Raw genomic sequence first — 58,622 nt, 5'->3', positions numbered from 1 at the left:
TTGAATTTTCCGAGAACACAGAAGATGGACTTAAAAAAATAGCATAGCTGGTTAAATAGTTTGTTTCCAATAACAATTACTCTGAGAAAAGTTACTTGAAAAGTATACTTGAAAACATGTTTGCATAACAGGTCCAGTGACCTGATGCAAGTTTAATGTCGTGACGGTAGAAAACGCCGGAGTGACAAGAGTTCGCTGCTTTGAAACCTGGAGAAACACCAAAAATTGGAAAACAAGAAAAGTTGAAAGACTTTTTCAGAGAACTCTTTCAAATAACAGTTTCTTGGTTAGGACACTTGCAATTATCAAAAAAGTCAGCGAAGTTTTTTTTTGCATAGCAAGTCCAGTGACTTGATGCACCTTTTTCTCTTATGAGATTTAAAACTGAGATTACTCGGCTGGAAGTGCTTTGAAATTTCCAAAAATACAAAAGATGGACTTAAAAAAATAGCATAGCTGGTTAAATAGTTTGTTTCAAATAACAATTACTCTGAGAAAAGATACTTGAAAAGTATAATTGAAAACATGTTTGCATAACAGGTCCAGTGACCTGATGCAAATTTAATGTCAAGTGACGGTAGAAAACGCCGGAGTGATAACATTTCGCTGCTTTGAAACCTGAACTCCAAAATATGGAAAACAAGAAAACTTGTTCGAAACTTGTAATTTTCCAGAGAATTCGTTCAAATAACAGTTTCTTGGTTAGGACACTTGCATTTATCAAAAAAGTCAGAGAAGTTTTTTTGCATAGCAAGTCCAGTGACTTGATGCAATTTTTTCTCTGATGAGATTTAAAACTGAGATTAATCGGCTGTAAGTGCTTTGAAGTTTCCGAAAACACAAAAGATGGACTTAAAAAAATAGCATAGCTGGTAAAATAGTCTGTTTCAAATAACATCACTCTGAGAAAAGATACTTAAAAAGTATACTTGAAAACATGTTTGCATAACAGGTCCAGTGACCTGATGCAAGTTTAATGTCAAGTGACGGCAGAAAACGCCCGAGTGATTGGAGTTCGCTGCTTTGAAACCTGAAGAAACACCAAAAATTGGAAAACAAGAAAAGTTGAAATACTTTTTCAGAGAATTCTTTCAAATAACAGTTTCTTGGTTAGGACACTTGCAATTATCAAAAAAGTCAGAGAAGTTTATTTGCATAGCAAGTCCAGTGACTTGATGCAATTTTTTCTCTGATGAGATTTAAAACTGAGATTACTCGGCTGGAAGTGCTTTGAAGTTTCCAAAAATACAAAAGATGGACTTAAAAAAATAGCATAGCTGGTTAAATAGTTTGTTTCAAATAACAATTACTCTGAGAAAAGATACTTGAAAAGTATAATTGAAAACATGTTTGCATAACAGGTCCAGTGACCTGATGCAAGTTTAATGTCAATTGACGGTAGAAAACGCCGGAGTGATAAGATTTCGCTGCTTTGAAACCTGAACTCCAAAAATTGGAAAACAAGAAAACTTGTTCAAAACTTGTAGTTTTCCAGAGAATTCGTTCAAATAACAGTTTCTTGGTTAGGACACTTGCATTTATCAAAAAAGTCAGAGAAGTTTTTCTGCATAGCAAGTCCAGTGACTTGATGCAATTTTTTCTCTGATGATATTTAAAACTGAGATTACTCGGCTGTAAGTGCTTTGAAATTTCCGAAAACACAAAAGATGGACTTAAAAAAATAGCATAGCTGGTTAAATAGTTTGTTTCATATAACAATTACTCTGAGAAAAGATACTTAAAAAGTACACTTGAAAACATGTTTGCATAACAGGTCCAGTGACCTGATGCAAGTTTAATGTCAAGTGACGGCAGAAAACGCCCGAGTGATTAGAGTTCGCTGCTTTGAAACCTGAAGAAACACCAACAATTGGAAAACAAGAAAAGTTGAAATACTTTTTCAGAGAATTCGTTCAAATAACAGTTTCTTGGTTAGGACACTTGCAATTATCAAAAAAGTCAGAGAAGTTTTTTTTGCATAGCAAGTCCAGTGACTTGATGCAACTTTTTCTCTGATAAGATTTAAAAATGAGATTACTCGGCTGAAAGTCCTTTGAATTTTCCGAAAACACAAAAGATGGACTTAAAAAATAGCATAGCTGGTTAAATAGTTTGTTTCCAATAACAATTACTCTGAGAAAAGATACTTGAAAAGTTTACTTGAAAACATGTTTGCATAACAGGTCCAGTGACCTGATGCAAGTTTAATGTCAAGTGACGGCAGAAAACGCCCGAGTGATAAGAGTTCGCTGCTTTCAAACCTGAAGAAATACCAAATATTGGAAAACAAGAAAAGTTGAAATGCTTTTTCAAAGAATTCGTTCAAATAACAGTTTCTTGGTTAGGACACTTGCAATTATCAAAAAAGTCAGAGAAGTTTATTTGCATAGCAAGTCCAGTGACTTGATGCAATTTTTTCTCTGATGAGATTTAAAACTGAGACTAATCGGCTGGAAGTGCTTTGAAATTTCCGAAAAAACAAAAGACGGACTTAAAAAAATAGCATAGCTGGTTAAATAGTTTGTTTCAAATAACAATTACTCTGAGAAAAGATACTTGAAAAGTATAATTGAAAACATGTTTGCATAACAGATCCAGTGACCTGATGCAAGTTTAATGTCGTGACGGTAGAAAACGCCGGAGTGATAAGATTTCGCTGCTTTGAAACCTGAAGAAACTCCAAAAATGGGAAAAAAAGAAAACTTGAAACACTTTTTCAGAGAATCCATTCAAATAACAGTTTGTTGGTTAGGACACTTCCAATCATCAAAAAAGCCAGAGAAGTTTATTTGCATAGCAAGTCCAGTGACTTGATGCAATTTTTTCTCTGATGAGATTTAAAACTGAGATTACTCGGCTGTAAGTGCTTTGAAATTTCCGAAAACACAAAAGATGGACTTAAAAATATAGCATAGCTGGTTAAATAGTTTGTTTCATATAACAATTACTCTGAGAAAAGATACTTAAAAAGTATAATCGAAAACATGTTTGCATAACAGGTCCAGTGACCTGATGCAAGTTTAATGTCAAGTGGCGGCAGAAAACGCCCGAGTGATAAGAGTTCGCTGCTTTGAAACCTTAAGAAACACCAAAAATTGGAAAACAAGAAAAGTTGAAATGCTTTTTCAAAGAATTCGTTCAAATAACAGTTTCTTGGTTAGGACACTTGCAATTATCAAAAAAGTCAGAGAAGTTTATTTGCATAGCAAGTCCAGTGACTTGATGCAATTTTTTCTCTGATGAGATTTAAAACTGAGACTACTCGGCTGGCTTTTTGCATAGCTTTGAAATTTCCGAAAATACAAAAGACGGACTTAAAAAAATAGCATAGCTGGTTAAATAGTTTGTTTCAAATAACAATTAATCTGAGAAAAGATACTTGAAAAGTATAATTGAAAACATGTTTGCATAACAGATCCAGTGACCTGATGCAAGTTTAATGTCGTGACGGTAGAAAACGCCGGAGTGATAAGATTTCGCTGCTTTGAAACCTGAAGAAACTCTAAAAATTGGAAAACAAGAAAACTTGAAACACTTTTTCAGAGAATCCATTCAAATAACAGTTTGTTGGTTAGGACACTTGCAATCATCAAAAAAGTCAGAGAAGTTTATTTGCATAGCAAGTACAGTGACTTGATGCAATTTTTTCTCTGATGAGATTTAAAACTGAGATTATTCGGCTCTAAGAGCATTGAAATTTCCAAAAATACAAAAGATGGACTTAAAAAAATAGCATAGGTGGTTAAATAGTTTGTTTCAAATAAACAATTACTCTGAGAAAAGATACTTGAAAAGTATAATTGAAAACATGTTTGCATAACAGGTCCAGTGACCTGATGCAAGTTTAATGTCAAGTGACGGTAGAAAACGCCGGAGTGATAAGATTTCGCTGCTTTGAAACCTGAAGAAACTCCAAAAACTGGAAAACAAGAAAACTTGAAATACTTTTTCAGAGAATCCATTCAAATAACAGTTTTTTGGTTAGGACACTTGCAATTATCAAAATAGTCAAAGAAGTTTTTTTGCATAGCATGTCCAGTAACTTGATGCAACTTTTTCTATGATTTTCAGAGAAATAGAGCTGTAAATGCTATCAACTTACTACGAATGATCAAAACTGGAGCACAGTTTTGTACTATATAAGTCGTTCAATTCATTTGGTTCTTTATTTGAGAATTTCGTCAGAAGGAATACTTTTTTGAGAATGGAAACTGGAACTAAACGTTTTTTCTCAATCACAGAAACGGAGTAAAAGTAACCTTCAACAAGACCGACTTTCTTAACAACATCCAGCTTTTTTATGCTGGCCATTGTCTCTTTGTAAATAGGATGATCCGGTATGTCGAAAAAGAATTCTATTTGACAAAACGTTTCCTTATTTTCTTCAGCAAACCATGCGTAGCAATTACCTAATTGAGACCTTTTGTAAGCTTCGCAGTCGTAGTAAATGTTCTTCCTGACCACTCGATTAAAGAACTTCGCCTCAGGGTAAAATTTCCTTCCATCTCTGATTGCCTGAGTTTCAACAAACTCGTCGTCGTAATTTTCATCACTATTGTTAAAACTACCACTGAGTTTGCAAAACAGTTTATTGAGCTTGGGATCATCAATTTGTGTTTGAAGAATTCTGTTTCTTTGCAATATTCTACGACAGATGACTTCCGATTCCGAATGTGAGCCAGTGAACAAGTCCCCAAGTACTCCATTGGCGGCTTCGAAACTCATTGCAGAGTAGCAGTACAATGGTCCCAATCTTCTCACTTGATCCGCAAAATGCTTTAAGCAATGTACATTGATTGTTTCGATTCTCTCATTTCCAGAAAGAAATGAAACTATCTCTTCGCAAAAACTGTGCGGCAGTTCATCCGCTTTTTTAACGTTATTTTCTGAACTTGAATCAAAAAGCAATCGACTTGCAAACACCTATTTTGACAGATGATAATACAGTAGTTGCGAAATGTTATCTCTGAAACGGATCGGACTTATAAAAAAGAACCAATTGAAGAACTCGTTTGCTTTGAACTGAGCAATTTCATCAAGTGGTCTAATTTTTCGAGAATAGGACACAAGTTCTCGCGGACAAGTCAAGTTTGAAACAACAATACTCATTTTAATTTTCTCCGTACTTGATAAACTTTTAAAGCATAGGCGCAAAAGATCTGGAAAAACACCCAACAAAACGCAGTGCATATAATCAATGGGAGCCGAAAGTGGTAAACCATCAATTAAACTGGAAAATGCACTTCGTCCTTTTACGCCAACAACGTTATAAACGGCATTCGCATCAAACGTTTCGGCCAAAAACACGTGTTTTTTATGAAGCTCAGGCTCTCGTATCACACCATGCATATTAAATGGATAATACGCGTGAGTTTTGCCAATTGTTATGCCAGGAGCCGTGCAATAATGAAATCCGTAATACCCATTAAATTTAAACATATTTAGTAGATGGCTCTTTGCGCCAAGATCACATACAAGCAGACGCACCTTAATTTCCACCATATAAACTGAATGACTGATTTTGTCGATCACTTCAACAGACGAGAGCAGCTCGCCTTTCAACAATTGAACTACTGTGTTCCACTCTGTATATGTTCCACCAACGGACAAAGCCGCTAGAACAATGTTTTTCTGTGAAATTCTTAGACGTGGAGGCAAGTCTGCGATCTGAATCCAGACATGCCACAGCTCTTTTTTCATCGTTGATTTTTTAATGTTGACGCCGTCGGAAAAGAAAATCAAACTTGTTACTAACTTTTTAGCGCTGTTCTCTTCAACAAACGGGAAAACATTGCTATTAAGATCTGAATGAGGCGCTTTCTTACGATCACAAGCGTAGTTAAAAATAGTTTGCAAGTATTTGTCGACAATATCACGTAGTTGGAATCTAAAGTTCATCGCACATAATGATGTTTTCTCGCCTTTTTGAAGCTTCCGTGTGTTATCCTGAAAATTTTGTTTCACCTTTTTATTTGCGTATAACCAGAAGGAAAGGAGTTATCAGTTGGCAGTAAAGATTTTATTAAGGAATGAAGGGACAAAAAGCATTCGTCAGACAAGCTATAGCGCGTACAAAATAACTCGGTTAAAGCAGTTGCGTCGTTGACAGAAACATCACTGCCATCGTACAGTCTTTTAGACAAGGAGAATTGTGTCGTCTCATTCTTTAGTGAAGAACTAGGTTCTGACGAATCGTTGTCATTTAAACACACGTCGGCATCCTTAATTGCAGATGAACCAGCTGGACAGTAGACTGCTTTGTCTAACAGCTCCTTTATTTCACCGTCAGCAGAATTTTTTTCGGTCTCCAATTCTTCATCTGTTGATAAATCATTAGTTGTCTCAAATTCTTCTTCCGTTGAGAAGTCATTACTTGATTGCGAAATTGAACTTACTTCATCATTACGAAATAACGGCAATGAAGGGGAACGCTCGCAAAATTCGCTAAAGTGATCTAATTTTTCCGGCGAATTACCACAACTTAATGGACTGCAAGCAGCGGCATTGTAAATCTCAACTAACTCACGGCCTCTAACTCTTCTCTTCTTTTGTTGTGGTGGATTAGCTTCGTGACATATAGGACTTTCAAACAATTGGCTCTCATTATTATCCAACTCATATTCAGCTACTTCATTTATCAAGTCATCAATAAGCATAGCAAACACACTATTCAAGTTTCCATTTTCCCTAATTTTAGAAGTTCTACAAAGGCAACTGTTCTTCTCAAAAATTTCCGCACCATATTTGACAAACAACTCTTCGCCTGGGTTTATGCGACGCTTAATGCACAATTGAACAATACCACAATCACTGGAAAAATCATAATCACAGTTGGGCTCACAATCTGAGTTTACAAACCGAATTGGTCCCAAAAGCAAAAACTGTTCATCAGTTCGCTCTGATGACATAATAGACAAGTCAGTAACCGCTCCATCAGGTACGACAGCAACAAAGCCCAATGGATTTCGTCTCAGTATTGAAGATGGTTTCAAAACATTGCTACCCCTGTATATGAGTCGATAGCCACCGAACTGATTGTGAACTATTTCAAAATTCGGTGAAAGATTTTTGTAAGCGTTCGATACAGTTTCGAACATATCTCTCCATTTTATTTCGTTCTTCAATTTTCTTTTAAAACTACTTTCACGCATAGGCGTAACTGCTTTCATTGCTGGACGGTCTGCTGTCTCAATTAATCTTTGAACGGCGAAACCATCGCATTGTGCCAAAACCGACCAATCTAGTTTTCTGGCTTGCATCATTTCTGTAAAATGTGTATTATTTTATAATGTTCATCACACAAACTCTGAATTCCTCTTCGACAAAAAAAATTAGGCTAAGAAAAAATCAAAAGGTTTATAAAACAATAAATGATTACAGTTGCCTTTAAACGTCGTCAAAAAATTTAAAGTTTGTAAGTTTTAATTCAGGTTCCAAGAAACAACATCAAGCAAATAATGAAAAAGCAATAACGCTCGACTGAACACAAAATTAAGTGAGAACAAAAGTATGAATCAAGACATCATCAAAAATTTGAAACAAACAAAACAATACGTAACATGGAACAGAAGCACCGAAAGCAGAAAAGCGTTTAAAGCAATTACTTCTAGGCATGAATAATCCGAATACAAAAAGTACATACAACAGTATGCTAACACGAAACAGAAGTTTTACTGACGGCTTAAACCATACTTGCGTTTGTACTCGCTAGTTTTTCTAAAGCTCAAAGGGAATTTCCATCTGATTTTTCTTCAACTAATACTGCGCATCCTCATTGTAGCTTTCATTTATTTGTTGCGAACCATACGTTTCTCTGACTACCGCATACGTTTCTCTGACTACCGAATTTCGTCTTTCGATGGACTTTATCTCATTTGCCTTATTTTTGAGGCTGACTTTAGCCAGCTCATACATATGAACCCATTTTTCCTCAAACTTCAGTCGAAACAAGTCTAAATAATAAAAAAATGTTGACACTCTTCTACCATCCTGGTGATAATCATCAACGCAATTCAGGTGCTACTCTTGCAATCCGGCGTGTTTTTTCTTAAAGTACACTGATTAAAAAAGTTCCTAAAGCTCCTCTAGATATTTCAAAAAAAGAAAAAAGCTTACCCTTGAAAAGTTTTTTTCTGACCGGAGAAAAATCTGTCCTTTGCATTACTCCTTCTTTTTGTTTTGATTTTGGTGACAACATGTGTTCTTTTATCTCCTCAGTGTACCACAGTTGCTTGCAAGCATTTCGTCCAATCAACTGCGGGGTAGAACCGGTGACCGTCGCTAAGTCACTTCCTTTTCCTGGACCTTTTGGCATTAGGAGTAGTGGAGTGTATCTCTTAAAAACTTTCTGCTTTGGGCAGCAGTACCCCAACCTCTGCTGTCTAAAAATTTTGGAAAAAAATCATTTTTTGTAAAGACTTGGCAGAGAAAAAGCAGTTAAAAAATTTGCTTAAGCTTTCCTAAAGTTTGTATAAGACCAAGCAACAGGTTTACTTAAATTAGTTGACTTTTCAAAAAAAGTTGCAAAATTTATACTAACAAGTTGCTTTACAGAATTGGTTGAAATTTGAATCTCGCGATAGTTCCGTTTGGACAATGATTTCAATTCCGGCTTGAGTTCACTCATACAGTTGATAATTTTATCCGCAGCCTCTATCATTTTGTCCGCCGCTGCTTTAATAGCATCTGTGGCTTCTCGGTCTACTCTCCGATAGTTCATATCACTAACTTCACTTGGGTTTATTGTTCTGGCTCGCTTCACTTTTTTGAAGTTCCCCGGTGTAGACAAACTTATCGCTACTTTTTGCGTCTGAGCTTTTTCGCAACCGTTTGAAGAGGCCGGCTGAAAAAGTTAAAATTTTGAACCTCGACTCATTAAAAAAACTCTTAGGCAAATTTTAACCTGATTTTCAACTATGGCACTGCAATTTGGCTCCTCAATTTCTCGGTTGTCCGGCAATTCGCTCAGTGTTCGTGAAACATCCTCAGGGTCAAGCAGGACAAAAGGTTGCGGACTTTTTTCATCGCCTTCGTTTTGTTCTGATTCCTGTGAAAAGTTTTCTTCTGAGGCTACAGCATCTACAACCTCAAGTTTTTGACGTGCTCCTTGAGAAAATTTGTTTTGGCTCAACAAAATTTGATCGACGTCTTCATACACAGTCAAATTAGGGTCTACGGGTACATTAATAAGTGGCTGAAAGCTAGTGTTCCCGTCAGCTTCCTTTATTTGAACGCAAGCTTCTTTCAAGCGTTCATGACAGAACTCTTCATGGCCAATGGCAAGAACTTCCGCAGTCCAGATGTAGGATTTTGTAAGGGGATTCTTTTTAACCCACCTTATGCCTACATATTGCTCCTCCTGAAAGTGTATTTTTCAAAAATCTGATTTCTATCTAAATTAATTTTTCATTTAGGAAAAAAATCTCACTTTCACATAGAGTCGCTCACGAATTTCCATGCACACACTATCACTCCTTGACCACACTACACTACACTTGAAGTCTTCAAAATACACCAGCCAGTACTTGTGTAGTAGTTGTTGCTTAGTAATTTTTAACGCATCTGCTGCCAAATTTCTATCGGTGGCGTCCATGCCTCGAGTACTTCTCTGAGGAAGTCTGTTTTCATTGGACTGTAAAAAATAAGAGCACATTAAAAACAAAACTAGCACTAAAAACATAGCAGCAGATTGCCGGAATAGCTGTGAAATAGACTTGCGCGCCGTATAATGGAGATAGAAAGAGACTGATATAAATTTAAAAATTTATCGACGGCGCTGAAAAAGCAAATGTAAAAAAGATTCAGCGATGAATTAATACAGATGGTAAAAAAATCATGGCTCAGAAACCTTTTCATTAGAGAACTCTATTACACATACGACTCCAACCGCATAACTACTCGCTTGTTCGCTCTACTTCCTGTTTCGACATGACCAAAATCATTACTCGCATTTGACTACAAAAATTATGAAAATGTGTTGACGGATCTTTAAAACATAGCTGGCAGATTGCTAGAAATTAGCCGCAATAGGTTTGTAGATCTGTAGTCTAAAACATAACGGCAGATTGCCGGGAAAGAGCCACGATAGACGCTTGTGGCCTTCCATGAATTGAAACAACTAAAGAAATAAGATAGACAGATCGACCAGCAGTCTTTTTATAGACCGCTTAGACTTTTTGGGATCGATTCCGTCTCTCAATTTTATGACACATACGGTCTATAAGTGAAAAGCCCTAAAGAGTTTTTGGATCTTTTCCGTTTTTGTGCCACCCCCTCCCCCAGTACGTTATGCTCCCCCAATTACAGAACATGTGTCATTACACGGTAAATCATAACATAAAATTATTGCACGTGATGCCAATAATATGAACCCACTAAGCTTGGGGGGCACAAACAGAAAAGATCCCAGTTTTTTTTTAAAAATTAGTATTCGAAATCAAGAAATCAAGAATCTAATACTCAAGAATTAGGGCATATAAGTTTGCAACAACTTAGAGGTACACTATTGATCTTAAAAAAGATGTTCATAAAATTTAAAGTCCCATAAGTGAGTTCAGAAGTCATTTTTATAGTGAAGTAAGTCACGCAAGTGACCAAAAGCAGAAATGACGTCACGAACACAAGTTTTGCGTCTTTCACATTATAGCCCCCCCATGAAAATATAGCCCCCCATTATGGTATAATTACCACGATTGGGGGGCTATAGGATATCTGACCACTAAGCGGGGGGATGGGGCTATAATTGGAAAGACCCGAATAATTGACATCTCATTTCATCAATACCAGATTATTTCACCTCGCTTAACTTCATTAAAATTTTTCCGACTGGATGCAAAACGTCAAACAAATGTAGAAACCTACTTGATATGTAAAAACTATTAAGTCTAACTGGCGTGCTTGGAACTCTCTAAAGGGGAAAAACTTGGACCAATTCTCTGATTCAAAAAGTGTCATACTGTGTATGAAAACTGAATTTAAATGCAACAAGGCGGCTCGTTAATGTGCGTTCGCACATGATGTTCCGACCCGAGTTCATCTACATTTTTGACTTAATTGTCAACCAAATGAAGAGATAAGAAAAATATATGTTTGAAATTTTTTTAAAAAAATGCTACAAAATGGGGGGCTATAATGGGAAAGACCCCAAATTTTAATTGCAAAGCAATAGAAGTCACTGAAGTCAATTCCAAGAAGAAAAAAAACCTATGCTATAAAACCGTAAAAAAGGCAGACAAATGAATCGTCTTTTCACTGAAGGCTGATATGTTATATTTTGATTAAAAATCTGTATTAGTTGTTCCTGCCTCTATTAGCTGCTCTCAAATAACCTTCATTTAGAGAGACAGACACCCATTCGACCTAATCTCTTCGAATAAAAGTAAGTAAAAGTCAATTTCAAAATGAGGGCGTCATTTTTTAGAGTGAGGTAAGTCAGGCGTGACCAAAAAATTAACCACGCAAATGAACAAAAAAACTCGCTCCTTTAAGATCAAAAAATGACGTTACGCACGCACTTCAAATGAAATTGCATGAACGAATGAACAAAAAGCAGATTTGAAGTGGCTGTGACGCCATATGGTCGTAACAAAGATCGCGACGACGAAAAAAAAACAAGAGAAGTCCAATAATAGCCCCAGCTATCACTATGCGGCTATTAAAAAAGACTGCGCACCAATACAATTTAAATCCCTTGAATTGGAAAAACCAAAAGAAGGCCAATAACAGCCCTGCGGTTATTAATCAAAGTTGCAATATGTGGACCTCAAATGATTAATTAGTTTACATTCATAATCTCAAAATCCGCAGATAATTTAGTATTCTTGCACCTATTATTGCTCAGAATAAAACGCCCTCAAGATCCCTAGCTTTCTCCGCTCTCATATTAGCATGCTCTTCAAAAATTTCAGAAAACTTTTCCTTTTTACACGTTTTATCTCAAATTTTTCCCCCAAGACATTGCATTGATGAATGAGAGATGAAAACTGCACTATCTCTCTAAACCTATGTGGAGGAAAGGTCTACATTAACCCCGGGTACTGTTTGCATTATTATTATTGGTTTAAGCATAATTGGATATCTCAGAGTAAAATTGAGACCAAAAAATGCTGCTGCATACGGCACTGTTAACAGGCTATGACGAAATTTGAACTGACATAGAAAAAACAGAAATTTGAACTGACATAGAAATTTGAACAGCATAGAAAAAAAACAGAAATTTGAACTGACATAGAAACTCGGTTAAAGCTAATTAATTTTGGAGCGGCTTCTTTGTGATACAACAGAAGATCAATGCCAATATACGTAGTACTTATTTATAACCAATCTGGGTCCATTAAATAGAGAAAACGTATTATAAATTTAAAAAACAAAAGCTTCTTATGCTGTAAATCAACACACACTATTAAACACACACACACTATTAAACACACACACACTGTAAATCAAAAGCAGATATTGGTTAAAAATACTGTTGACTTACACTTGCAGCTTCTATCATAACATTATCGTCTTCATTTTCAATACCTTCCTCAAGGAAAACTCCTTGCCGACTTGGACCCGAGTTCGTTTTTCCGAATTTGGCATTTTCGTTCGGTACTGTAACAATACGTTGTTTATTGTTTGAATAAATTGTGGAACCTCGTAATATTTTCGCGCCTTGAGACATATCTGACGATCAAATGAAAACACAACGTGATTGGTAACTCAGAATGATCAGAATTATATAGAAATACATTTATTGATCTGAATTATGAGACAATGGAACCTCCTCCCCACCTCTCCCAATACCCTCTCACTTATAAAAATAACTGGCCCATTCTTGTCACGTGAACACTGTTTTCACCAGACCATGTGAAGAAATTAATGAGTTTAATATGTTAGACAAGGACAAAAGTGCAAGAACTCTCCCAACCTCAAACCCCCCCCCCCCCCGCCGCCAAACTACAACAATTCTCCCCCAACTACAAGACCCCCCCAACTACAAGAACAATCCCCTCCAACTACAAAAGAACTCTCCCCCTCCCCAACTTCAATAACTCTCCCCCTCCCCAACTACAATAACTACCCCCCCCCACTTTCAGAACTAAGGATTTGAAGTTGGGGACACCTTGTTCCTTTTCTAGGACATTATTCAGACCCAGTCGGTGACATTCGAGACTATCTGCATAAGCTCAGCCCATCCATGAAGTCTGTGAAACAGCATGGACTAGGGTTGTTCGACAGGTGAACTACGAGTAAACGTTGCCATCGAATTGGGAGGTGTTGCAGGTTAATCTGTTACCACCAAACGGTTCATACCAAAGGTTTTAAATGAATTACGCATGGGGGCAATTTCGGTAGACCCGCGGAAGCTGGGAGGGGGGGGGGCGGGGGGAGAGCTGGGCCAAGATGGGGGGGGGGGGGAGAGGGGTCCGGTGGGTGCATTGCTGGCATCGGGTGCTGAAATTGGAACCAGTGTTCTTGTTTGGTTGCGTTTCTTTTCTGTTTTTAGACATTTTGAAGCTCAAGGGGGGTGGCCATTTTGAATTTAGCCAAACATGTGAGTTCTTCGAAAATTTTATTTTTCGATTTGCTACTATGAACAGAATGGTTACACTGTTATACACCATGCACAGAATGTTTGTTAACCATGTCTGATATTAGTCCTGGCCAGCACTTGATCAGTAAGGTTTCTTTCATGTTCATATCTACAGCAGTTTTGGCACTGACTGATATTAATCTGCGCAGACTAAACACGAAATTAAAACTTGAGAAACAATGAGCCAGTCCTGTTTAAAATTGGGATGTCATGTAACAGTGCTTAGGAGCACTGTAAGGTAAGTACGGGAATTGTGCTAGCTAATTTTTTCAAAGAGCTCGTTTATGTTTAAAGGGTTGCATACTTCATTCTAAGTCAATATTTATGAGACCAGAAAAGTTGGAATACCCAGGTTGAGGTCCCAGAAAGAAAGCCGACAATTACAGACCCAGATGAACGCAAGACGGGATTGTCGTGCGTTCAAATTTATAGAGTCTGGAAACAGGGAAAAACGCACGAAAGTCTGATCACAAACGCACGAACCTAGGTAATTCTAAGCATTACGAAACACAGCCCGTATCAAATTAAATGGAAAATTTGGTCATTTTTACCTCCTTATTTCCTTATCCTTATTTCCGTAACCTTATCTCAGTTCATTTGAAAAGGTATTACAATGAGTGATATTGCTAAAAAGTGACAACTATACTATATCACAGAGGTTTAGCTTCTGACCTTCACCTTGAACAAGAACCAACCAAATCCAACACAATTTAAACAAAATTATGGAGTTTAACAGCTGTAACCCCTCCCCCCACCCCCCACCCCCCTCATTTTCTAGCCTTCTCTTTTTTATACAGTTTTCATTTATGAGAATACAAAACTCGAGCCAAATTGTGTTTGAAAACACTTCGGCGCTACTCTATGGTCCTCTCGACTTTATAATAGTCTCGGACTTATCGTGTTTTCGACTTTATATCAATTCATTGCTGCCCTTTCCCGTTTGCTGCTTGATTTTTGCGTGGCGCAGATGTTATTCTCAGCTTTAGCTCGACCAAAATCATAAGTCGGAGGAAAGGTCTTTTCATGAGTCTGTCTTTTTTCCTCAAAGTAAGTTTTTCCATTTTTGTTTTAGCCCATCAGCTAGTATTGGAGGTTGGCGATTTCTCAAACGCAACGTCTGGACGAGATATTTACAGTATCGAAGAAATCTACATGCCCAACAAGTTAGATTATTCCTCTTTTCATTAACAAAATTTCAAGTATTCATTTCTCATAATTATTTTCTGATGTCTTTTGAAAAAGATTTTAAAATATACAAAACTCGCTGGCAAAAAAATTCTTTTTTTACCGCTTTGAATTCCAGACATCCCTTTAATTTTATTTTGAAGCCAAGTGAAATTAGTTCACTCGAAGCACCTTTTTTCAATTTCTCATTTGAGCTTTGTCTAGTTGTCAATTTAAATGAGATTGTATTGGCTTGTAAGTTCTGTCTGTTTGAGACGCAGATGGATTTCAAAACTAACCTTTTGTTTTTAATGTCAAAGTCTGTTTTTTTGTAAGTTTTTATCAATTGCAAAGAATACTGCAAAAAATTTATAGCGAGTTTTTAGATCAACAGTAAGTTTTATGATTTTTTATTATGAAAAAACAATTCAGATATCCAATGAATTGGAAAAATAGAGTTTTGGTTTCAACTGAAATACTCGCAAACCATAAAATCCAATTCAGCAGTTTACAATTGAGACGCTACTTTTAAATTTCTTACCAAATTCAATCATTAATTTGTTTATGAAAAACGGTTCCAAAAACATTTTGACCTGCCGCAGAGGAAGAGCGTCTTTAATACAGGTGAAGAAAGTTCAATTGAACTCCTCTACTTTTTAGATATATCTTGATGTTGATTGCAGCCCTAACTTCTATTTTAATTTGTGTTTTTCGCCATTCTTTAAGATTTGAAAGATTTGAGAAAAATTTTTAACCCAAACACTTCAACCGAAAAGAACAAAAAACGCAGTAAATTGACAATGGAATAGTTATTCAATAATCAGGACATTATGTATACGTAGATGTGTCTTTATGTGGCTCAGATTATCTATAAACAATCTTTAAAACTTGCTTCCAAAGCTCGAAATTGATTTTTTTTTTAAAAAAAAGAATACTAACAGCCACAACATTTCAACATGAACTATTTTTATTTCCACAGGAAAATGGGTCAAACAAAAAGTGTTATCTACTATTCCGTATTCTCTCAACTCTTACACTTCAATTAAAGTTTGATTTAAATTTATAGCTGAAACCAAAATTTCTTTCGGTCTTTCAGAATCAAAACTAGTGAGAGAATGAAAAATAACAAGCACTGATTTTATGTTACATAAGTAGGTTAAAAAAAATTGCGTCTAAATCTTTAAGACATACGGAGCTTTAGAAACGCATGATTTAGCCACTCATCTGAAAAAAAATCAAAAATGTCAAAATGTATTGTTGCCAAACGAAACCATTATCTGCTGGATTTTTTTTAACCGATGAATACAATTGCTAATTGGATAGATATTGTGATGAAAACAATTTTAAAAAGGTTTATCTATTCTTAATTGCAGTTGTAACTGTTTTTAGTGTAGTTTCACATAATGGATTGCATTAGTTAACTTTTTGTCGCATAATACTGCCGTTGGCATTTAATTTTATCTCATTAAAATCAAAAGAACTCTGATTGAATTTTTTCTACTAGGTAGCTCCTTTTACTGCAAATTACGGGTTATATTTGTACAGCACAATTGTTTCTGGATAAAAACAATATGAAAAACTATTCATATAATTATAAATCAAATAGAATTTGAAAGTTATATTAAAAACTATTCTTATATATATTTTTTTAAAAACAAACAGGTGAGACAAACATTTCAAAATTTAGAGCAAAGGGTTTGAATCTGCCCTATGACATGCGTTTCGCGTCTTGTATCTCTTCCGACAACAAACGAAACAATTAATAACTAATAATCTTGAACTACAGGTCAAAAACAGTCCCAATTTAAAGAAAACATAGTTGAAAAAAGATATTTCGAGATTTTTATACAACGCTCAAACTTCATATCAGAAAATAAAATTTAGGTTTTTTACGGCTCTTCACATTGAATGTCGGATGACGAAAATCTGGTCTTTTTTCAAGCAAATTCTCATTTAAATCAGTCAATAAGTTAAAGGAACAACCAGAAAAGAGGGAACAATTAACAAAAGCCCGAATCTTAAAATAAATATGGGTTCTGTGTTTCTAGCAACTATTGTGTGAGTTTCACCTTTTTGGTCATTTTCAACTGGGAAACGGCTATAATTTTATTGCAAATTCCAGAAAATCGTCACACCTGAAAATGATATATTATGACAATTTTTGTTGATTTTTAATTTTATCTTTTGAAGTCATGCGATAAAATCTTAGGTCCGATTGTTATCCAAGAACCCATAAAATAATCTGATGTGTATCATTGCTTTGATTTTATATTTTACATAAAAAAAACAAAAAAATGCTCGTGGATTTTAACGTTTGACAAAAATTAGTGAACGCTGTTGTTTTTGACTATTCTTTCTTCAATTTTGAAAAACTTTGGGTTGGAACTGCACGTAAAGTATAAATTAAGACTAACTCTGCACTCAGTGAAAGCTTTGAATCAGTACTGCATCCGAGCTCTGATCATGTGAATTTTAGACCGGCACATCTTGAATCAAAGGGCCGCCGCCATTTAAATGGCCACAGAAATCATTTCATAGAGAGTAAAAAAAAATTTCTATATTTTTCATTTATTTCAATCACGGCCACTCTTTCCTGTTTATTGAAAAAAGAACTGATTTCCTAGTGAAACTTTAAAAAAAACTGACTTTTTGAGCAACTCAAGATTCAAATTGCCTCTTTCTCCTCCTTTTGCATCACTGGCTGGGGAACGGCATTGGCGGAGTTAAAAAAATAACAAAAGATCCAATTGAAAAAAAAACACTCAAAAATAAATCTCACAAAATGCGAACAAGAACAGCTAAAACAAGAACATTTTTTCTAGACAAATTAGACCAACGATTGTTTTTGGATTAGTCAGCACATTTGGTTTTCATTTGTTTTGGCTGCCAAAAACACTCAAATTTTTCCCGTATCTAAAAGCAAGCAAATTTCTTTTAAGATTTAGAATCCGGGCGAAATTTTCATTTCGGCTTTGTACTCTGCTTAACAAACAGTAATCTGCTTCATAGTGTTCTTTAAGACAATAGCATCCTGTTTTAATTTTTGCAGGGATTAATGTCTTGTAAGATTTTTGCAAGAATCATGCAAGTTTTGAATCATCTTGCAATATTCTTGCAAGATTTTCGTCCGCTCTTCACTAGGGATTACAGTTATTTTTCTACCCCAATATAATAACTAATTTAATAGCATGCCACGCAATTTCTGTGAGTTTTTCTGGATTTTCTCAGCTTGTACTTTTTTTAGCTTTTTTGTGTGGAAAGTGCCGATGAATGACATTGCCCTGGTTAGAACAACTGTCCCCATCAGAAAGGCCTTTGATTTCGCCCTTCCTATCTGTTCACGCAAGACTGCTCCTGAGGACCTGAGGGGTGTAATTCTGGCGGCCGTTGGCATGGGTTCGATTCTACCTCCGAGTCAGGAGCCAGAGTATCCAGCTGAGCTGCAAGTATGATTTTCTTGGGCATAATTGCGACAGTCATGTCAGTTTTTGAGGAGAAAAATGGGTGCGACTTCGGAAAAAATGCTCAGCTGACATCCCCCCCCCCCGCGAACACACACACACAGACATACACACACACGCACACCTCAACCTATATTTCATTAGGTCGTTTTATAAGATCTTAATTTTGAGGCCTCGTCTAGCCTTTTTTGTTAATCAGGATTAATGTTGACATTTCTAACTCGGTTATCATCATTATGTTTGATTAAGGGTCAATTATCTCAATTAGTGGATGCCCAATTCGATTCAAGATGTTCTTCTTGTAAGAATTTTGCAAGATCTTCCAAGATTAATATTATTTTGCAAGATTTTCTTGCAAGAATAATATCCTCATGCAAGATCTCAAGATCTTGCACTATTAGCATAGATTTGCAGATTTTCTTGCTTCCTAAACCTACCCTAAACAAAAAAAGCGCTTAAAAAGTCTCCGAAATCTTTACTATCCTAGTTTTGAAAAAAAGACCGTTTATATCCTAGTCTTTTGTTGTTGAACTCAGGAAAGCAGATAAACAGATAAATTAAAAAAAAAACGAAACAATAAAAAAATTAACATCCTCCTGCAAGATCTTGAAAGATTAAAAAACTGTCTCAACTAGGGTGAAAAAAACTTAAATTTTTACATTGATATTTTCAATTATTCATCATAATTTGCACAAATAGTTGGGGCCAGTGTCAAAGATTCATCAAAAAATGCACGAATTGGTGTAATTTTCGCTCCTAAAAAACTTCTGGTCTCCCTTCCCCCTACCCCAACTTAGCGGTCATATAAAATGTACTCCCCTGGAGAGGCACTGAATTCATGTAATTTCAATGGGGGCAGGCTATATTGAGAATTAACCCAAATAACTCAGCTGATTTTTATCTCGAATATTACAAACTGAATACTGGTCCTAAATCTTTTATCTGTATTGAAACGTGTTACAGGAGGCACCTTTTGTGCAAGTTTTGTACGAGCTGGACTCAAACTCGAAGCCTCAACTGTGTCGAGAAGATCTGATATGCACAACACCAATTCATCCAGATTCTGTTATCTCAGGTTTTATAATAATTTTTGAAATTTTTCTGACTAATCGTTGTTCCATTTAGACCCATTTTTAAGCTTCATTACCCTAGATCATTTAAAACTATATCTTGCGTGAATGAATGGCAGACAGGGACTAGACCCGGGCCAACCTCTCCTAGCAACCAGACCCAAGAGCCATATATACACTCCATACAAAATTTTCGTTGCATGATCTCACCATTGTTGCCAAGTTGTTCGTAAAATTTTTTTTCGGGTTTCAGGGATTCCATGGAATGGATGGCATAAACGTACAAAGTAGACATCAATGATTATTTTTTTCTGTCTTCTAAGCTATTTTGAAGCTATTTTCTAAGCTATGAAATATTTGATACAGTAGGCAATCCTTGAAGGCACAATTGGTCGAAAAGCACAACAATTTGTCTTTCATTTGTCAGTTTTGTTGTGTTGGAAGTCTATCCAATCTATCACTCTGTTAAAATGATGAAAAAACTGGCTGCGACATTGAATTTCAGGCACGTTACTTGACAAGTTTGCATCAAAATTTGTGTCACAAGTTCAACATTTTAAAAGTGGTGACTCGAACAAACCTCCGATACAAATCCGGTGATCACACCAGGCGCATTCTCTGAAACAACTAATAACTGTTTTTACTGCTCCTATTCGTCGAGATTTTGTTAAACAAAATAGCTCAAATTTAAAGAGATTGCAAATTTTTAATGAGTGATAATATGTTACTCACAGGTGAATGCTCACTGAATGTGCAGCTCAAATATATTGGTAAATTCATACAGGAAACTCATTGTATTTATATGGCTCTCTATATTAATGGAAAAAAACTTGATTACTGAAAATTACGTTATTTAAAATTGGTTTTTCATCGCTGAAAAATGTTTGAGATTTTCTTGGGAATTTAAAAAAAAATCATAGACTTCAAATGAAATTAAAACAGATAAAGAAAACTTTTAAAGACTTTTGAAGAATTGCGCTCGAGTTCAGCTCTGATTAGACCGTAAGAGAATTTGAAAAAGCCTTTGATAGGAAGAATGGGAAAAAAATGGTTTTATGTTTGTCATAGAAGCTCACAGTGGACAGTTTTTCAAAAATTGATTTGTTTCTCTGCAGATTTGATATTAAATTTCTAAAAGAAAAGCTTAAAACTTCTTCCAAAATTTTGCAAACTTTAGATTGGGTTTATCTACCAGGCAAAATTACCAATGGTAGTTTACTGACAATCTGGACGAACAACAGAATTTGAAAATGAATCCATGTTTTTTTCTTAAATTTAACAAAAAAAATTGAGACTAGTCATAAAAAAGTTAACCCTACATCAAAAGTGATATCAAAGCCATCAATGACATCCAGCTAAGCTGAAAAACTTTTAACACCACTTTTTTAATATAAAGCAAAACGTTTCTCTGCGCTTTTCTGTGTTCTGCAGCTTGAACCAACATACTTTTTAGTTTTCCGTTCTTCGGTGCATTAGTGTTAGTGTTTTAGAGTTTTTATTGTTTCGGCGGCTAGTTTCTCTTTTAATGTTTGGTGCCTCTAGCTGTTAAATAAGCCAAAAAAATCAGCAAGCACCATCTTTACGATCGCCTCTCTAATAAAGTGCTTTCAAAGGTTCGACTCCATTCTTATCTTGCAACAACCTTATGATAATAAGATTTTCATCTTGCAAAATTTTTGACAGTCTTTGGCGTTTATCTTGCAAGAAAATTACCTGCTTCAGTTTTCTGCCTCAAATTTCTCGCCTATCTGATAGTTCTCTTTTAAGGTCCTGCAAAAGGTTCCCAGGAGATCTTGGACGGTAGCCGTCGATAATAGACTAACCCAGTCGGCTTCAAATGGTTATCTTGCCAGATCTTGCCAGCTTCTGGCAGAATCTTGAAGCCGATACATGGCCTTGCACGATTTTCTTCCAGAATCTTGCAAGACTTGCGAGATAATCATTCGTTTTGCAAGTATCTTGCATGATTAGCATTGATCTTGCGAATATGCAAAAATTGGACCATGTGCGAGCAGGACCAGCGTGAGAGGAGTACGTTTTTTGTACTATAATTTTCGCGTGATTGTTAAGATTTACAACCAATACAGCATCAGTTTCTTGTTTTTTTCGCAAAATAAAAATAAGACTTTTTTATGGGAATATAAATGGTGAAATGAGAAAACAGGTGCATAAATTATAGTAACAAACAATAATTTGACAAAGTTTATTTTTTTGAGAGAAACAGAAGTAACTTCGAATTTTTAGATTGAAAAATGTAAATGTGGCAATCTGGGGAAACCGAAGATATAATTCAATTTTTTGAAAGTTATTTGTGCTTTTAAAGCTCAACAGAGACGTAACAGTTTTAACAGCTGGCTGAAATTAAGTTGTTCAACAAAAAGGCTTTTATCTGGTTATTTTGCTGCAAAAAAATCACGAAACTATATCAAGGACATTTTCTGCACAAAGTGAAATATAGTGCGCCTGTAACAACCAATCATAGTGCAACTCGACGGAAACGAACTCCCAAGGATCTTGCAAGATAACCACTCATCTTGCAAGATCTTGCAAAATTGCCGTCATCTTGCAGGATCTTGAAAGATAACCATTTTTGTAAGAATGTTGCCCGAGTTTGCAACATCTGATGTCCACCAAGGTAAGATTAATTAATATTCTTTCGAATTTTTTTAAAAATTTTAGTTATGGACGACGGCGGTCCTCTGGTTAAATTCAAGTGCGGCACCATTGAACCAGAGTGCCTTTACGGAGTTGCCAGTTTTTCAAACAAAGCCAACAACGTCGCAAAAAGAAGAGACAGTTACTTTGCAAGTGCTGTGCACTTCAGGGGCTGGATATATGAAGCTATTGTACGATATATGTGAACAGAAGTCAGATATCGGACCCAAATCAAACCTTTTTCCACTTTTCAAGCTACGACCTGGCTGATCAGATTTGGTGCTACTATAATCACAATTTATTGGCCGGCATCTTGTTTTCTTCGTTGATCTTTTCCACAGCCTCCCTCCGCCATCAAGAATTGGAAACCCCCCCGAAATGGCACGCGTGTCATTACAGCAACTAATTATGTAAAAATATGGCCTTAGAGCTCAGGAGTTGCAAATAATATTCACCCACTAATCTGGGTGGGGGGGGAGGTGTTGGGGGTGGGGTGAAGAAATGGAAATTAGTATTTTTCGCCCTTACCCGTTTTGTAACTGATCGTCTCGTTAGATTCCTTGATAAACTTCTAAGTATACAATTATAAACACAAGTTCTGAAGGTTAAAACTTACAAATTAAATAGAATTTTTATTGGACGAATCGGATTCGGATCAGTGCCAAAAATCAGAGAATGAAATGCTTGGTTGCTCCAGAAGTATTTTTGATTGACACTCATAGTTGTGATATGTTAATTTAGAAATTGATTGTTTAATTTTTTGTTTTGCTATAAAAGTTTTTGTTTTCCATGCTTATGCTTCAATAACTGCGCAAACACGAGTTAAAATTAGCAACACATATTTAGATATCAAAAAGGGAGAGAAAATAAAAATTATTTTCGCTCAATTTACAGTCGACATTAAAGGCATGCTTTGTCATAATTAAGTGGATAAATTAATTCCACCTTCGGTAGTGATAGTTTCATATCAGGTCCCACGGGCTGTTGAGGCATGGCCATGGCCCGTGAGGTATGGCCAAAAGATTATATTGCTAATTTAAAAATACTTGCATTATAAAGATAAAATCAGGGTGAAATGATAGAGGGTTTAAAAGATAGAGGGGTTAAATGATACAGGAGTAAATAAACCGGGGTCAAATGATAGGGGGTTAAATAAATCGGGGTTAAAAAGCGGTACACCGAAAAAAATCAAAGTGATATTTTCTTTAACTCATGGTCTCGTCTAACCCGAGAGATTTAAAAACGGGCTAAACTTGTTCATGATGATTTTGGTCTGAATAGTTCTGATCATACCTGACTTTTGTAGGAAAATGTCTGATCATATATAAGGGTCAGAAAACGACCTTTTGTTACTGAAAGAAATATATAGTTTTATATTTCTGACAGCTCATTAGTATATACACACACACACACATATATATATATATATATATATATATATATATATAATATATATATATATATATATATATAAACATATATATAAATATATATATATATATATATATATATATATACTCAAATTTGCGTTCAAACTACAGTAGGGAAATATTTGAACGAAAATTTCTTTAATGATATCTCTTTCCGATTTAAAGACGGGCTTTTTTCTGGTCAAAGCTTTCTTTTTCTCTTTCCTAAATTGGTTTTTCTTTTCTTGAGATTTCAAACCAACATTATTTCAATTCAACAGAAGCAAAACGCTTTGGGTTGAAATATATCGAATCAAAACTGTCTTTTGTGAGCAGTTTAAACCAAAAGTTGATAAAAGTGACAAAGAAAATTGTTCCTCTTTTTTATGGAAAAGTGAAGAAATTCAATCGCCTTGGGTACAACCATTGAACGTGACTCAAAGTTAATTTTTTGAAGATCCGTTCCCAGGTGTTGGTGGCAGAGTAAATCAGCGTTATATCAGTATAGAGACATTCTGGTTTTTAGGATGGTCTGTACTCTGTTCATGTCCCAATTTACACGGGCCAGTCTTCAATTTTGAGTAAAATTTTTTGAATGAAAATAATATGCTCAGTTCAACTCCCGCCATCAAAGTTAGGCAAGGCCAAATGATTACATTGCTAATTTAATAATACTTATATTATAAAGTTAAAATCGGGGTGAAATGATAGAGGGAGTTATAAGATAGAGCGGTTAAAAGATACAGGAGTAAATAAACTGGGGTCAAATGATAAGGGGATAAATAAATCAGGGTGAAACAACGGGACACCGAAAAAAATCAAAGTGATATTTTCTTTAACTCATGGTCTCATCTAACCATAGAGTTTTAAAAACGACGTAAACTTGTTCAATGATGATTTTGGTCTGAATAGTTCCGAACATAGCTGACGTTTTTAGGAATAGGTCTGATCATATGAAAGGTTCAGAAAACGAACTTTTGTTACTGAAAGATGTATATAGTTTTATATTTCTGACAACTCATTTGTATATACATACATATATATATATATATATATATATATATATATATATTTATATATATATATATATATATATATATATATATACACGCATATATATATATATATATATATATATATATATATATATTTATATACATACACGCATATATATAAATATATATACTCAAATTTGCGTTCAAACTACAGTAGGCGAATATTTGAACAAAAATTTCGTTAACGATATCGTTTTCCAATTAAATGATGGGCTTATTTCTGGTCAAAGCTTTCTTTTTTTCCTTCCTAAATTGTTTTTTATTTTCCTGAGATTTCAAACCAACAGTATTTCAATTGAACAGAATTAAAACGCATTGGATTGAAAAATATCGAATCAAAACTGTCTAGTGTAAGCAGTTTTAGGACAGTTTAAACCAAAAAGGCAATAAAAGTGACAAAGAATACTGTTCCTCTTTTCTATGGAAAAGTAAAGAAACTCAATCGCCTTCGGTACAACCATTGAACGTGTCTCAAAGTTAAATTTTTGAAGATCCGTGCCCGGATCTTGGTGGCAGAGTAAATCTGCGTTGAATCTGTATAGAGACATTTTGTGTTCAGCACTGTGTTCATGTCCCAATTTAGAAGGGCCAGTCTTCATTTTTGAGTAAAATGTTTTGAATGAAAAATAATATGCTCAGCTTAACTCCCGCCATCGAAGTTTTCCCGCCATTTATATGCGATTCGAACTTCCGCGTGGGTACTTGTGACATATAATGTGCGTAGAAAGTCGTAACCACTGAACTAAATGGGTTTTGTGGTAATTGCCTGCAAACAAACTTATATATGAATAGTTTGTATGCTACTATAGTAATCACCAGTTATAAGCTACAAAAGTATGACATTACTCTGCACAGACTTAATTTTGGTGTATGAATAATTTTCAGACTGTACAGGATAAATTTAGCCTGGTTTAACTCCATGATCTCAATATGATCATAATGAGGAAGAACTGCACATAAAGAAACGTGAAATATTCTGGAGATGGAATGTTTCAGAACTGAATTAAGTTTTTACTCTTGAACTGTGTTGGTTCAGCGCTGAAATGCTCTGAGACTCAAGTCCGGGTGGACAGGCAAATTTCTTCCTGGACTTGGACCCAATAGAGAATTTCAACAAGGAAGCATTTTATTTCATTTAAGAAAATGCTAAGACAGATAAGTTCAATATGATTGATTAAGTTCAATATGGTTGCTTATAACTGATCATTACTCTATTTGTATACACGCGCTTTAAAAAAGGCCAGTTCTTTGGTATTTATCGAGAAACATCCTGAGTTGAGAAATAACATTTTTTCGCGCAAAATAATATATAAGTGCAAACGCAGAATTCTTCTGCATCTCTTTACTCTATTCTATTTGCATCCCTTCCGGCATCTGGTGACTATTCGCGATAATTTAAATACTGTGACACAAAATTTACGTAATTGAAATGAATGTCATAAACATTTGCAACCGGCTTTGAAATTGATGTCTTAAACCTTTGCAACCGGCTTTTCGCTTATCTTTTTGTTCCGAACCCTCTTGTGGGGTGAGTAACTATAAACTCTAATGGGTTTCTTTTATCAGTCAATTTTGATCGATCGATATATTCATCGTAGAGAAATGCGAGTGATATCATTAAAAAAACCAGTCCAGGCGTATAATTCGAAACTAAAAGATTTTTTGAATTTTTTTTCGAGGAATTATCGAGGATTGAAGTTTTGTGTGAACTCGGGGTATTCGGCATAAATTTGTTCACTTTAACTGTAATTTTCCTTCAAATTTTGTTTTTTTTTAAAAAACATTAATACATAATAAATTTTACGCCACAAAATGAAACAATTTTGGGTTCCTAATAGACGAAAAGCTAGTTCTGACCGCATGGGCAAGTTTACTATCAAAAAAATTCGAATTCAATTTCAGAGCTCTTTTTTCGGAAAAATCTACACATTTTTTTTGTTTTCTTGGTCACCTAGAGCTAGTCGTTTTTCATATCTAAATTTTCTTATTGAAAAACTTTACAGTCTAATGAAGCCCAATGAGCAAAAAAATCATTTTCAAGAATCGCTCGCGTTCTTTTTGGCTTCGACTATGAGTTTTTGTAATTTTAACTGAAATTTGTGTTTTCCTTTTTTGAGGTTTTACTAAATTTTGGAGTCCTCTCACATAGTACCGTTGATGTTAACCTTCAATGAATTTTCCTGTGAGCATTGAGTGACCCTATCTAGAGCTTTCAGTGGACAGATAATGGCTGTTAAGACTTTAAAAATGATTTCGAGAAAATTTTTATCATCAACCGATCGTAAACATAATTTGTGAATTGTAAGTCACTTTGGGTTTCAGTAACGACAGGACGCCTTCTTTTCTACTGTAAACAAGTTTAATCTGGTTAGCTGTTTTATCTAAGTTTTTGTTATATGACTTCAATGTCATAAAATTTCAAAAAAAAAATTGGCTAATTTCTTATTATTGGTTCCTCCTAAAGTCATATCACATTATCCTGATATTAGTATCTCGCAATGGCTTAGAGAAGAATTTCAATGGAATAGTTTTCAGAGAAAAGCGTATGGTTTAAATTGCTTTGACACTTTCTTTTTTGCACTTTTCTACTTACTTTTTGGATTCTGCTTGTATTTCTTTTTTTTAATAATCAAGGTTTTTTTGTTGTTTTTCATTGATGACATATGAATGATAAACATCCTTGCTATCTCATCGAGGCGTAACTTAGCTTCTTTATTAGCTTCCGTAGAGAGCTATTGATTTTAATGGTGTTGATACTACGGGTTTTGAATGATTTATTGGAGTCAAATTGTTAAAAAGAACAGTCCTTTTGATGTTAAAAATTTAATTGAAAGCAGAAAAATTCAATTTTCAATGGCTTCAACACTTTTCTCGCTAATTGATTTTGAATTTGCTGATTTTGATTTTTTTTATTCTTTAGATAGCCGTAAAATTCTGAGCGGTCCCATAAGTTTGTAATTGATGTATTGAATGCATGATGTTGACCAAATTCAACAAAGTTTGCAGTGAGTATTGAGTGAACCTCTCTAAAGCTTTCAGTGGGCAGCCAATGGCTGTTAGGACTTTATAAATGATTTTTCGAAAAAATTTTTCACCATTAACCAATCTTAATGTTACTTTCGTGAATTGTAAGCCAGTCTCGGTAACGAAAGGACGCCCCTCCTTTCTATTACAAACAAATTTAATCTGGTTAGCGCTTTTATCTAAATTTTTGTTATATGACTTCAGTGTCACAAGATTTCAAAAAATTTTAGAAACTTTTTTGGATATTTTCTTATTGGTTTCTGTTGAAATCTTTTCACATTATCCTAAGATTGGTATTACCTAAGATTGGGTTAGAGAAGACTTGGATCTTGGATAAAAAGTTCAGAGAAAAATATTGGGTTTAAAGGCATGGAAACTTTCTTCTCGCATTTTTCTAATGAAGTTTTGATTTCTGCCTATATTTGTTGTTGTTTCCATAGTTCTAGGACTTATTGTGATGTCTTATTGATTAACTACTCACGATAAAAAACACTGTCCTCCAATTGAGGCATGCGCTCCAATTGAGCGTATTTAGTGACTTTATTGTCTGTTAAGACTCTAAAAGAATTTTGGGGAAAAAAATTTTGAAAATTAATCTTAAACTTATATTTGTGAACTGTAAGTCGGTCTCAGTTAAAACCGGTCATCCTTCTTCTTCCTACTGTAACCAAAGTTAATATAGTTAAGGGTTTAATCTACTAAGTATTGGTTTAATGACTTCGAGGCACGAGTTTTCATGTTTTTTTTCGATATACTTTCTCGTAATTTCGTTTCCTTTTGGAATCTTAACACATCATGCTAAAGTTGATAGTTCAATTGGCTTAGAGATGACGTTCATTGGATCATATGTAAAAATTTCAGAAAAACAATAATGATTCAAACGGCTTTGACACTTTCTTCTCTCAATTTTTCTTTCGCACATTGTTTAAAAGAACAGTCCAATTGTTGTTAAAAAAAAGGTCGAAAGCTGAAAAAATTTTACTGAAAATTTTTTTTCAATGGCTTCGACACGTTTCTCTCTGAATTTTTATTTGAATATGCTGTTTTTGCTTTCTTTATCCTTTAGATTGCCGTAAAATGCTGACTAGTCCCATAAGCTTCTAATTATTGTATTGAATATATAATTTCAGCCGAAGCAGTCAGTTTTTTGCCCATAGACTTAAAGTTATTGATATTCTACATTTTTAAGATTTTTAAGGAATTTTCAATTTTTTCCCTTTTTGTTGTTCTTTTCGTCAATAAGTAACTTATCCTCATGATTGAGAGTTCTCATACAATTCCATTTGTTTTCAAATTTCAAATGCTAACTCGTGTTTTGACCTAACTGATGATTTGTTTGTTGGACAAAAAGCATTTTCATAAGTTATGTGAGTTGTGCTGTTTGGTTTCTTATTTATCTATCTTTAGCACAATCGCGTATTAACAGATCCCAATGATTTTCAAATGTGGCACAAGTGAACTTATTTATTCATTCAGTATAGCTTTATTTAAGCAATTTGTTGTTCGTAATTTTTTGAGATTTTCTGCATCTTTAGTTCATTCCGATGGCTTGGTCTAACCAGCGACAGGTTCTATTGATTTCAATCTGGCTTTTTAAAAAATTCATCAAGATTAATTTCGTTAAAACCTAGATATTTTTAAGACTTTTGAAATTATTTGGTTCAAAAAATGTTGATTGATTTTTGAATTTCGTCTCAATATTTTTTCTTTTTGTCGACTCGGTACCTAGACTCATTATGGAAAAGTCTCACAGGATGTTTAGTTAGAAAAAGTTCGGTTTTGCTTTTTTTTGCCAAACCGTAATATTTTGGAATCACGACAAGAAGATTTGGCATTAAACCAACGAAAACTGTTTTTGGATCTTCATTTTTACAGGTAGAGAATGTCAGAAACCTTCACCAAATCTAGGGTATAGGAATTGAGTAATTGATATAGTGATGACAAATAAGAACTGTATGCGACATTTGGATCTTTGATTATATGTGAAATAAAAACCTCATCAATCACAATTTTTCAGCTCGTAGATGTTGTGAGGCCCAATATCAGAAACTAAAAATCAGCTCTTGATAATGTTGCAGGACTTATTGCTTTTCGTCAATAACCAGTATCTATATGCAAAAATTTTTGTTCACTACCATGACAACATTTTTTTTCTAATTTTTTCAATCGGTTGAGAAGTAATAGACTTTCGTCACTGCTTAGTTAAAAGTCAAGAAACGCTACCAACTGGCTTTACATCTTCACTTTGTGGTACGATAACTCTGACCCAAACTGTATCATGTGTTAGAAAATCCGAACAGAGGAAATTTATTGTTTAAATTCGGACAATTGTCCTGCCGGACTGTTAGCAAAACTTATGTGAACTTTTTTTGATATTTTACGAGAGAACGTTCAAATCTTTTGTGAAGTTTCGGTGACACTTTTATTATAGTATTTAGCTGCAGCTTTCGAACTCGAACAGCGTTGAAACATTTAGTTGACATTACCGTGACTTCAAGTTCAAACTATTAGCGAAATTAGATTTGTTATTTACAATGAATATGTTAGTAAGAATATGTTATCTTGATTTGAGGTCAAGTTATCTTTTTTATATTAGACGCAAATCGCACTTGTACCTAATTATCAATTTGAAACACATACACAACCTGAAATCAAATGATTAAAATTGAACAATTGATAGTTCTTATTTTTACATATTCTCTGTTATTCAATATTTCGAACGGGGCTAAGGCAAAATTTTCTTCGGATATTCAAAAATGTCATAAAATTGCAGCATCGCAGTTCATTTCAACAAAAACAACGAAATTTATTGTGAAGGGCGTTAACAGTCCTAGACGTTTGTTCTTCGCCAAAGTGAAGTTTCGAAATGGTCATTTTTGTGGAGCTGCAATTATTCATCCACAATTCGTTGTTACAGCAGCTTCGTGTCTTTTTTTCTCATCTGGTAAGTCCTTAATCTGCTGATAAACATCGAACATATGTCATAGATGTTGTTCGTTAATTAAACATTAACGACTATCGATGTATTTCAAAATGGCATTTTCTATAACGTTGCGATAGAAGCTTTACGAATTCAAAAAAATTCATTTCACAATTGTTTTCTGAAATTAAACCTCAAAATTTAACAAAAAAGCAGCCAGTTTTGAAGTTGAAGTTGCATAGTCTTCAAAGTAAAGAAGATTTCAACAATAGAAAAAGAGTTGCAGCTGAATAAATGATCGATTCTGGTGAATCTGATTTGATCGCTTTAAACTTTGATCTTCGCTGTTGAGTCGGTGTCATTTTAAATTTACATATAATTAAAAGTCTTCCGAGAATTTTTCTCGAAAAGTAAAGAAAATTACAACTTTTTGGGGCTCAAGACCCAAGCGATCTCTTATCAAATCATGTTCGCTCGCGCACCCGGGCTGTTATGCAATATAAATCACATTATCTCACAATGCCAAGGATCGCTTCATAAACGTGACAATGTTCGGCATCGATCTAGTCAACTGCTAATGTCTGGAAAATAATCTTATTAGAGATGATTTTCGGTCGCACCAAATTTGCACAATTTCCTAGTTGATGCTTCAGTCTAACCAGAGGTGTTGTGGATCTAGACAGTTATAGTTAAGGAAGAAAATTTTGGGATTGATCTGATCGAAATAGTCAGATAAGAGGAACTGCAGACATATTGACGTGTTCTAAGTTTTTTTACTAGTGGTCAATAAACAGTAGCCCAGAGGGAGAATATTTTTCATAAAGCGCAGAACGAATTAAGTCGATTTCTGCTCATATTACTCACCATCCGATATATGGTATCTTGCATTCATATTCGCAAGCTCGAAGGTTATGAATAAATGTGGTTTTTTGTCAGCATTTGGAACCCCAGTTGACTTTGAATGACCATGTTGCAGGATCTTGTGAGAATATTACAAAACATTGCCAGATATTTTTTTCTCGCAAAATTTTCCACGAAAACCTGAAATATCTTACAATATAGGCCTTTATGCTACAAGAAATGTCATAATCACTATTCATCTTTCAAAAATACAATTTACATCAAGTTTTAGCGTGATAGTTATACGGCACGAAGAGTATTTTTTATCTGTATGTGTGATTGGCAAAAATTTACAGCCGTCACAGCCGCATTTTGAAGTTTTTGTGAAGTTAGAATATGAACCAGTTATGTGTAAAAAATAATAGAATGAAAACAAAAAATGATAAAAACTAAGATTGTTCCCAAAGTTAGGTTACCCAACTTCTAACAAAAGAAATAGTGCTTAAACAATGTTAGAGACTAACTACGGTTTTCATTTAGAAGAGTTATTACACAAAACTAGAAAAATGTGTAATTATTGAGATTAAAAAAAAAACAAAATTTAATAAATTCCAAATGTTAACCAAACTGTGACTTGCAACAGTATCTGTACAATACTTTTTAAAAATAAATCGCTGCATATCAAAATTCACATTTTTTCTCTGTTTCAAATCATTTCTAAGACGCATGTAAATTTTAGAAATTTTTCAAGCTGCTGGCTCAATTTAAACTTTTTTGACCCCAGCGTGAGTGGCACGAACAGAGAGGAGTCGTGCAAATTAACCATTTGCTGTAAAAGATCTTGCAAAATAGCCATTTACTTGAAAGATACATGATAACTTTTTTGCTGCAAGACTGTTGCAAGGCATTGCAAGACAGTTGTCCAACCTCGATTGGCGAGAGATAATTTGTATCTCCAATATCTTACCTATCAGAGGAAATCAAAGAACGCCTTCGGTGCGAACAGAAAAAAAATTGAATGAAAAATCTATATAAAAAGAAAAATGAAGTTTTGTGGAGATCGAAACACAATAAAAATGATGTTGGCTTGCGAAAAGCCTTGATTCTTTGGAGAAACCACAAAGGAGAGGACACAGGAGGCACATATCAAACAGAAAGGGGCAGATTTTGGCTCTCTGGAAAAATTGCAAAAATGGGCGAAGAAGGTTCCTCAGCAATAACGGAGGATCAATCCAAAGATTTTTCCGGAGCGTTAAAAACAAGGATTTTTGCAATGCATAGGAACTACCAGAGTTTTTTTGTATTTGACTGCATTCTTTAATGATATTACATATTTATCTCAGAGAGAAAAAAATGCAGAGCAGCCAAGAAATTTCTTAACAAAATTTGTTAGGTCTAACAGAATTTTGCGTCAACTTCACCATCAGGAGCAAAAGAAAAACGTAGAAAATCGTTGGTGGACGACTGTTGCTGCGAAACAGGGAGCGTAAAAAAATCACCAATCGGCCTCTCATTACCCCATCATCGCGTACATTTTTTGTTTTGTAGTACACCATGTAACTAAAAAATAATCTTTAAACTTCATTTCTAACTGCTCACTTATGCTTTCATTCTCCTAAACAATCTACGTGATTTTGAGAAGGTAATTTAACACTCTTTATTATGTTATTGCCCCTTGGAGCCCTCTGATGGACGATCACACAATTCTAAGTTGTATTCCCTATCTAAACTTCTGGTCGAGGTTCTATGGTATTCAATTACTATGTGGCAGCTACAGTTCATTGTCTCATCCCGTTTGTAATTGAATCCGTTTGTTTCTTCGTTAAAATGGGAAAAGTTCATGAAAATTGCATTTCTGGCTCCAGAAAATATTGATCTATCAATCTGAGTTGGATTGAAGCGCAACAACCTGATCTTGTCATCAGAGCCAATTTATTCAAAACCCACTGTTGATCCAACTCCATCAATGAAAAGAGGTTGAAGAACAGCAGTATGCAACTCCACAGGAGCTGACAAAGAATACCGCAACACATTCGATCAAGGCATCAATTGTTGACATAACCTCGGAAAACTTCTGGATGAAAACATGTTTTTTTCATAGTTCTCAGTCTTGAAAATTAGAATTGCGCACATTTTAATCAACAAGAACGACACTAAAATAAAGATTTCATTGAAAACAAAGAAATATGACACCTTCAATAACAAAATTCACAACACCTATAGATAGTACTTTTGGTAAATTTAATTTTAAGCATAGAAATCAAAGAGCAGATGAAATTTTCGAATAACTTTACAGCCCAATGACAGATGTCTTTGAAAATTGATATTATATAAAAAACAGCGACATTCAGAGAAAATTACGAAAGAAAACAGTAAGCCCTGAAATCGAAATCCCTGGGTTGTAAAAAGAATATTGCTGAAATGCAGCACTAACTACATGCGGATATGCATGTTCGGAAGCGTTTTAATCCCTGAATGCGCAAGCAGTTCAAGACACCCACAACTTTAATATAGCTTCTCCTGTAATAAGTACAAAGACGGTGGTCTAAACTGTGGTCTAAAAGTATCATATATCACGTTGGCCGACTATTGGTCAAAATAGTGCAAAAAGCATCAGTTTTTATTAGATTGCATGAGTCTGCTGATCGTCCAAAACGATTTTTAGACAACGATACAGTTCATTTAAAAAAGGTAAATTAGCAGACGACAATAAATAACCCATCAAAACGCGATCCTCTAGCATAGCTTTAACGCAGACTACAACACAGCTATGTAACCGTCGGATGCTTGGTTATGTGCATCAGAAACGCGAACTTAGCAATCTCAAGCCCTATCTATGTAGACATCAGTTTTTGAAATTATCCAAAAAATCTTGATAGATCTCGGGGGACCAGCACTTATTGAAAACAAAATTTTAGCCGTTCATATTCGAAACACTTCAAACACTTCAAGGAACACGAATGAGAACAGAAAACCTAAATCATTCGCAAGCAAATAAATCTAAACGCTAGTTTTTTTTAAACTGCCCAGTCGAATCACAGGAATAGAAGATGGATTCGATAAAAATAGTTGTTGTATCCGGTGGTCATCAATCAATGATCGGCTTGGGATGTTTCCAGAGAAGGGAATCAGACTCTATCAGAAAAAGTTACAAAATGGGCCTGTTCTAATTCTAACAGAATAATTTTTCCTTAAATTTTAAATCGCCTTGTTATTTTTCAAGCTGATTTTTCTACTACGAAATTTGATATCTTGTAGTAAAGTTGAAAGTGAGAAAGAAGTATTGAATACCTCAATTGAAAAGTAGACAAATTGGAAGCCATAATGAATCATAAAGAACTGTGGAACCTTATTTCAGAAGGGCACATCCAACGATTACACAGCTGCTCTGTCATTATTCATCTCAATATTTTCATAATCAAAATGGAAACCTCGATCAAAAATGCATTTCATTCGCAGATCGCAGATCAGGCAAAAGATAATAACGACTGTCAGATGCCAAAGAATGAAGTATTAAGAGATAAATTGCGGGTCGTTGTTGCGATTAGAAGAGACGACGGTGATGTTTAGCTCACTCAGCTCATGAAATTTGAAATACGGGAATAGTCCACTTAATCAATATCCCAAAATAGCTAAATATTGATACTTCAAAATAGCCGATGACGAATGCACGGGAACGTATAGATTTAAAACAGATATCATGGTCTATACCAGCAAAATTCTATAAGAAATGGATAATACGTTACCATCATTGCTAGACCCAATGTTTCCTGGACGATATAAATACAGTTACCTGGTGATCAATACTATATCAAAAATATCATTTAAGCTTTTTGTAATTTATCAGACCAGGGAAATCAGCAAAGCAGTTCATCATTCTTCCTCTTCGGTAAACAGGTGACAAAATGTTTGGGCAATCATATCACTAATACAAGTGTAAAAATTGATCCAAAAAATGATAAACAACTATGAACATCCATGGTTTCAGCTCATCACATCAGTGAAGTTGTCTCCAATTTCGTCACATTATATATTCTTTTCAAAATTTTTGGGAAAAGAAATTAAAGTAAAAGTGGGCCGATAAATCTAACTCTCAACTTAATTCAATAATATTAGAGATTTAGAAAATTACAGGGAAACGTTTTTCCGATGCAAACTTGCACAATAAGGTCAATTGCAGTAAAGCAAGAGAAGATTTAGGCGCTGTGCTCACATAGCAAACTCTCGTCGGTCGGAAACCAATTTCTTACGTATCACTCTTCCATTGAAAAAGCAAAGAAAGATAAAGCATCAACACCTTAGAACTCTTGGGGGGGGGGGGGGGCGTTTGCATTATAAAACACTTAAAGTTCTGTTTTTACGTTAAAAATTTTTACAATAGTAACAGAAAATCGTGACTTTTTTCCTATCTTAAACCTACCAAATTATATAAATTCGATGGAATGAAAGTTTAATTCCATTTGAAATAAAACTTTATGAATTCGACCACCGGTAAAAAAAACAAAGATAAAAAAGTGATTAGTAGACTACTTATCAAGAAACTCTTCGGCAGCCGATCAACAGGTTTCAATATCTAATGAATAATTTGAGAAAAGTAAAACCAATATGATTCAAATTTCGTTTACTCGGACTATTTGATCTAATAAATTTAAAATACTGATGCAAACAGTTAAAGGCAACATAAAATTGACAGCTGAGAATGACCGGTTTGAGCTAAAACAAAAGCAGCAGTGACATTCCGCCTGATTCGGGGATCACTCTGGTTTACCGCTAATCAATCAATTTATTTTCAGGCTTCGACGCCAAGATTGAAATATAAATCTTTTCCGTTTGTGCCCCCCCCCAACCAGTATGTTAAGCACCCCCTGTAATAGAGCACGTGACTTTACATAGTTAATTATTATGTAAAAAATGACACGTGCGTCTGGGGGGTGCAAATAATATGCACCCACTAAGCTGGGGGGCACAAACGGAAAAGATACAGCTTTTGGAATGTTTTTCCTTTTGAGCCTCCCCAGATTAGCATTTGCATATTATTTGCACCCCTCCCCCTCCCCCTCTCCCCCGGAGGCACCCCCCATATCTTTAAGTAATGATTAACTCGGTAGGGCACGTGTATCTGTCGCGGGGTGGGGGCTATGTTGCATAACGTATAATAATCTTGATGGGGGGATTCTGGCAATATTTTGCCGGGTACCTCACCTTGGTCTCTGTTTCAGTGTTCAGACAAATTTGTGTTTCAGTAAGGGACACAATGTTAGAAGTGGGAGACTTTTCACAATCTGATCACGTCACATCCTTTTATTCAGTCGTCGATTTCTTCTTCGCCCCAGGGTAAATGATGTTTAACTAAGCTTATATAATGGAATTTAAAAAAAAACAGACATTTTCTATACTTGGTCTTGAACGCAAAGATAAATTAATTCGAGCATTCACCGGAAAGCTACCTCAATACAGTCCCCCTCTATGAAGCTGACATAAAATTGTCCACCCGGGTCGAGAACCATTGATTTAACTGGTAAGAACTTGCAAGTTCGAGGGTTAGCTCGTAGTTTCAGTCCAAACAGAAAAATACAGTAAAATAAGGTTTATGACTGATTTTATAATAAAAATTTGCCAGTTGTATTATAGTGGGACGACAAGTGAAACCATCAAATATAAGCTTGGTGGTTTGAAAAAAAAATTTTCGAAAATATTTTAAGCAGTTATTTAAAAAGTTGCTGATTCTGGATAATTTTTATTGCCAAAAAAGGAAACTCCAGAAATACAACCTTTCTCCATCACAAAAGTTGCATTTATTTTGCCTTATTTCCTCAACGCTATCGATGTCTTCTCCTTTTTTTATTCTCGTTTCTATTTTTTGCACTTGTTTTTGTTGCTTCGTTGTGCCACTATTTTGAGCTCCCAGGGTTCAAAAACTAATTTTCTCCCAATAATTTGTTCCAGATACTAAAGAGAGCAGGTGTTTCTTCTGAATAGAAGCAATGGCCAGAGTTTGAAGGTCACGCTCCTTAACCAAATATAAAATCAACAGAAGAAACAAAAAGTGATTGTCGTAAATTTTTGTCCATAAATTGCTTTGTAATTGCACAAGCCAAATACTGTGACCCACAGCAGCCCTGCTAATTCTGCAAAACAGAAAACTAAAAATTATGAGAGACATTTTAGAGAAAATTTTTGTGAACCAAAAAAGTTTTGGTAAAAAATAGTAACTTATTTCGCAAAGTTCAACAGTTTTTTTAATCAGAGGTCAGTTCATCGTCACGGTATATTGTCTCGGATTCTAACTACGTGGTAAAAAATAACGATGCCTAATTTTACTAAGTTTTTTTAAATGGTCAGCTAGAACGGCATCTTTTTCGAAGAAAATAATTTATGTCGGTAAGAGTAACGTGACATGTAATGTGTATACTACAGTATATTTAGAAGTTTCTTGTTCCGTAAGAGAGTGATTTTCAGATTCTTAACAGATGAGATGAAAAACAAAAAAAAAGATTTTTAAGTTCCTATCTGCGCATTTTTTGTGATTTTTCGGCGCTATGCAACTGAATTTTGATTTTGTAACTATAACAATCGATGTGATATAGTTTTCGCTGTTTTTCTGATCCTGTATCATTCACAAAAAAAACTCGACCTCTATTTGGGTTTACTTCTAACAATTTTGCAGAATTTTGAAAGACAGCCCTTTGGTCTCGACTATAACGACTCAAATGGTATTGTTAAGAGCATTTATTCATTTTTATAATTCATCAAGAAAACTTGGATGGAAAACAATAGGTATCAAGGGTTAATATAACTGATTTAAACTAATTTATACCCCTTCTGAAATCAAAGAACATTTATAATTACAGTTTTCATTTCATAAGTAAAAAGTCTTTTCATTTTTTTTCAAAACTATTTCCAAAGCTATCGTGAAAAACTGTTATCTTCCTGGCAATAGATGACACTGATGTGACATGGAATTAAAATAATTTGATAAAACTGCTACACCTTTTTGTGAACAGTAAATTACGTTTTAGGCTGAAGAATAATTAAGAAAGTAAAAAAAAAGGTTTTTTTTGTGTGTAAAAGTTTTCTTTCAAGAATATAGTTTCAAACGAATAGACGTCAATTGTTTTCAACCGGTGATATCCATTGATTATTTCTGTGACCATTTTCTGCGTAAGCTTCGATAAAAAAAAATTAAAATGTCATTAATTGTAGATAAATTATCCGAGAGTCAGATCCGATTCTTTTCAGTTTCCAAACACTATTCAATATATTTCCTTTTTAAGCATACTGATTGAGGACGACGAAATGAGTTGGAATTTTTCGCAGCGTGCTCTAATTCAAAAAAGTGTTTCACGTTTGTCAACTTTTTCCTTAAAAAAATAAATTTCTGAGCTTTTTGTCGCAACGAATTGGCTGAACTTTTAAAATGCTGAACTTTTAAGCTGCAAAAGCATTAAATTTTTTATCTATACAATGGTCCATGTGGATCATGTTGTTCTTTTGCATATCTATCCAATATGCTTAATTGCACCCCTACAGCCCAATTCGGTCATTTCGAGCGAAAAAACTATAGTTTTGCAAGTTAATCAATGAAAATTTATATATCTTCTTTTGTTAAAGAGATACTGGTACCACACCAACTTTCATTGTTTTTTATGGCTTCTATATTTTAAAAGTGCAAAAAACTCCTAAAAATCATATTTTCAGCGGCCCCTTCTGGGCATATGCAGCTTTGCCTTAGTTGTTCACGTGAAAAAGCACTGAAGGTGTTGGTTTTTGCGTAGCGGTAGGAGAAAAATTTTGACCTAATGTCCGCGTTGATTATCCAAACATTCACGATTCGTTCAGGTAGCTACTATCTCCGCAGCTAAGAATGAATGAAAATTCTTCGTTTGTACTAATAACTGTTATCGCTGGTTCTCAATAGTTATACTCTCTGCCACCATTGTCATAACGGATTAAAAATTCAACTGCCGACACCATATTTGAAAAAGTTATAAAATCACAATTTCATAATATGGCGTCTATGAAAGTAAGAAAAGTTGCTGTCAAACAAACTCAAATGAACTCTGATTCTTTGTTAGACCCACAAAAATTATTTTAGAACGTTACTTAAAAATGGAACGTTTTAACGGAACAATTAGACTTTCAATTAGAGCCAACAGAACAGAGTAAAAAAACTTGTTTGAGATAATCGAAAGCTCCACCATGATTAAAACTTTTTGTCAGCCCGGGTTATAAAATGCTGACAAACTGGTATGATCCTAACTTTGGCTAAAAGCACATTCTTAAAATGTGAAATACTTGAGTGCAAAAATGTGTCATTGTTACAATTTTTAACTCTTCAGTTTGCTTTGTCAACTTTTATAGAAATATATCACCCAGATTACCTGGCAATGAATTTTAAGAGTTTGAAAATATTTTTCGGGTTTTATACAGGAGAGAGATCCAGTGTTTGAAATTCTATGAAACCAAATTTATCAGTTGCACAGAAAGCCATTAGCCCTACCAATTGAAATGGACAATTTCGGCGTTTATCTTCTTTAATTCCAAAAAATAAACAAAAAAACGTGTAAAAAAGGGTCTTAGGTGAATAGAAAAATTTTGGTAGGGGTGATGGCTCGTAATTTATATTAATTTACCGTCTTCTTTAGCTTTGAAATGGACATCGAAGCCACACATGACCTGGCTCTAGTTCTAATAGACCGGCCAATCAGAAATTCGGGTTCTATTTCTATCCCAATTTGCAACCACCTCATACCAACATACCTACTTCATACTGTTCAGCTGGCCTCTTGTGGTCTGGGAATTGCCTCTCCAGAAAAAGATGACCCAATTTATCCTTCGCGGCTCCAGGTAGTTGCCTCTTTGACTTGTTCGACTTGTTGCTTAGAAAAATTAGATGAAACTATCTCAAGATATGGTCATAGGAGATTTGGTTCTTATGTGGGCATCAATACAAGAAATTGAGAAGTAAAGACTACAGTATGGCTTTTTCAATCAACTTGAGATTATGTTACGACAGTACTTTAGCTATATAATCTCAAAACAAAATTGATCTGTTTTCTTACTTGGGGAAACTCCTAGGTCTTGGATTTTTACCGTTCATTTCTCTTATACTTGTTTGTTTGTAACTCCGCCGTAGCCTGTCCCCAGCCCGAATGAGAAAAGAGGCGGGAAACACAACCAGAAAATACAGGACAACCTCAAAAGTCCTAAAATCAGCGCTATATAATTAATCTTGTTAGGGATCAGAATTAATCCTGTTAGTGATCAGAATTATTCTCGCTAATAATCAAAATTTAGCTCGTTATTGATATGAATTATTATCGTTAACGATCAGAAATTAGCTCGTTAATGATCAGAATTTAACTCGTTTATGACCAGACTTTAGGCAGACATTAACTAGGAAGCTCGTTCATGTTGGCAGGTTTTAAAATGGCGCTCGTCCCTCTGGGGGTTTTTAGTTGTCTGATCATTAACGCACAGCTCGACCTGGGAGTACGATAAAAGAGCGTATGGTAAATCCATTCTATTCATATGTAAGGCGAACCAAAACTACAATTGTGTTAGTACTTAAAAATGTGGAAAGAGACGCTTGGTAATATCGTTTTTCCGCAATTTCAATTTTATTGAATAAATTTTTTTGGAAATGCAAAATGAAATAATAAATAACTGCAAAATGAAATAAAAAATTAAATTGAATTAAACTAACAATTGAACTAAATTGAGAATAATAAGTACAAAGGATTACAGTGTACAAAGAATAATAAGTGATTACAGTTTTTGTCACGTTTTTAATCATTGGTCAGACATTAAATCGAGAGCCCTATATGCAAAATATTTCAAGAACGTATTTGATTTAAATTAGAGTTTAGCACCTAATGCAAGAAAAAAGTATTTAGCGTTTGAAGGTCTACTTAGATATTTTTGAGCCCAGGTGAAATGCATCGAATGACAAAAGTGTCAATGTATGCATGCTAATAACTGCTTTAAAATATCTTTAATAGCTGGTTGTTGCGAGGAAATATCTCAGAGCTATAAACCTCAAATATAACAAATTGCCCCGGCTAATTGCACCGTTCTTCAATTTCTATTTAAAAGCGTGAAATTTTCGCTAAAGATTGGTTTTAGTAGCATAGCAAATCAAAAGATTGTTTCCTATCCAGGAATCAGTAGTAGAAATTTTTGAATTGCATTGAACAATAACTTAAACACTAAATTTAAATCAACTTTGGTAATCAGTCATTTTCTGGCCAATGTCCAAAAAGGCAATATTGAATTATTTTGCGTTCTAGTGACTGTATTTGGAAACTTTTTTCAATTTTATGTAAACATTTTCCACCCTTAACTGAGTAACTTGATTCCACAATTTTAAGCATTATATTTGCCCGGAAGGTTTTCGCCAAAATCTATAATTAATTACCTGAGCCAAAAATTAGAGCAGAAACTGTTCATCTAAACAGTGATATGATTAATTGCAAAGCAGATAATTGTTTTGCTGACCAACATTTAGTATCGAGAAAAACAGTTCTTAAATAAATCACAAGTTAGACTTTTTGTGATTTCATTTTAAGCAACCTTATCTCAGATGTCATGTACTAAACACGGAACTGAGCAATTCATCGTGGAAACTAGCTTCAGTTACTTAAAAACTTTGAAAATAGTTTAAATAATAGTTTTGGCGACTCCACTTGAAGTCACTGAGAACTTTTGACGTTTATCGAGGACCGGAAAGCGGTTCGAGATAATCAGTCAGATTTTCAAAGTGACTTCTGCAGAGTCACGTAACCATGCTTAAAACGCAAAACGCGCACGTTTTGAAAGGAAAAAAGTCAAAGGAAGTCAATTTCTGGCTTAATAGGAACTTCTGGCATTGTAACTTTCTGGCACTGCAGACATTCGGAGTTTTAAAATGCGCATGCCAGTGTTTTAACCTATATTATTCCACTGGATATTCCACTGGAACTAATAATCCATATTCGCCAACATGCTAGTCTTAAAAAATAGTCGTGTAAAACAGTCACAAATACAAATAAATTCAAACGAGAAATCCGACACGGGTTACGTAATTGTAGGTGGCTATTTAAATCGCATCCAGCTCCTAAACCTACTTGGTTGAATATTGCTGAATTCTTCTTTTTCAGATTTTTTAAAAGAAAAGTATTTATGTGCACACTTTCATGTATAACTTCACGTCATTTTATGAGCAGAATATCTGTAAATAGTCAGATTGAGGTAAATCAAGTTATTAAAGTTTCTACTTCAGCAGAGCTTAGGTGAAATGATAGCAGGCCGGGTGAGAATTCGGTAGAGAGTAGGTTTGGGTCCTCTAAGCTCTAATGCAATAGCAGCAATTTTGACCGACCGCTTCCAATTGAACGTAGAAACCCCTCAAATTTTAACGGCTTGGATGCATAAAAATCGTAATTTTTGTAACTTGATTGAGTAATTAACATACTTAGATATCTAATATACAGTTTTAAATTATAAATGATTGATATTGTAAATGCATGCTTCTGGCATTCAAGTGTCGTTCGTTTTTTTCCATACTTTCTGGCAACTTTGACGGAAAGTCTGGGGATGTTTTCATACTTTCTGGCAACTCTGACAGAAAGTGTGGGTATTAACTGGAAAGATATATTTCAGGAGATGCTGTTTGAACAAACAGTTTTCATGGAGAGTGATCACAATCCGTTCGATTTACGGATGTGCAGAATTGACAACATATGCACAACTCCGGCGATAGAGGGCGGCAACATTTGCTTCATGGACGAAGGTTACAAGGATAACTAATTGACTTCTTTTTCACGTTTATGGCGATTGAAATCCTTGTTTTGACAGGTAAAATTGGACGTCCAAAACATAAGTGCCTAGAGTGAATTATTAAATGCCCGAGTGCACGATTAAATATATTTTGGTGTGCTTGCCAAGGTGTGTCCCTTTTTAAACGTAAAAATTTTAGTTGGGGGAGGGGGGGGGGGGTCAATACAACAAGCAGGCAACTGTACTCTCGAAGTGGCTCCCCATTTTGACTCTAAAGGAACACGGCGATTGATTCATTTTGAAGTCTGAATCCTGGATCCGAAGAGATCCAAACTCAACCAATTAGTTGACTGATCTCTGTAAGACTGATCTCTATTTTTCTTAAGTATCTGTGCTGTATACTGAATTCATGCCAAACTCGAGCGATCAGGAGTTAGAATTACAATTTAAAAGTTGCAAAAATATTGGAGCGCTTACTCATAATTAAATCAAGGCTAAGATCAGTCAAGGTGTGTTCTCAAATTAGTCTCAAAACCCTTTCTATTTCTCCATTCGATCTCTGAGTATGCACCGAGTCTATTGAATAAACCTAAGAACCAAGAAAGATTGAAACTAAGGAAAGATTGTAAACGTTTAAAATATCGGATACTGTCAATTGGCAACTTGGATTTTATTCAAGAAAATAGGTTAGGTAGATGCCTCAAGCACTCATGTCGTAATTATACAAAATTGTATTTTCATATTTTGAGGATGTTAAATCTAAAGACTGAATTTAACCTTTAAAAAATACATTTGAGGGCGTAAACTTGGCCTTATAAAACGAACTTTGTTAATCAAAACGTCTCAGGCCAAAAAATAGGTTATAGGGCCTTTTTTGTGCTTGACTGCGTTTTTAATATTTCCTAAATTATAATTCTTCAACACTAAGAATGTTTTGTTGTCTCCAATATTACCGTAGCAGTTTACATTATAACTCTAATTTTGATCTGTAAAGAACCATATACGTCTGTTCAGTTTTTTTCCAGGGTCGGTTCATAAGCTTCATCGAAAAATTTCAATTTGAGTTCAAAACTTCTTTAATTTCTGTTTTCATAATTTGACGTTATATTTGCTGCTACAAATTGTCGAAATGTTTTTATTTTGTCTTCAACAAAAGATATTGCCAGTATGTTTAGTTTATTTGCTCTGTTTGGTTTGAAACAGAATTCGTTAGGTCTGTATGGTCTCTTAGATTCGGCATGTTAGGGTTGAAACGTATGAAATCAATTGTTTTTAAAAATGAAACAAATTATTATAATAAATTTTTCATCACTGGAAATTTAAACGTATAGCGTATGAACAATTTTCGAAAGAAAACAAACATTGATTGACTTTCTTCTGTACCTCTTGTATGAGACTGTTTGAACTACAACTTCTTGTTTTTTTAAAGTTCAAAATTTAGCAGATTTTTTGAACTTTGACAGACATTCTGTCCATTAAATCGAGCACGCTGAGTCTGGATCTGGCTATGAAAAATCGAAATCAATTGTAATTTTTTCGTGATTTCTTATGGCTTGGATTTTGACAATACCAACGGTTTCTTTTACGCTTCTGGCCAAACGTATCAAATCAAAAAACAAACATTCGAAGCGTACGGACTGCTGCGTTAGAAATAAAAACGTTTATCGAATAAAAAGCGTAAGGCCTTTCGTTGTTTTTGTCTAACTAAAAGCGAACATATCGACTATTCTGTTGCTATTAATAAAATCAATTTCTGAACTAGGGCAAAATTTTGCACGCATTTTTATATTTCAGGGATAGGTAATTTGAAAAGCACTATGCCACCTTATGTTTACATAAACCTGATTTTACCTTAATTTGAGAATTCTTCTATAAAAACTTACACTATTCTTTTTTATACTTAGAAATAGAAATCAACTTGAGCTTTATTTTTTTATGCAATCCGGCCACTCTAATGCTCAGCTGAACATTTTCGTGTCGTTTAGCCATCTATCATAGTCTCAAGCCCTCTTCCTCTTTCCGTTTTAGGAAGCCCACTTTACCAGTTGCGCTGTGGCACCCTTGAGCCAGACTGTCTTTATGGTGTGGCCAGTTTCTTCCGGAGCTCAAAAGAAAACAGCAGCAACCATCAATGCAATGCCGGCAGCTACTTCTCAAACGTTATTTATTTTGGGGAATGGATTTTAGATGTAATTGAAAGAGAGAGTTAAAATTTTTTAAAAACTTTTTGAGGTGCAGCGGGTGTTATAAATTTGATAACATTAAGAAAATAAGGCTGAGAACAGCTGATAGAACCCAGACCGAATTGACCTCTGATAGGACTTAATAGACAGCAAGGCTCTTACGTGTTTTTTTTAAAAAGTAGATGACTTTTTGCACAGAGTGGTTAAATTTTGCAAATCAAACTATTATTCACATATGATAATTTTTTCTTTAATTATTACTTTTCTCTTGAGGTATGCAAACATCAGAGCCAGATTACAGAGCACTTTCAAGTCTGGTCGGAGACAGTTTTAACCGCAATGAGGTCTGCCAAGAGTTTATTTTGTGATAGAACTAATTTTGTCATCCGGAGCGTCAAGTTATGAAAGTGACAGAAAAAGTTTATACATTTAATTCATTATCTGTTCGAGATCTTCATCTCAGCTCAATTGTGGTACAGGCCATTTCCGATTACAGACAGAGTGATGGTGTCTCCTTAAACATTCAAAGAACTAAAATGTCGAGCCGAAAACATTGACATACAATCGGAAGATCGTTAGAAAAAAATTGAGCTGGACCAGAAGTTAATGTTATGTTTATCGCAACAGTAAGCTTATTCAATTTAAGAGCCTCTGAGCTGAAACGTGATATACATTGATAAGAAACATGGTAAATGTCACCAAGATCTTAACATGGCGCTTACCATAAAAACAACAAGATTTGAACAAACTTGCAAGATCTATGCATGCGTAGAGAAGAAACAAGATCTTGACCAGATTAACAAGACAATGAACCATGACATGGAAACACATGCTAAGTTGTAAAACTAAGAAACACCTTCTTGTTAATGCCGCCTTCGGTTTTGGGTTAAATATTTATTTGTTATAATATAAATGGTTTTAAGGCCAAAACTTGCCAACATTTTTTGCCATCATTTTGTACTTTGAGTTCAAAAGAAATTTTAGTTTTTTTGGCGATGAGATAAACATCGAGCAGCAATCAGAACTTATAAAGAATGTTATCAAGATTTGACGAGATTCTTTCTAGAGTTGTCAAGAAATCGTCTTGATTTATCCTGATAAGATCTGATACAATTCACTGGAACTTAATTGAATTGAATTGCATAGACAATACACATTCAGTAACTTAGACATGCCGCGTTTGGCAATGCAAAATTGTTAGATAATTTTGAAATTTTGTTTTGTATTTTGCCGCCCCAGTTCATTCATCACCTCCAGACACAGAGCGAGTGACATTACACAGCATAGAATTATATAAAAATATGCTTGAACTTCTGGCGGCGCAAATAACATACAGAAACCAGGCTGAGGGACAAGAATAGGAAAATTCCAAAGTTTGTTATAGCTGAAAGTCAGAACCATTCATTTTTTTAAAATCCCTTGATGCGTTCAAATATTTCATGAGCTGATTTTATGATCCAATCAGAACAAAAACTGAATTTCTCTTGTAGCGAATGAACAAATGGATGCTCTATTCTTTCAAAGCAAACCCATAACCAAAGAAACTGTTGAATCTGGTTTATTTGAGCTCCAGAAATCTCAGAAACCGAGAATGCATAAAAACTTTTTTGACCCAATGAATACGAGAAAAATATAAAAACTAAACTTATAAAACGTATAAAAACATGATGTGCGTAAAGGAAGCAGTTCCCTTCCTTCCTGAAATTATTGCTTTTCCTCTCAGTGTCTCAGATTGGTATTAACATTTTTGGGAAACATATTGTTTGCAAAAAAGATACAAGTAGAGCCTGTCAGATTCGCAATGAGAAAATAAGTCTCTTTTTTCTAGTTATCAAAAATGTAAAAATTTATTTGTGCTACAGAATTTTGCAAGTGTTGGTTTTTCAAGATGACGAAGTTAAGACCATAAACGGCTACGCGCCTGTTACCGACCAGTTCTCTTTTGGAACAAAGCAAATTCACAGCATTTGTTGATTTAGAATGATACGAAAGAGTTCTTTTCATTGTTTATTTTTATTAAATGCAGAAGTTAAAGACAATTGTAGTTGCAGATAACTCTAAAAAACTTACCGGAATAGGATTTGTTTTCCTTTTGGAGATTTTGACAAGAGGTTATTCAAAGACCTATCGTTCCGAAAAACCAGATGCCCTAAATTGTGTATACGACCCGGTTAGTGAGATACAGTATTTACTACTAAACTAAAGTATTACTACTAGAGTATTTACAAAACAAAGCATTGGCTTCGAACTCTATCGATTTTATCAATACTTTTTGAGATTCCTGGGCAAAAAATAACTTTGTCCTTTTAAAAATACTCGACATTTAGAAAAATCTATCTTAGTAATTGTTATCAAAAACAACTTAATTTGGGTGGGGGTTATCGTTCGAATGTGCTAATAAAAAATGTTGTTTGTTATTTTGATTTAGATTAAGTATATTAGTTTCAAAAAGAAGTCATGTCGGAGACATCCTCGGCCCCAATTGTAAGATCACGAACTGTTGCTGTACTGTATGATAACGGTGTAAAATCAGCAGGATAAGAAGACAAGATAAGATAATCGATCGCAAATATAATAATCGGAAAAGGAAGTTTGGGAGGAACTAAAGGTATGGGCAACTGAAAAGGGGGACCAACGAAATCGAGCAAAAAAATATCCCAAAAATAGTCTGGCGCGCAAAAAAGAACTGCAGATATTTTAACAATGCTTGACTATTGATCGCAAAACTTAGACATTTGATGTAAAACTTCGCAATAATGTAACTTGTTGCATCAACTTTTGGAGACGACTTGACTTACAATTCTATACCTTTTCCTATTGAAAACTAAAGTATACATCTGCTCGTGAGAACGAGAACACAAAATAACTCATTTGTTTATTAAGACTTTGCTTAGCTTGGTCACTGGTCTTACTTTCTCGCCATGTGGAGTTCTCAGTTTCACGGAGCGTACTACACCAGCTGAATCGGGGTAAATTTCTATAACTTTTGCAAGAGGCCAGAGACCTCGTGGCGTGAAGTCTTCAAGTAGCCAAACCAAATCATTTACCTTGAGGTTTTCAGAAATTTTGTTCCACTTCGACCTTGTCTGTTGATTAGGGATGTATTCGCGAAGAAATCTATTCCAAAAATGCGAGACTAGTTCTTGAGCAGATTTCCATGACCCGGAACGGTGACCTTTTGCGTTTCGAAAAGACCAAGAGGGTAGTTAACTGACGCTCTTTCAAGTAAAAAGTAGTTAGGCGTGAGAGGCAGATGATTGTTAATTTCATTCGGGACATTAGTTAGAGGTCTAGAATTCATATTGGATTCAATCTCACATACCAGTGTCCACAAAATATCCTCTGAAAGGGTTCTTGACGCAATTACTTTGTACAGAGATAACTTGAATATCTGCACTAGGCGTTCCCAACTTCAACCGAAGTGTGGAGCCGCAGGAGGGTTAAACACCCACTCAATTTCGGCCTGCATCAGATGCAAATGACTTGCAAAATCATGGGAATTTCTAAGGCTTGCAATACTGGATTGCAAAGAGTTATTTGATCCAACAAAGATTTTCCACAATCGGAAAAGAACTTTTTGGTTTTCCTCTACGGCTTATAAAGCGACGGATGCAATTGATTGTTGAATCTGTTGTCAAGTCGACAGCAACTTCTATATGGACAGCGCGTACCACTAAGCACGTGAAGAGGATTAAGTCTCTAGGCCTGTTTCCTCCATGTTCTTTAACTGGAAAGGGTCCTACGCAGTCTAAATCTGTGGTTTGAAAATTTTCTCTTGGTAATCTGAACTCTGGGAGGTCAGCCATTTGGGGGGCAGCTACTTCTTGGATCATACGTCTGCATGGAATGCATTGTCTAACTGTTTGTTTGACTACCGCCCTGCAACTAAGAATCCAATAGAGTTCCATTAATAATCTTCTAGTTTGTTCTGTGCCACAATGCATGTTTTTTTGGTGAAAATGTTTTACCATCAGTCTAACACTCTGATTATTTCCATCTAGGATCAACGGGAAGCGCGCAGTTTCTAGTCTCAATGCTTTAGACAACCGTCCTCGAGCACGCAAGTGCTGGTTATGATCGACGAATGGTGATAATGATACAATTCTACTGGTAGATGATACTGCAAAACCTTTTCTTAAGTTCGAAATTTCCGATTTAAAATCTTGATGCTGGGCACTTTTTTTCAAGAAATTGTACGCTTTTGTATAGTGTGCTAGTGACAAAATGGATTCCTTTTTTATGCATTTATCTGCCAACAAGAAGCAAAGCGCTGCAACTCTAAGTAAACGATTCCAGTTGCTGAAACGCGATATGTCAATTTGGCATTTCAGTTCTTTTATTGGATCTGCCATTATAATTTTAACATGTTGAGCAGAAAGTAAATCTTGTTTCGGCCACGTGTTTTTATTTTGAGACAAAAAGGATGGACCTAATAGCCAAAGTGAGTCGACATTCACCTGGTGAACGTTGTAGCCTCGGGTACCATCGTCAGCAAGATTTCTGGTAGACGAATTGTAGAACCAATCTTGGGCAAAGGAAACGTCTAAAATTTTGGCTAGTCTGTTAGCAATGAAGATCCGATGACGAATCTCAGGAGTCCGTAACCAATACAAAACGGTCGTGCTATCAGACCAATAAACTTGTTTATGGATTTCAAAATCCATCTCATCTCTGACGAATTGAGCTAGTTGAGCACCATATACTGCAGCCTGTAGCTCCAAATTAGGAGTCGTCATCCGTTTTATTGGCGCAACTCTTGCTTTACCGATCACAAATGCAACTGAGACAGATTCGTCAATGTGTTCAATTCTTAGATAACTGACTGCTGATAATGCTAACTCGGATGCATCTGTGAACGTGTGTAGTTCAATCATTGAAATCGGTATCTCGTTTAACAATTTACATCCTGAAAAGACGAAAGTTCTTTTTTCAGATTCTCGAAATCAGAATTCTCATCGAGCTGTAATGGCTTGTCCCAATTTGGACCGTGGTTCCATGCTGCTCGGAAAACTTTGCGGAATCTTATTGTAAAGGGGCGATAATTCCTAAAGGATCAAAGATGGAAGCAACAAAACGAAGTAGTTTACGCTGACTCATTTTTTCATCGAGTTTGATCTTATGGAACAATTTTTGCTCTATAACAAATGTATCTGCTTCTGGAAACCAGGGCAAACCAAGACTTTGCCCTTTGGTGCGGATGTTTCTGGTGCGGATGTTTCTGTGGTGCGGATGTTTCTGGATTTTGACATTGTGGTGCGGATGTTTCTGGATTGAGTCGGATATCCGGATTCAGCTGGTCAAGAACTTGATGACTATTTGAATTCCACTTTGTCAGATTGAAGCCACCAGTAGCAAGAGCCTTGCGAGTGTCATGGACAATGTTTGTAGCTTCGTTTGGACTTGATACGGCAACAAACAAATCATCCATGTAAACTTTCCGCTCTATAACCATTTGAACACTTGGATATGTTTTTGTATTGTCCTGAGCAGATCTTCTGAGCGCGTAAGATGCTATGCAGCGTGAATCTGTTGCCCCAAAAATGTGACATGTGTATTCGTAAGTCTCTATGTGTCCACTGTTGTTCCAGAGGAAGCGTAAGTAGGGTTGGTCTTTAGGGTCAACTTTCACTTGCATGAACATTTGTTCTATGTCTGCGCACAGGGCAATTCGATTCTCACGAAACCTCATAATGACACCAGTTAAGTTGCTGAGCAAATCTGGTCCTTTCAGTAAATTAGAGTTGAGGGACTGACCCTGGAAAATGCTGGAGGCATTTGCAACTCTACGAACCTTACCAGGTTTATTTTCATTGGTCACTGGGTGATGAGGCAAAAAGGACACATTATCTGTTAGAGATTCGGAATCATGCACTTTAACAACGTATCCTTTTTCCAAGTCTGCGTCCAGAGTAGCCTGGTACTTTTCCTTTAATATCGGATTTTTTGAAAGCTTTTGATTTAATTGGTCACGTTATTTTAATGCTAACCGTGTGTTGTTCGGAAGAAATGCACCTTGCTTCCGGAGGAGACCTATTTGATAATGACCGTCAACAATTTTGGTTGTGGACTCTAAAATTTCAATCGCTCTTTTATCGTTTTCCGACAAAGCTTTTCAGGGCGATGCAATGTCCAAGTTTTCCACTTTCAACCAATATTGGACCAATTTGAAAAGAGAGTCGTCCATATTAGAGCAATTTTGCACCTGAGTATACTGTACAGGTGTAAACTCATTGAAAACTAAATTCGTTTTACCGGCGCACGTCCATCCTAATGGAGTTTCAACGCCCCATGGGGCATTTTTTGCATCTTTTATAATTTGTTTATAGTGAATCAAGTCCAAGTTGTCATGTCAATGCCTATAATAATTGAGACATTGTTCCGTTCAAGTTCAGGAAAATTTATATGACTGAAATGATCATAATTATTGCACAAATCGCTTAGTAGAGCTACATTCACTGCGGACATGTTCAAATCTGGTACTGCCATAACATCATTAGGTCTGACAGGTTCGACTGAGCAATCTATTGGCTGTATGTCAAAGCAAACTTTGGAGCCATCAATTTCCTTAGTCGTGTGATAACCACTTATAGGCATTTTACCTGTTTTTTCGAGGTTAAGACCAAGTTCTTTTGCAGTTGATTTCAGAAGTAGACTTAGACAGCTACCGTTGTCTAGGTAGGCGTATGTTTTCACAGACTGGTTTCCAATTATCATTTGAACTGCCACAAAAGCCACATGGCCTGTTCCAACAAATTGTACTGGTTTAACGTTTGAGTTGCTTTTGTTCATAAAACTATCGCGCAGAAGTTTGTTATGTCTTTTGCCCCAGCCTTTTGAGCGGCAGACGTTTTTTGAATTGCATTGATCTACATGATGATGTCCAAAACAATTGAAACAAAGCTTTTGCTTCATTACATGATCTTTCCGTTTTGGGGGACCCAGTGCTTGGAAATGTATGCATTTGTAGAGGTATTGGCAATTGTCATTGTTAGGACAACTAACGCTTTCTTTCGTCTTAGACTGAAATTGCCCTTGTTCCCTGTTACTCGGCAATTGATGCTTTGAATTCGGATTTTCATTATTTCTAGTAGAGTGCGACGTTTTCCAAGCCATTTTATGAACATCAATGTTTTGAGAAGATGGGAGGTTTGAGTTTGTTGGTAAATCTCGGCATGCTTTTGCATAGTTTAGGAGCCACTCAGCTAGCGCGTTTAAAGATGGCTGTGTTATGGTTTTTTCTAGGACGTAACGGTTCCATTCGAGTCTGGTTAGATTTGGTAATTTTGTTAAGGCTATGCTCATGTTGATTGTGGAGTGAAGATCATGAATAAAACCGAGTTGTTGAAAGGTGTCGACAAGCGTTAGAAGAAACGAGGAGTATTGTGTATAACTTTCCGGATTTGATAAGTTTGGATTTCTAAACTCGATACTTTGTCCAGAAAAGCATTGACAATCCTCTTTGAATTGCCAAAATGTTCTTGCAGTCTTGATAGAGCTGCTGTGTATAAATCACCGTTGCAACCGCAGCCATCAACTAGTGCTTTAGCTTCTCCTGTGAGCAGTGATTGCAAATGGATCATTTTTTCAGCTGACGACATGGGTGATTGGTCGATAGTTGCTTTGAAAATGCTACACCATTTTATCCACTTCATTGGATCACTGTTCAACGTTTCTGCGTGCAGTTTCGGGACAGATTGCTGGAAGCACACAGACATTGAGCTGGTTGAACATTGGTTTTTGAGGGTTCTGCGTTTAGAAGTCCTCGATGATCGAAGTTATTGTTTGATGCGTTGCAATTCCTTTCAGGGAAAATACTCTGAGGAGTGGGCCAATTGAAGGAATGTGCGTTAAGCAATGACAGTGGAGCGGCGTTAGAATCAAATAGTAAGCTGCTGGGTAGAGAAAAACTGACATTGTTGTTTACAGCGGGCGCTGATCAACTAACTGCATATTGCTCCTGATTGCTGATATCAAGACGAGGTTGAACTGGGTTAGTAAATTGAAAATTAGAGCTGTCCGGCGGACAATTCGGTCTTTTGGTGGCACCAACTCTGAGACTGAAGTCCTCTCCAGTATTTATCTGTGACTTCCCCTTGACATATTTTTTGAAATTATCGATACACTTTTTAACTTCTGTCTTAAGACGACTATGTTCGCGAGAACAATTGCTCTGTTCTGATGGATCAATCAGGATTATTAATTGAGACACTACATTTTCAAGTTTTCGCTGCTTCTCTTTTATCTCTTCGACTGTTTCCTGTAGTATTTCAACATCTTCTGATTCGTCAATTGAGGAGCTTAGGTATTCAAGGTGAAAATGTATATCGTCCGTTATCATCATTTTGGAAGATTCAAGCATCTTCTTTTCTTGAAGTGTTTCTGGTTTTTCTTCAGAGAGGCTCTCTGTTAGAGCATTAGAACATTGATGAAGATTCTCCAAGATAGTTGTTTCTGTCTGGTCACTATCAGAGTTAGCGGTTGACCGAGTGTCTACCATGACTATAACGTAGACTGTTTTCTTTACATTATTGGAGAAAAGTTTTTAGTATTTTGTTTATGTAACTCACACCAGATAAGCAGCAACAAAATTATTCTCAAATTCCTGACTGCTTGAAAATTATCGGGTACAAATGTTTTCCAAGGACTACTTACCCGCGCTATCTGGGTGTTTCTAAATATACCAGTTACCTACCTGTTAAATGCTTACCTATTACCTGCTACCTAACTGCTAAAACTTATACAAATCAAGTCTAATTAAGGATTGTTAATAATCCAACTAACTAACACTTGCTACCTACCTGCAAACTTATACCAAACTTAACTACCTACAAGCTCCCGAATTTCACCTACCTGATAACTGCTACCTACCTGCTGCAATTTTTACCTACTTATACCTACCTGCAAACTTATACCAAACTTACCTAACTAGAAGCTCCCAAAATTTACCTACCTAATACCTGCTATCTACCGGCTGCAACTTTTACCTACTTATACCTACCTGCAAACTTATACCAAACTTACCTACCTAGAAGCTCCCAAAATTTACCTACCTAATACCTGCTACCTACCTGCTGCAACTTGTACCTACTTATACCTAAGTTTTAATTACCGGTAACTTTGTTGATGGATACTTGCAATCTACCTGTAACAGCTTTTACCAATAGGTCCACACCTATTAGTGAAATGCAGAAAGGTTGAGATAGTAATCGAACTCGGTAGTAGACAAAAAGCAAAGATAGCGTGAGTGGTCTGGAAGAAAAGAGACCGGTGAGTTTGGGGCGGATAAAACCCCAAAACTGGAAAAGCGAAGAAAGAGCGTGGGGTTGGGAAGGCAACAAACATGTGGGGGTTTGGGGTTGGTTAAAACACCAAAAACCGAAAGCAAAGAAGGCGCGGGGGGTTGGGAAGGCAACCAACTTGGGGAGATTTGGGGCGGGTAAAACCCCAAAACCGAAAGCAAAGAAAGCGCGGGGGGTGTTGGGAAGGCACCAACCTGGGGGGATTTGGGGCGGGTAAAACCCCAAAAACCGAAAGCAAAGAAAGCGCGGGGAGGTTGGGAAGGCAACCAACTTGGGGAGATTTGGGGCGGGTAAAACCCCAAAACCGAAAGCAAAGAAAGCGCGGGGGGGTTGGGAAGGCAACCAACCTGGGGGGATTTGGGGTGGGTAAAACCCCAAAAACCAAAAGCAAAGAAAGCGCGGGGGGTTGGGAAGGCAACCAACATTGGCGGATTTGGGGCGGGTAAAGACCCAAAAACCGAAAGCAAAGAAAGCGCGGGGGGGTTGGGAAGGAAACCAACCTGGGGGGATTTGGGGCGGGTAAAACCCCAATAACCGAAAGCAAAGAAAGCGCGGGAGTTTGGGAGGAAGCCAACCTGGGGGGATTTGGGGTGGGTAAAATCCCAAAAACCGAAAGCAAAGAAAGCGCGGGGTTTGGGAAGGCAACCAACCTGGGGGAATTTGGGGCGGGTAAAACCCCAAAAACCGAAAGCAAAGAAAGCGCGGGGGGTTGAGAAAGCAACCAACCTGGGGGATTTTGGGGCGGGTAAAACTCCAAAAACCGAAAGCAAAGAAAGAGCGGGGGGTTGGGAAGGAAAGCAACCTGGGGGGATTTGGGGCGGGTAAAACCCCAAAAGCCGAAAGCAAAGAAAGCGCGGGGGGTTGGAAAGGCAACCAACCTGGGGAGATTTGGGGCGGGTACAACCCCAAAAACCGAAAGCAAAGAAAGCGCGGGGGGGTTGGGAAGGCAACCAACCTGGAGGGATTTGGGGCGGGCAAAACACCAAAAACCTAAAGCAAAGAAAGCGCGGGGGGTTGGGAAGGCAGCCAACCTGGGGGATTTGTGGTGGGTAAAACCCCAAAAACCGAAAGCAAAGAAAGCGCGGGGGGGTTGGGAAGGCAACCAACTTGGGGGATTTGGGGCGGGTAAAACCTCAAAAACCGAAAGCAAAGAAAGCGCGGGGGGTTGGGAAGGCAACCAACCTGGGGGAATTTGGGGCGGGTAAAACCCAAAAAACCGAAAGCAAAGAAAGCGCGGGGGGTTGGGAAGGCAACCAACCTGGGGGAATTTGGGGCGGGTAAAACCCTAAAAACCGAAAGCAAAGAAAGCGCGGGGGTTTGAGAAGGCAACCAACCTAGGGGTATTTGGGGCGGGTAAAACCCCAAAAACCGAAAGCAAAGAAAGCGCGGGGGGTTGGGAAGGCAACCAATATTGGAGGATTTGGGGCGGGTAAAACCCCAAAAACCGAAAGCAAAGAAAGCGCGGGGGGGGGGGTTGGGAAGGAAACCAACCTGGGGGATTTGGGGCGGGTAAAACCCCAATAACCGAAAGCAAAGAAAGCGCGGGGGTTTGGGAGGCAACCAACCTGGGAGGATTTGGGGTGGGTAAAACCCCAAAAACCGAAAGCAAAGAAAGCGCGGTGTTTGGGAAGGCAACCAACCTGGGGGATTTTGGGGCGGGTAAAACCCCAAAAACCGAAAGCAAAGAAAGCGCGGGGGGGTTGGGAAAGCAACCAACCTGGGGGGATTTGGGGCGGGTAAAACCCCGAAAACCGAAAGCAAAGAAAGCGCGGGGGTTGGGAAGGAAACCAACCTGGCTGGATTTTGGGGCGGGTAAAACCCCAAAAACCGAAAGCAAAGAAAGCGCGGGGGGTTGGGAAAGCAACCAACCTGGGGGGATTTGGGGCGGGTAAAACCCCAAAAACCGAAAGCAAAGAAAGCGCGGGGGTTTGGGAAGGCAGCCAACCTGGGGGATTTTGGGGCGGGTGAAACCCCAAAAACCGAAAGCAAAGAAAGCGCGGGGGGGTTGGGAAAGCAACCAACCTGGGGGGGATTTGGGGCGGGTAAAACCCCAAAAACCGAAAGCAAAGAAAGCGCGGGGGTTGGGAAGGAAACCAACCTGGGGGGATTTGGGGCGGGTAAAAACCCAAAAACCGAAAGCAAAGAAAGCGCGGGGGGTTGGAAAGGCAACCAAGCTGGGGAGATTTGGGGCGGGTAAAACCCCAAAAACCGAAAGCAAAAAAAACGCGGGGGGTTGGGAAGGCAACCAACCTGGAGGGATTTGGGGCGGGTAAAACCCCAAAAACCGAAAGCAAAGAAAGCGCGGGGCGTTGGGAAGGCAGCCAACCTGGGGGATTTGGGGTGGGTAAAACCCCAAAAACCGAAAGCAAAGAAAGCGCGGGGGGTTGGGAAGGCAACCAACCTGGGGGATTTGGGGCGGGTAAAACCTCAAAAACCGAAAGCAAAGAAAGCGCGGGGGGTTGAGAAGGCAACCAACCTGGGGGAATTTGGGGCGGGTAAAACCCCAAAAACCGAAAGCAAAGAAAGCGCGGGGGGTTGAGAAGGCAACCAACCTAGGGGTATTTGGGGCGGGTAAAACCCCAAAAACCGAAAGCAAAGAAAGCGCGGGGGGTTGGGAAGGCGACCAACCTGGGGGGATTTGGGGTGGGTAAAACCCCAAAAACCGAAAGCAAAGAAAGCGCGGGGGGTTGGGAAGGCAACCAACATTGGGGGATTTGGGGCGGGTAAAACCCCAAAAACCGAAAGCAAAGAAAGCGTGGGGGGGTTGGGAAGGAAACCAACCTGGGGGATTTGGGGCGGGTAAAACCCCAATAACCGAAAGCAAAGAAAGCGCGGGGGTTTGGGAGGCAACCAACCTGGGGGGATTTGGGGTTGGTAAAACCCCAAAAACCGAAAGCAAAGAAAGCGCGGGGGTTGGGAAGGAAACCAACCTGGGGGGATTTTGGGGCGGGTAAAACCCCAAAAACCGAAAGCAAAGAAAGCGCGGGGGGGTTGGGAAAGCAACCAACCTGGGGGGATTTGGGGCGGGTAAAACCCCAAAAAACCGAAAGCAAAGAAAGCGCGGGGGTTTGGGAAGGAAACCAATCTGTGGGATTTTGGGGCGGGTAAAACCCCAAAAACCGAAAGCAAAGAAAGCGCGGGGGGTTGGGAAAGCAACCAACCTGGGGGGATTTGGGGCGGGTAAAACCCCAAAAACCGAAAGCAAAGAAAGCGCGGGGGTTGGGAAGGAAACCAACCTGGGGGGATTTGGGGCGGGTGAAACCCCAAAAACCGAAAGCAAAGAAAGCGCGGGGGGTTGGGAAGGCAACCAACCTGGGGAGATTTGGAGCGGGTAAAACCCCAAAAACCGAAAGCAAAGAAAGCGCGGGGGGGGGGTTGGGAAGGCAACCAACCTGGAGGGATTTGGGGCGGGTAAAACCCCAAAAACCGAAAGCAAAGAAAGCGCGGGGGGTTGGGAAGGCAGCCAACCTGGGGGATTTGGGGTGGGTAAAACCCCAAAAACCGAAAGCAAAGAAAGCGCGGGGGGGGGGGGTTGGGAAGGCAACCAACCTGGGGGATTTGGGGCGGGTAAAACCCCAAAAACCGAAAGCAAAGAAAGCGCGGGGGTTGGGAAGGCAACCAACCTGGGGGGATTTGGGGCGATTAAAACCCAAAAACCAAAAGCAAAGAAAGCGCGGGGGGTTGGGAAGGCAACCAACCTGGGGGGATTTGGGGCGGGTAAAACCCCAAAAACCGAAAGCAAAGAAAGCGCGGGGGGGTTGGGAAGCCAACCATCCTGGGGGGATTTGGGGCGGGTAAAACCCCAAAACCAAAAACAGAGCGGGCGAGTAAATAATAAGATAAATTTTTAAAGACTGTCTTTTGGTCTTTTAAATCTGCTTTCAGTCTGTTGAGATGTTTTGCGAACCCTCTTGCTGTTATATTTGGACTGTTTTTGTAAAATTTCTAGATCTTTGGATACTGAAACATCAAAAAACTCATGGTGCAGATCAATTGTTTCCCATTTCAATCAATTTTTTAGAGCAATACTTTGCTTTTTCAGGGGCTGAATTCGTTGCCTGATATGGTTGGGCGTCAAAATATGTTCTCAAAAACAACTTAATTTGGCTGGGGTTTACCGTTCGAATAAGCTAATAAAAAATGTTGTTTGTTATTTTGATTTAGATTAAATATATTAGTTTCCTTTGATTGCGAGTGTTTTGTATGATT

General features: G+C 36.7%; 2 protein-coding genes across 5 annotated transcripts; both read left to right on the top strand.

Moving 5' to 3' along the window:
* Nucleotides 1–9,253: 9,253 nt before the first annotated feature.
* Nucleotides 9,254–22,292, top strand: LOC142355223 (uncharacterized). The gene is made up of 5 exons (XM_075407454.1): nucleotides 9,254–9,311; nucleotides 14,649–14,739; nucleotides 17,985–18,186; nucleotides 19,165–19,276; nucleotides 21,951–22,292. Exons 1-5 carry the CDS (start codon nucleotides 9,254–9,256, stop codon nucleotides 22,130–22,132), a joined length of 645 nt encoding a protein of 214 aa, XP_075263569.1. The 3' UTR covers nucleotides 22,133–22,292.
* Nucleotides 22,293–29,956: 7,664 nt separating this feature from the next.
* On the top strand, nucleotides 29,957–45,157 carry LOC142355221 (neutrophil elastase-like). 4 transcript variants are annotated; one of them, XM_075407451.1, is made up of 5 exons: nucleotides 29,957–30,358; nucleotides 36,418–36,508; nucleotides 39,820–40,024; nucleotides 42,815–42,944; nucleotides 44,960–45,157. In XM_075407451.1, the coding sequence occupies exons 1-5, from the start codon at nucleotides 30,070–30,072 to the stop codon at nucleotides 45,139–45,141; spliced, it is 897 nt and encodes a 298-aa protein (XP_075263566.1). In that variant the 5' UTR covers nucleotides 29,957–30,069; the 3' UTR covers nucleotides 45,142–45,157. The 4 variants fall into 4 exon arrangements, with proteins under 4 accessions (XP_075263566.1, XP_075263565.1, XP_075263564.1 ...); XM_075407450.1 differs by having other exon boundaries at nucleotides 36,394–36,508; nucleotides 39,820–40,021; XM_075407449.1 differs by having other exon boundaries at nucleotides 36,394–36,508.
* Nucleotides 45,158–58,622: the final 13,465 nt, after the last annotated feature.

Source organism: Convolutriloba macropyga, unplaced genomic scaffold (assembly GCF_964194025.1).
Source record: "Convolutriloba macropyga unplaced genomic scaffold, txConMacr16.3 SCAFFOLD_12_1, whole genome shotgun sequence".
Taxonomy (NCBI): Eukaryota; Metazoa; Xenacoelomorpha; order Acoela; family Convolutidae; genus Convolutriloba; species Convolutriloba macropyga.
The sequence above is the reverse complement of the archived record's forward strand: the minus strand, read 5'-3'. Positions and strand labels throughout refer to the sequence as shown.

Bases quoted from the DNA above. Each gene is read 5' to 3' on its own strand.
- LOC142355223 (XM_075407454.1), top strand. From the start codon at position 9,254: ATGACAGAACTCTTCATGGCCAATGGCAAGAACTTCCGCAGTCCAGAT. The intron at 9,312-14,648 runs GTAAGGGGATTC...TTTTTGTTTTAG, and splicing joins CAGTCCAGATGTAGGATTTT to CCCATCAGCTAGTATTGGAG. The intron at 14,740-17,984 runs GTTAGATTATTC...TACTTTTTTTAG, and splicing joins GAAATCTACATGCCCAACAA to CTTTTTTGTGTGGAAAGTGC.
- LOC142355221 (XM_075407449.1), top strand. From the start codon at position 30,070: ATGATTAAAATTGAACAATTGATAGTTCTTATTTTTACATATTCTCTG. The intron at 36,509-39,819 runs GTAAATGATGTT...CGTCTTCTTTAG, and splicing joins GATTTCTTCTTCGCCCCAGG to CTTTGAAATGGACATCGAAG. The intron at 42,945-44,959 runs GTTACAAGGATA...TTTCCGTTTTAG, and splicing joins CATTTGCTTCATGGACGAAG to GAAGCCCACTTTACCAGTTG.